General features: G+C 39.9%; 1 protein-coding gene across 2 annotated transcripts; it reads right to left on the reverse strand.

Annotated features, from left to right (window-relative positions):
- Positions 1-16,556: 16,556 nt before the first annotated feature.
- On the reverse strand, positions 16,557-51,824 carry Ripk2 (receptor interacting serine/threonine kinase 2). Of its 2 annotated transcripts, none has more exons than XM_052715835.1 (11): positions 51,408-51,824; positions 46,402-46,555; positions 43,670-43,825; positions 35,153-35,310; positions 31,232-31,281; positions 30,184-30,345; positions 25,510-25,595; positions 21,934-22,020; positions 20,652-20,745; positions 18,256-18,417; positions 16,557-17,692 (listed from the first exon to the last, which is right to left on the reverse strand). In XM_052715835.1, exons 1-11 carry the CDS (start codon positions 51,578-51,580, stop codon positions 17,355-17,357), a joined length of 1,620 nt encoding a protein of 539 aa, XP_052571795.1. In that variant the 5' UTR covers positions 51,581-51,824; the 3' UTR covers positions 16,557-17,354. The 2 variants fall into 2 exon arrangements, with proteins under 2 accessions (XP_052571795.1, XP_052571796.1); XM_052715836.1 differs by lacking the exon at positions 51,408-51,824 and adding an exon at positions 45,500-45,576 and having other exon boundaries at positions 46,402-46,496.
- Positions 51,825-72,089: the final 20,265 nt, after the last annotated feature.

A 72,089-nucleotide genomic window follows, 5' to 3' on the forward strand; every position in this document is an offset into this window, starting at 1 on the left:
GCAAAATGTAAATTTTCCTAGATGCAGACAAATGAAAAGTTTCTCTGAGTCTCTGGAAGCAGTTAAAAAGAATGTTAAAAAGTCATGGTTAAAAAGAATTTCATTCAGACCAGACATTCTCTATGAATTATCACCACAAGCATATAGAACAGAAAATTGGTGAAAGCAAATTGCATCAGGGAAAAACAACAACAACAACAAAAAACCCAAAAACAAAACAGTATAGTACAGAAAATGGTATAGTTCTCATTCAATTTTATTAAGACAAAAATTGAGGTTTAACAGCCTAGAAAAGCATATTCACCCCTGTGAAAAGCTAGGACATAAGATTACTCATTTTATCTTAACAAGTCACATAACAATATAATGTCAAAAATGTAATATTATTTCTGATTACTAAAGTACAGAAAAATAAATCAACATTTTACCCAATGTGCTTATATCTTTTGTGAACAACCAGAGCTCCTGACCATTTAAATCACACCCACATCATCTTACCACACTATAAATCAGTAAAACACCACAGTTTTGAAATATAGCCAAAGTTTCATAGGTACAGATTCATTAGTTATGTATGGTTAGGAACTCCCCAAAAGAAAAGTGTGCTCCAGTCAGAGTTATCGTGTGTGGTTTGAAACCCCTAGATACAAACTTCCTTCTGGGGAAAACCCAGCCATGTTTTTCTGCCCCTGCTGATTTGAGTAGGGCAGGAGCTGAGTCAGATGACAGTCTGAACCCTCAGCAGAGCGCTCTGACTAGTTAACAAAGACCCGCTCATCAACTTGATCTTAGCATGAGGTGTGCTCTTGATGCCTGGGAAAGCGCTGATCGATCACTGTGTCTGATTGCTCGGGCGTAGTTTTATGATTCAACACAATGGGATACAAAGAGCGCTGAATCTAATGTTTGTGATCTGTGCGGTCTCACTGGTCATCAACCCATCCCTGCTTTTTATTTGTTAGCCTTTGATGTCTCTTAGGAGTATTGCTACTCTGTTATAAGGTAACTCCATTTGTACTCTTTTCAATTTATGTGAATGTATATATTTTAAAAAACTTTTTTTTTCCATAGGACTTTTTTCTTTCTCTCTCTCCCTCCCCTTCCCAGACAGGGTTTCTCTGTGTAACATCGCCTGTCCTGGAACTTGCTCTGTAGACCACCACACTGGCTTTGACCTCAGAGATCTGCCTGCTGGGATCAAAGGCATGTGCCATCTGACTCCATAGAACTTTTCCAAAAGGTCTTTGATAAGTAAAATATCCCCCAGTAGTGAGTAACTACACTGACGCAGTAAGTCAGATCAGGTCAAATTAAGAAGTCCAGGTTTAATCTGAGCAAAGCATTCCCAGGTAGTCCCAGGGGAAGAGGAGAAACCACATGGCAAGTCTATGGCCAGGGTCTTAAATACCCTGTAGGTGCCCTCTTTGAGAGCTCCACCAGAGGAGTGGACCATTGGTGGGCTTTCTCAGGGGTGGAGTCTGGGATGGGAGGAGTGAGGCCAGAGTGGAGCTTCCCAACAGTCTTTAGTGTTATCATCTGTCCACATATTCCCTCTTCCACTGTTCCCACACCCCACCCCACTTAACCCTTCTTGTTCAATTATTCACCTTTAATCCTTTATACCACTGCAGTCTCTCTTCCTCCCCTCAGAAGGGACATCCTACAGCCCCTTACTAAGTTCCTTACCACTGTGGGCAATACAAATGAAACATACATATCTAAAGATTCAAAATTAACCTCCAAATATGACATAAAACATGCAATGTTTGTCTTTCTGAGTCAGGGTTACTTTACTTGTGAATTTCATAGTTTTCTTGACAGTTGAATAATATTCCACTGTGTAAATATAGCACATTTCATTACTGCCACTACTCCAGAATTTGACAGAGCCAACTGCAGAAGATACCACATACTTGAGCCATAGAACATGGAGAAATTAACCTAGCACTCTCTTGGAAATTTTAATCCTACTAGCTAGCTTTCATAGTGCTGGAATTGCTATGCATGCTACAGAGGAGAAAAGCAATCATCAGTTTTATCTAGCTATAAACCATAAAAGCTACAATAATGACTGTGCTGACAGGATCTGCCCATTGGTGCAATAGTTCCATGGACATTGTGGGGTAACCAATCACTTTCTGATTGGATTTGAGGTCCATTCCCTGATGTGGAACCAATACTTGGCATCATAATCAGAACCAAGAACCTGTTGCTGGACAGGTCACAGGACCTGGGGGAGAACTTGCTACTAATACTCTACTAAAGAGAAATAGTGTTAAATCTACTCTTTTTTTTTTTTTTTTTTTTTGGTTTTTCGAGACAGGGTTTCTCTGTGTAGCTTTGCGCCTTTCCTGGAACTCGCTTTGGAGACCAGGCTGGCCTCGAACTCACAGAGATCCTCCTGGCTCTGCCTCCCGAGTGCTGGGATTAAAGGCGTGCGCCACCACCGCCCGGCTGTTAAATCTACTCTTAATGACTTACTATGTCCATAGATCTTGCTTCTCTCAAACCTCATCAAAGAAGCTTCTTTTTACAGTAGATGGTGATTAACAGAGACTCACAACTGGCCAAAGTGCAGAGAATAAGAGATTGCAAAGTGCTTAGCTCTAAATGGAGCACCGATTATCACATTCCTTCTCCCAGGGATCAGAGATCATTGTGAAGGAGGGAGATAGAAAGACTGTAAGATCCAGAGATGGTGGATGATTAAAAGGAAACTGTTGTTTGGATACAACAGGGAAGTTATGTTTACGAATTTACAATGGTTGTGATAGCATTCACTAGATCTGTGCAAGCTCAAGCCAGGCAAAAAATCCCACCATGGAGAGGGAAGGTGAGCACAGAGTTCCGCCCCTAGCTGAGAGCCATTGGTAGATGATAGCTGCTGGGAGAAGAAGTCCTTTTTTTTTGGATGTATGGTCAGGTAGGCTGACCATGCTCCAGTGGCTGGCTACAGACCCGAGAGTACATGGGCGACACAAATTGGACTCCACAGACTTTAAAAAATGAAGACAAAAAGTTGGATGGGTAGAGAAGAGGGCGTTTGATCTGGGAGGAGTTGGAAGGAGGTGAATATGATTAAAATTAAAATACATTGTATGACTTATTCTCAAATAATTAAAAATACAAGCTGGAATCTCTGTTTAGGGAGAAGAGGTTGAGAGAGTTTGGACACAGTTTGGGTCAGAAAATGAAACAAAAAAGAAAAGGAGGCAATTTTAAAAATTACATATTATTATTATATCATTATCATTCTTAGTGTGTATATGTATATTTATGTGGGGTGTAATTGTGCATGTGTGTGTGTGATGTGGGTGAGGGCACACGCATGCCACAATGGACACGCGAAAATCAGAATATAGTTTTGAGTTGATTGTCTCCAGCTGCATTGAGACAGGGTCCCTCTTCTCGTTTCTGGAACATCAAGTACTCAACCGTAGCTGGCCTGCTAGCTTTCAGGTGGTTCTCCTTTCTCTGACTTCCATCTCACAGTAAGAGATCTGGGAGTAGAGGTGTGAGCCACCTCACCTGGTTTTTTTCATTGGATCCGGAAACAGAACTCAGGTTGTCAGCCTTGCATATACGGCAAAGCTTTTGCTCACTAAGCCAGCTTGTCAGCCAGAGTTAAGATTTTTCAGATAGAAAACAGTCAAGGTAATGAAGGATTTTTTTTTTCAATGCAAATAAAGCTATAGTAATTTCCTTGGGAATTTACAGACTTTTCTTCCTTGGAAAATGATGCACTGGTCTTCTTGTCTTGTTTGGGGAGCTTTTTGCTCAATCTTAGTCTTACTCCCCTGACTTGACTCTTGATCAGAAAGTCAAATATTTACATTGGGGAGTGGTGGTGGTGAAAAGGTATATGGTAATGGAGGAGAGACAATGGTTCTTCTGTTTTTTGGCTTTTGGACAGTCACCATCGCCTACTGTATCTCAGTGAACTATAAAAATTGGTTTCTTGTGGGGGGGGAGGGGGCCGCGGTTGGGGTGGTGGTGGCGCATGCCTTTAATCCCAGTAATCATGAGGCAGAGCCAGGTAGATCTCTGTGAGTTTGAGGCCAGCCTGGTCTATCCAGAACAGGCACCGAAACTACACAGAGAAACCCTGTCTCAAAAAAAAAAAAAAAAAAAAAAAAAATTGGTTTCTCTAGCCTCATCACTGGCAACCGCATTCATTTTCATGATATTAGATATTTATATGTCATCAATAGATTGATAGCTTAGACTTATTATTTACCTGGCTCACACTTGTCTGATCGCAGTCTTGTGCTGCATAGTTTGGACTTCTCATTGCAATTTCATGCTCAGCACACCCCAGTCTGAACCTTTGATGTTCTCACCTGTTTAGTCCCACTTTTTTTCTATCTCAAAAAATACTATTATTATTTTGCCACATTTTACAGCTAGAACCTTAGGGTTCATGTTGACAGTATCTTCTTTCTTATTCTATATTTTCACAGCCAATACATTGGCAAAATTTTTGCTGTTCTGTCTCTAAAATGTGCTTGGACTCTGCCAGTTGCCCTCTCCACCATCAAGAAGGGCCTTGAACTCACAGAGGACCACCTTCCTCTGCTTCCCAAGTGTTGGGATTCCATTGACTTCCATTTCCAGTTGTTATTATTGTTTTAAAACTTTTCTCATCTGAGATTATATTCATTATTCTCTAAGGATAACTAGCAGATCATATCATATGAAAGTTGTTTCTCACTTAGGATTCAGTTTCAGTGACTTGCCTTTAGGAGGCCTGCCCCAATTACTCTGTTTAATGCAAATCTCTCAATTCGTCATATCACCATCCCACTCCATGACCATCAATGCTCTAATAACAAGCTGTAAATATTTTATATGTTGACTATGGTCACTATTTGCCTCACGATAATGAAAAGTCCCTAAGGCAGAGATGCCTTTCCTGGTTGCCACTGAAGCTCATGACTCGGCAATAAATAGGAAGTGCTCAACCTGTTAAAATCCTAATAACAGCTTTCCTTTACACCAAACTGTTATATAACTTATTTTTCAGCACAGAATTTTGGTGACTTTCCCAACACCTGCACATTCTCATCATGCTGTGCTTATACAAGAAATACATATCCCTTGCTTTATTATAGAAATAAGAGCCTTATACAATTATATAAAAATTTACACACACACAGGCTGGTGAATATACTAGTTTGAATTTAAGCATGCAGACTGCTCTTACTCTCATGCAGGAGTCTATCTTGCTAGGTGCAGTCCTAGGGCTGGAGACATAGCATAATGGGAAAGCTCTTGCCTAGGGTGTATGAAAATCTGGGTTTCAACACTTAAAAAAAACAGGACTATGACTATGGCTAGGACTGTGATATTGATTCCAAGACAACTTAAGTGTTTTCTCTTTTGGTTAAATAATAAATTTTTCTACTAAAAAAACCAATGTTTGTTTATTGTAGAAAAAAATTTAAAGATAGCTTAAAATGTTAAAATGATCATTATCCCAATACCTAGAGATCATTGTTATTAAATATTTTGTATATTCTGTACATAATACACTCTAAAATTTTTTACTAAATGTAATAGTAATATAACAGATATTATATTATATAGAATATATTATATTCTACTCACATTTTAATGACACTAAGCATTTTTGCTATAATTCATGCTGGTATTAAATACATGTTCTGTTGTTCAGTCCAGCCATAACTTACTTAACAATAGTCAAGAAACATCATATTTGTACATTTGAGGCAAATGCTATACTAACCTTTAAATTTTTAAAAAATTAAAAAACTGTAAGTTATTGTATTTTTAATTGTGTGTGTGTGTGTGTGTGTGTGTGTGTGTGTGTGTGTCTGTGTCTGTGTGTCTGTGTCTGTGTGTGTGTCTGTGTGTGCATGTGGGTACAGGTACCCACAGAGGCCAGAAGGGAGTGACAGATTTCCTAGAGTTCCAGTTACAGGCAATGGTAGTCTTCCAATGTGGTGCTGGGAACTGAACTCCCATCCTCTGCAAGAGCAGGAAGCTTTCTTAAATGCTGAGCAGTCTCTCCAGCAGCTCTGTTGTGCTTTCTTAAAAAGTTACTATAAATAAGAAATACTTCTTGATCTAAAGGGTTTATGGTTCAGTGAGGGATACAGACCCATAGGAGGCAACTGTAAGGTAGAGTTGAAGTTGTAACTGGGCAGTTTTACTAGGCTTTATTGGTTCTGTAACAGATTACTATGAATTCAGTGACTTAAAATGGTACAGGCTTATTTCTGTCCATTTCTGGAAGTGGAAACCACCAAGATGATTTCCCTGAGTTAATGTCAAGGTGTCTGAGGCACTGATTCCGTCTGCCATGATTGAGTGGAAATCAGTTTCTCTCTTTCAACTTGCAGAGTTGCACTCCTTGGCTCTTGAGCCCCCCGTTTCCATCTTAAAGACAGCAGTGTAACGTCTCCAATACCTTCTTCACTCCTTGATCACATGGTTCCTTTCCTTCGTTATAACTCTCCTCTTCCTTCCTCTACACTTGGGATGCCATTTAGTGTCCACTCCTGGGAGCCAAGATGATCTCCCTCTTTCAAGATCCTCCACTTGAGTCACATCTATAAAAAGTCTTTGGTCATCTATGGTGACCTTCAAGGGTTCCCAGGGTTAGACTGAAATACTCTGGCTTTTGTCAGTGAGGAAAGTGAACTACATCCTGGACTTAGATTGAGATACTCTGGCTTTTGCCAGGGAGGAAAGTGAACTACACCCACAGAGACTCATGGCTGGCTTAATGGTAGATTTAAAAGGTAAGATCTTGCAGAGAAGTTTAGTATAGCTTGTAAAAGAAAGAGAATATTAAAGTAGTAGAACTCCCAGAAACCAAGGCACAGCAGACAGCCTGAGTGAATGAAATTCAATTAAAGCCTTTATGGAAGTTTCAGGAAGGCAGAAGCCAGAATTAGAGGTCTTTGGTCTTCATGTTCTGGGGCAAAGGAGCCATGAAAGAGTAGTAACAAGGGGAGAAACAGACCACACTGTGTCCCCAGGTCTAGTGTCTGAAATGGACTGGGGAAACACGATTTCAAATTCAACAAATAGTTTTTGAACACTAGGAAATGCTAAATTAAAAAAGTACCTAGTTTAAGCTAGATGTGGTTCCAACCTACCTTTATGGAATGGATGCTGTGGGATGTTCTGTATGGCAAATGTGTTGCTGATGGGTCAATAAATAAAACACTGATTGGCCAATGGCTAGGCAGGAAGTATAGGCGGGACAAGAAGGAGAATAAAGCTGGGAAGTGGAAGACTGAGTCAGAGAGACACTGCCAGCCGCCACGATGACAAACAGCATGTGAAGATGCCGGTAAGCCACGAGCCATGTGGCAAGGTATAGATTAATGGAAATGGATTAATTTAAGCTGTAAGAACAGTTAGCAAGAAGCCTGCCATGGCCATACAGTTTGTAAGCAATATAAGTCTCTGTGTTTACTTGGTTGGGTCTGAGCGCCTGTGGGACTGGCAGGTGAGAGAGATTTGTCCTGACTGTGGGCCAGGCAGGAAAACTCAAGCTACAAATGGTGTCCAACGTGGTGGCAAGAGTTTCCATCTAAAAACTGAGAAAAAAGATTCTAAAACGGAGCTAAAAACAGTTCCTAATTGTCTCTCTCAAATGAGCGGCAGCTGCCGGTTTGAGCTACTGGTGGGTTCCTGGAGTGTGCGCTCGACCTGCAGTATGGCGGGAATGAGGCCTCTGCAAGTGGCACATTAAGCTGCATGGTGAATTTAGATTTTGCTAGTACAAAACAAAAAAAAAGAGGTTTCTGGGCTACACGCTTCTTGGATAAAAGCATAGACCCACGATAGCTCCCAGAGCTGGTGGTAAACTACCACCACCATGTTGGGAAGCTGAGGTGGGCGGAGCCAGCAGCCACAGCTGCTGCAGTTTAAAGCAATAGATTCACAATAAGACAGATTCAGATGTAATAGTTTAAATGTGTGTAAAATATACGTAGGCTTGAAAGAGACAAAAAAGGTGATATATACAGTTATATAAACAAATACATAGTTTAAAAAAATAAAGTCTTTAAAGAGACAGTAAAATTAATATAAAAAATAAGCCACGTGAAGATGAATATTACACAGAGAATCTGGATTATGTTGTCTTTGGGATTTTTAACTGCAGAAAAACATTTGATTGTAAAAGCTGTTGAGTTATGCCAAAATATATATTTTAAAGGTACCTTGACTTCAAAATTTGGATATAAGGATATGTTGCTTTGGAAAAGAGTCTCTGCTTTTGTTCCCACAGAAAGCCAGAGGCTATGGATTTGTTCCAGATTAAGATACATCAGGTTTGACCAGCCAAGACCCCCTGAAAGGTCTCTGATGACACCATGGCCCAGATGATCCAACATCCAGAACCGTTTCAAGGTGACTGGCTCAGACGATACACCCTCACGGACTATTCCATAATCCTAAAATTTTCTTTGTGTCCCCATAAGATACAGCATCCCCCTCCAGCAGGAAGCAGTAAGAGAAGCTACGCCCAAATTCCCAAATTATGTGTAATTTTACTTTGTTAAGGTTAAAACCTTCCTTTTTGAAAAAAAAAAAGAAAAGGGGAAGTGCTGTGGGATGTTCTGTGTGGCAAATGTGTTGCTGATTGGTCAATAAATAAAACACTGATTGGCCATTGGCTAGGCAGGAAGTATAGCCGGGACAAGGAGGAGAATAAAACTGGGAAGTGGAAGACTGAGTCAGAGAGACACTGCCAGCCGCCACGATGACAAACAGCATGTGAAGATGCCAGTAAGCCACGAGCCATGTGGCAAGGTATAGATTAATGGAAAAGGATTAATTTAAGCTGTAAGAACAGCTGCAAGAAGCCTGCCATGACCATACAGTTTGTAAGCAATATAAGTGTCTGTGTTTACTTGGTTGGGTCTGAGCGCCTGTGGGACTGGCAGGTGAGAGAGATTTGTCCTAACTGTGGGCCAGGCAGGAAAACTCAAGCTACAAATGGATTTACTGAAAATAAGGCCAATAGACAATAAATAAACCAAAAATTTACACCTTGAGGTATAGTATAAAGGAACACATCGTGATGTCAGAGAGGACCTGGAAACTGTGCTTTAGATGTTGCTCAGGGACAGTCTTTAAGAGGACACAAAGGTTGAGTTGAGAACTGAAGAGTAAGAAGCCAGGAAAAGATTCCCATAAAGATCCATTTATGAAAGGTAAAAGGAGGATGTCAGCAAGCCTCAGAGGAGCAAGTGAGGAGGTGGTGTGGCCTGAGTGTGGTGATAGACTGTGTATCAAACAAAGCTTGCCGAGGATTAGAGGACAGAGCCAGCCACTAGATTAAACAAAGAGGCCAGGCAGTGGGGCACACACCTTTAATCCTAGCACTTGGGAGGCAGAGATCCATCTGGATCTCTGTGAGTTCAAAGCCACCCTGGACTACATGAGATTGATTCAGTCTAGGAGAGAAACAGAGCCAGGCAGTGGTGGCACACACCTTTAACCCCAGTACTTGGGAGTCACATGCCTTTAATCCCACCACTAGGAAGGAAGTAATATGCTGGGCAGAGAAAGGTATATAAGGTGTGAGGAAACAGGAACTAAGGTCTTTTCGGCTGAAGTTTTTTGGTTGAGGACTCAGAGGCTTGCAGTCTGAGGATTTGTGAAGATAGGATCTTGCCTTCCATTTGGCCTGAGGATTTGGTAGTGGTGAGAAGCTTCTCTAGTGGCTTGTTCCTTTGTCTTTCATATCTTTCAGCATTTACCCCAATATCTGGCTCTAGGTTTTTTATTATAAGACCATTTTAGAATTCATGCAATACCTGAACTTCAAAAGATTAGCACACTCAGATTTCACAGATGTGGTCGGACTTTGTTTGGACTACCAGCTCCCAAATAAGGCACAGAGACTTACTATTAAATACGAAAGCTTGGCCTTAGCTTAGGTTTGTTCCCAACTAGCTCTTATAACTTAACCTGTTTATATTAATCTACATTCTGCCACATGGCTTGTTTCTTCTCTTCCATACTGTATGTCTGACGTCCTCTATGTCTTGCTGGTGAATCTTGCCTCTCTGATTGCTTCCCAGAGTTTCTATCTCTGCCTGGAAGTCCCGCCTATCCTCTCCTGCCTACCTATTGGCCATTCAGTTGTTTATTAAATCAATCAGAAGGTGCCTTGGCAGAGACAAATCTTCACAGAAGCCACAAAACTGTTAACGCTAGTGCATGGCTTGGATGGATTTACTTTTTAAATTCCAGATAGCTGGAGAAGAGAAGCTGTCTATCAGAAACATGGAGGTGTAACAGGGGTGGGAAAAGCTGTTAGAATAAAGACATATTTTGGAGACAGAATGGACAGTACTTGGGATTTTTGAGGTATGAATGATGGGGGTTTTGAAAGCAGAGGGAAGAGAAAGCAGAGGGTCAGAAGAGTCAAACTTGGCAGCAGGTGGGGAAAAGAAACATGAGAAGCAAGTTGTTTGGGGTGTATGTGGTAGTGAGGAATGTCAAGATCAGTTTTGGAATGTGGAGTTTCCTGTGGAGCAGTCACATGGGCAGGTCTAGAGGGAAGTGAGTCTGGAGTACAAGACAAAGGGCTGACTTTGGAAGCCACAGGTGTCTGGGTGGTGATTAAGACCTTTGAAGGGGATGAGGTTGATCAGGGAAGTGATAGAGATAACCAAAACAGGAAGGCTCATACTGAACTCAGAGGAGAAGAATACCTAAAGTCCTGGACCAGGAGAGGACCACACTGTAGGAGGAAAGTACAGGGGCTTGTGGTGCTCTCCATCCCCCACAAACCACTAGCTAAGAGGGAGTGTTCAGTCACATCACATCGGAGCAGGTCTGGAAAGCTTCCTAGATTTAGGAACAAAGAGGGTGTGTTAGTCATCTGGGGCGAGAGGTTTCAGGGGAGTGGCTCAGACAGAAGGCAGATTAAATGGTTGAGGGCTGAAAAAGGGAGGGACCAGGGAGATGCAAAGGTAAGAACTGCCATAGAAAGCTTCCCCATGGTGCCGGTGCCCAGCCACAATTCACCTAGGCACCAGTAGGACAGTAAGTTGACATGGACTTGTGCAAGAAAAATCTGCTAAAATTTACTGACATCTTACTCTTGGACTCAAGAAGTTTAATTTCTAGACATGTTTCCTAATATTTTAAGTTTTCCAGTGTTTATTCGTGTTTATTGGTATTACTTTTTTAAGGTAATTTTTATCAATTTCATATATGCATACTGACCTCCCTTGCATAGATCTCCCACCTCCCTATCACCTCTGTTAACCTTCCCTCATCTCCACAGATCTCTTTCTCATATTTATCCTTTCCATTTTATTTTATATTCCACCAAGATTAACCAGAACGATCTGTGTGACTGTGGGTTTGGAGCTGTCCATCAGAACTTAGTAGGCTTAGCATGTGTATACAACTGAAGACAGTGACTCTCACTGTTGCTAGCCAGTAGTTGTGAGAGGAAGGGTAGAGCCCCACGAACTCTCCCCATTCCTTGACCAATTGTTGATAGAGCTGGTTGTGGGACCCAGCTCAGGTAACTACAGTTCATGTGTTACTAATTACAGTGGTTACACCCAGTCTAGGGAATGAAGTTTTGTAGCCCTTTACCTACAGTCTAGCTCTTACATATTTCCTGAGCCTTAGAGGGATGGTATAAATGACCTGTTTAGGACTGGGCTCCATCTTGGGTACCACTGTCTTGTTTTTTCATTTGTTTGTTTTTTGACAGCTTATATTATATTCAGATAGTGCTCTCATTACATGTGGTCTAAGAACATTCAAATAACTCAAGTAAAACCAGATGTTAAAGATTGGTCTTTAAACATCGTAGCCAATGATGCCACATTTGCCTATGATATCTCCAATATAAAACCACATCCACACCTCAGTGGCCACCAAACCATTCAGCATTGCTTCTTTAACTGTGAGGGTTTGAAGCTACCAGTTTTAGCACTTCGAATTTTTTTTTTTCATGTCCTGAACAGCTGGAGGGAGCTCAGCAGGGGTTGGGGGAACCAGCTTAACCTTGGCCTAGTGTGAAAATGTGACCCTGGCAGCATTTACCAGCACTAGGACCTTCTCTGAAAAGTTACAGATGAACAGGCAGGACAGTATTTTTTCTGATAGCAGAAAGTTATAAAAATTAAGTACCCATTAACAGGAAATATGGTAAGTATTGGTGCATCTACACAATGGAATAAACTGTAATGGTTTAAAATGAAGATGTCTCCCAACACATTAGGAACCTAGTTCTAGAGTTGTGGAGTGAGAGTACAGAAAAACCATCCTGGTGTCTAATCACATGCTGAATTGTGGCTGCAAATTTGCTGTGGGAGCTAATTTAACTCTGTGGATTACATAAGACTGTGCTTTTTAACTTTTTACCTTTAGAGAGCAGCGTGCAAAAGAAAAGAAATTGGGATGAAATGGAAAAAAAAGCCAGGAGTTTGGGAAAGAGTGAGGATTCTGAGGGAGTATGGAGTCAAGATAACTGGAAGAACCTGTGTTGGGTGGAGAGGGAAAATCTACAAGAAGTACAGGAAGGGAGGCTAATTTTTGGTGGAAGGGGTACTTACTTCTACTCAAAAGCCACACAATGAGCAGAAATAACTCCTCCCACCCAACCTGGTTTTGGTCCTGCTTAACAGAACTGTGTGAGCGCTCATTGAATAGTCTGGAGGGTCACTTAGCAATATCCTTAACCAAGTTTTTGTTGCTTTAAGCTAACATTTCCCAAAGTCTGGTCCTGATACTCCTGGGCCCCACTAGCGGCCTGTGAGGTCAAACTTTCGTAAATTCTGTTTCTGCTCTTCTCACTGCCATTCCTTCATGTGTAGAAAATGGGGTCCGTCCCCCCTCCCCTGGCTCTATGGAGGCAACTTTGAACAGATTGAAGGGAGATCTGAGCAAACAGCTTCTACTTAATCTTCCTTAAAGAGAGTTGCAAAATACTTTTCACCATTTTTTCCCATTGTGAAAAACATGAGGGTTCTTTTATTTTATATATTTATATAAACATGTATTTTGATTTCTAAGTTCAGCAAACTGCAGTTATGCTGGAGACTGAGTTAACTTTACGTATCAACTTGACACAGCCCAGCATCACCTGGAAGAGTCTCAACTGAGGTATTGCCCACTGAGATATCGGCCCAACCTTGAGAAACAGAGTTCTAAACATCAATGTAGCAGTGTACAAATGATATTGTGTAGTGACAAACTAATGAAGAGGTTGTAGTTCCCTTCATTAATGGAATATTTAACTATAATATACAGGTGCATTAACATTTTTTATAGAGGAGCTTGGAGCATCAGATGCATAACTGTCCATTTTAATCTATTATTATATTTATTATATGACATTAGTTTTTAAGAAACTTACAAGACCAAAAAGGCTCCTTAAATTTTAAACAATTTAGAAAGGGATTGTTGGCGGTCAATATAAAATAATTCCTCAGGAAAAAGATCAATAGAGATACACAGGCCAAGTGAAGGAATTTTGCTTTCATAAGGAATATGGGTACTTGAGATGAAAAGGAAATGATTTGAGAAAGGGGGAAAAGGAAGGTAATTTGAGAATTGGTCTGTATGATATGTAGAAGCTATAACTTTAGAGATGATATGATATTCTGAAAATTGAGATGTTTGTGAGCATGGCCCTACATAAATGATTAATTCTCTTCCTTTCCCAATTGGTCATAACTTTTCTTCACAAATTAGAAAATGTAGTCTTTCACGAGCATGCTGCTGGTGTTTAATGAAGAAAACCAAAAATCACCCTGAGGGAGAATCTTTCTTGGAGGATGCAGCCAGGGGTAGGTTCCTGACACGCCGGGGTTGCTTCCCGCTACGTCCACACCCATGCACCCATGTGCTGTACTAATGGGGTTAGTTGGAAACAACCAAAAACAAGCCAAGAGGTTAGTAGAGGGAGGTGTTGGGGGTATAGTGGGAACCGGAGAGGGAAAATGGGGACCAGGGGATCATATTTCATTCTCTACATGTGAAATTCTCAGAGAACAAAAATATGTAAATAAAAAAACTTTATTTCCATCAAACAAACACAGACGAAAACCTCCCTCCTGTTCTCCCTGAATCAACATGGCTCTTCTGCTTTCAGGGCTGAAGGGGTGAGTTGTGGAAGGGAATCTGGCCTGAATACTGTGTTTAAGTGATCTTTCCAAAATGCAACATGACCAACGGGAATGCAAGGTAGGTGCATCCGCTAAAATTTTCCATCCAAATCTTAGTTCAGAGACTATACATTCTCAAGATAAATGTGGCAAAAAGATGTCATGAAAAGAGATCTGTGAGCCTAAGGAGAAATTATTGTATAGCTTGTTCCATAGTTTTTCCTCCAAACAAGAGCCTTGAATGTTAGCCCCGATAAGAACTGCTTACACGGTTTGTTAAAGCGGATTCCTGGACCTCAGGGCCACACACAGAGGTCATGAACTTGTTTCTAATAATCCACACGATGCTGTGTCTGGACTGTATTTGTAGGTAGCAGGGTATGAAAGGCACTACAAAGACACTGCCTCCATCTAGCACTGGCTAGTGAGAGAGACCCATCAGTGCTGTCCTAGAGCGACTGAGTCTTAACATTTCCTCTGCTATTTCAGCAATGTTGGTATGTTCAAGCCCTGCCTTTATTGTAACTTACTTAATACTTTACACTGTCATTTTATTTGGATATTATAAAACTTTATATCATAGAGAAAAACAGTACCATTCCTCCTGTACAGAAATTCTTCTTAAAAATAAAAGTTACACATTATGCAACTTTTTGTAATTTTATTTTGTAATTATAATTACAAATTATAAAATTCTTGCTGAATATTGTTTGTGAAGTTTCTGTGCTCAAACTCTACTTTTCTTTAATAAGGTTAATTAAAATTAAATGCACACACAATTGGCACAAAATTAAGCCATTCTCCTTTACTTAATGGGAAAGTTCAACACCAACAAAACAAAAACCTTATTATGTGGCTCGAATGAGACCAAGTTCTAAATCTCTGTCCTACTTAGAATTCTACTTACCCTTGTCTGTGTTTGCATACATTTTGGGAAGTAGGGCTTGGGGAGCATCCTGTGCCCTTCTGCAGCGTTCATTTCACTGTTCATTAGTTATTTAAAAAGTGCCTGCTTTACGCCAGGCCTTGTTCTGTGCTGACTAGTCATACTCAGCAGTTGCCCTCCCCTCAAACCCAGATATATGCAAACATCAAGTTCAGGTCACAGTGAAAAATCATCTGCTGGCACTAGTAATTCTATGAAAGGAGGGGCTCATGGCAGATGGTCAGTATGTTGTGTTCATGCACTTTGTAGGGCCGTGACAATGGGTGACTAGACACGTGTCTTGGTTACAGTAAATCACTAGAGAAAAACAGGTTTGTGGTAAGTATGTGACTACAGATGGGGCTCACATACTATGAATGGTAGACTTTGCAGCAAATGGCAAGACCAGGGCAAAGTCCATTTTATCAGTCTACATATATCACACACATCAGTATAAAAGTCCATTTGAGGGCATCAGTATTCTTTTTTTTTTTTCTGAGACAGGGTTTCTCTGTGTAGCCTTTGCTGTCCTGGAACTCGATGTGTAGACCAGGCTGGCCTTGAACTCAGAGATCCACCTGCCTTTGCCTCCTGAATGCTGGAATTAAAGGCATGTATTACCACTGCCCAGCTAAGGGCAACTCTATTCTATAATGTAATTTTAAATATACACACAGGAGAAAGAGATGGGGGGTGGTGGTAGAGAGTAAAACCAATCTTAAAAATAAAAAGAACTACTCCTTTTCACTCAAAATTAAATCTGTTTGTTATTGTTTGTTTATTTTTTTGGAGGCAGGACTTCAGATAGTCTAGGCTGGCTTTGAACTAAGGTAGTTGAGGTTGACTCTGAACTGTGTCTTTTCCATTTTCAGAGTTCTAGGATATCAGGTGTGTGCCACCACACATAAGTTTTTTTTATCTTAATACTTTTTAAAGAATTTAATAGATAACTCATGAGTCTAATTACTTTTTACTTTTCCCTATAAATTTATATTTCTGAAAGTCCCATAAGCGTCAAACCACGGGCTAATGTCATTTTAAAACAGAATTTAAATTCTTAAAATTTTTTCTCCTTTTATTTTAGGTGTATGAGTGTTTTGCCTGCATGTAAGTGCACTGAATATGTGCCTGGTGCCTGTAGAGGCCAGAAGAGGGTTTAGATACTTGGAACTGAATTCTTAACGGCTGTGAGCTGTCATATGGGTGCTGGGAACAGAATCTTTGTCCTGTGCAAGAGCAGCAGCTCTGAAGTGCTGAGTCATCTCTCCAACCCTGGTGCTTAAATTCTTATTTCAAATACTGAATAGTTCATTGTCTGAATGCCATCTAAATCCATTCATTCTCTATTCATATTTTTTTCAGGTTCTGAGTCTGGTGGATCTTGCAAGTCTCTGCTTTCAAGTTTATCTTGTTTCTCACTTTTTGCTAACATTGTTAAACAGTTTTAAGAAAAAGTTTTCACATCTTATAGGCCCCCTTTAGTGACGTAAGCCAAAAGAAAAAAGGACTCACATTGTATTATATTTTTATTGTTTGTGGTGAAGTTGGTGTGAACAAGCCTAGAAAATAAAAAATGGAGCAGCATGGCTATTGTGTGGTAACTGAACAGAATGAGTTAGATGTGTATCTGAGCTGGAAGACTGTACCTGCAGCACCCTTCAGTGCGGAAACCATGTTGTGTTCCAAAGAAAACAGCAACACTAGGGAAGGGCCTCCACCCAGCCAGCATATGCTCAAGACAGGAGCAGGAAGCAGCTGGTCAGGATGAGCAATGGGTTGCTCACCAGGCTGACAGAGGGAGCAAAGGCTAAACAGGTGGATTCATGGCCAGTGTTAAGAAAGGTGGTTTTTTTCTTCTTTATACACCTTGTATAGCTCGAAACAACCTCCTTTGGAGATCTGAACTTGGAGTTGCAAAGTGGGAATATTATATCACTGCTACATAAAGTCAAACTGCATTTGTAGAGAAAATGAAGATTGCAGATAAAGTGAGTTTGGAAATGTCTTCCAACAGAGACAAAGGCCACCTTAAGGCACTGTTATGTTCAAGAAAAATGTAATTATTACATAAAGAAGTTCAAGTAATGAAACTGACATAAAAAACTAAACTACACAGCATAATGCAAAACTTTTACTTATATTAATTTAAAAAAATACTGCAATGTCATGGAAGAAGACATACTATCTCTCCCAAAAAACCTTCAGTGAAGCGTCTAATACTCTTATGTTTTTATACAAATATTATCCAGGTAACAGACATATAAATAACCATTTGTAAACTGACTTTCCTCTCAAAAAAGACTCACTTATAGGCTTTTATTTTGAAGGAAATTTGAAGATGGTGTTCTGGAAACCACAGGAACTTCTGGGTAAGGCTGAAGTCCCATTTGCTTGTTATCTTTCAACTTCTGTACTATAACTTTGGCAAATTCTTCTCCTTGGATGTCAGTGGTGTCTAGTAGCTGTCTGACTTTTGAGGTCCTTGTAGGTTTGGTGCTAATGAGTTCATAGTCCTCCTTCATGATCAGGTCCCGGGACAGAAGGGCGTCCAGCGACTGGTTAAGGCAGGCTTCGGTCATTTGGCTCACAATGTCCTCCCTCTTGCTCTGGATCCACTGCTGGGCTATACCGGGTTGCAGGCGCTCTGTAGAAGGGCAAAGCACAACCAATTTACAAAGTTGAGGACAGACACGAGCAACCAGTATAATTCTGCAATGAGTATAATTCTGTGTAAAACTGAGTAAGCACAACAGACATTTCTGTATGACTGTGCCAGTACAAACAGCGTTTTTTGAAAATGCTTACATTTTCAGGAACTATTCAGAGACTTGCATTTTATCTCCCATTCACCTTCCTGAAAGGATACCGTATTTTTTATATTCTATGTTGTAGGGTAAAATGACTTTTATTTTTGTTTTGTTTCAAATACAAAGGATACCTGCATATCTGATGAAAAAAAAAATAGCTTCACCTTTACTAACCTAATAAATAATGCTTCCTCTTAATACTCCTTCCTAAGTAGAGACTTCTGGAGTACACCAGGCCCTATTAAGACATATCAGCACTAGGTTGGAAACGCTTTCCTAGTAAATGTTTACTGGAGTAGTGAATGAAAACTAAGAAAGCTTACTATATGGTGACTCTACGCAGTGTGTACTTGTAAGGTAAACACCAGCCTTTGCAGTGTATCTCACAGCATAGACTTACCTGAACTCTTCTCAACCAGGAGTGGATTTATTATAGCCAGAGAGCACAGCGTGGGTCTGTGATCACAGATGGCTGCCCTTTGTGATGCAGAAACGGTGCCATCCCAGCTATGGTTTCCAGGACAGTGATGCAGCTTCAGTGAAGAGCAGTCTGGTACTCTTCCTACAGAACATGTCGTTAGGGGCAGAGTGGTCATTAGATATTCCTATCAGTAAAGTATCCACGGTGGGTCACACAGAAGGTAGGCTGCAATGGCTCAGGTTTTTCACTGTCATTGAAGCTACTTCAGAAATCCAATTCTGAAAATATGTTAACTATTTTTCATTACATTTATTTGTGTGTGTGTGTGTGTGTGTGTGTGTGTGTCTGTCTGTCTGTCTGTGAAGGTAAGAGGACAACCTGAAGGAGCCAACTCTCTTCCTACCATGTGAGTCCTGATGATCAAATTCAGGTTGCAGGCTTGGCTGAATGCACTTTACCCACAGAATCATCGTGCCAGCTCTGCAAACACTTTTTAGAGTAATAAGCATTCATACTGAATAGTTATTATTACTGTTAGTGCTTAATTGCTCTATACTTACTAAAAGTAATAAAATTTCCCTTCTTCTCCTAGTCCGGTACTTCCTTGTGAATTCTTCCTTTTCCAGTTTAAATGTGTCTTACGTATGTCTGTCAGATACACAGGTGTTTTAAGTGTAAAACATCTGTATTTGACGTGTTTTCTACTTTCTCCTCTAGAAAACAATTGCAGTGCTTCAACTGTTTATCTCCCCCTTTAGTTCATGTAATTATTTTTCTGACATTATTAAACACACTGTCTCTTCAACATCCTGCACATCACCCCAGTAGAAACAAAAAACAACACAAAGACTGAAATCGTGATGTCATCCATCCTAGCTCTAACCCACTTCAGGTGTTGGTTCTAGCAGTCTCGGTACTTTCCCAGCGTAACTTACTCAGCTTTACCTGTTCTCTCTCAGCTCCTCAAGTGAGAAGTCAAGGCACCCGGGAGTCATCTAATCTCTCACACCGCCCTCCCCACTGTCACTCTTAATTCTCCTTCATACTCCAAGTCTCCTTTTCGTGGCAAAGTAGCTTCCCCAGGGCCAGCATGACGGCTCAGTGGGTCAAAGCACTGGTTTCACCTGGATTTCATGTCCAGAATCCACGGTGGAAGGAGAACTGTCTCCCCAAAGCTGTCATCTGACCTCGACAATGTGCACTGTGGCATGCGCCGCGCTCTCTGCTGCTCTGCCACCTCACACACATGCAAACAATACATGAAAATAAATTTCAAAATGCTGTATATATGCCAGACAGGATGAGCCTTCCTAAAGCAAAAATTCTTATTTTATACCCTTCTTTAAGAATCACCACTTAGCTGAATGCAGGAATTCTTTTTCTTTCTTTTTTGTCTTTTTTTTTTTTTCAGAGCTGAGGACTGAACCCAGGGCCTTGTGCTTGCTAGGCAAGCGCTCTACCACTGAGCTAAATCCCCCAACCCCGGAATTCTTTTTCTTAAAAAAAAAAAAAAAAAGGTATAAGTGAATAGACATAAATGAATATATTTCTATGCACTGTGCATGCTTGGTGCTTATGGAGGCCAGAATAGGGTAGCAGATCCTCTAGAACTGGAGTTGTGACCATTCTGAGATATTGTGTGGGTGCGGGGAATCGAACCTAAGTCCTCTGGAAGAGTAATAAGTACTCTTTGCCACTGAGCCATCTCTCCAGCCCCTGGGCATTCTTGGGATGATTGTGATCCTCATTTTTTTTTTTTTTTAATCTCTTCTTATTCACTCTATTGATCAGACAAACTAAATTATCCACTGTTTTTTGTTTCTTGCTTCTGGACTCATATTCTCCTGTCATAACTAGAGGTCAGTCTCTAGGTGGAAATAGTCTGCATGTTGACATTGCACGGCAGAGTGACATGAAAGTATTCATCAGAAAGCCTGGCTTTAATCAAGTCTTGGATCTGCTAGCTACTTGCTGTGTGATCCACAGAGTTCAGAATCTGTAAAACAAGGACTAGCTCCCTCACACAGCTATTAAAAGTGCTTTGTAAAGAATGTGTCTTGTGCCCTGTAGTTATATAAGTATGTATCCTTCTTAAAATATAGTTACTATGGTAACCAAGAAACATTTCTCCTTTTTCTTGTGAGATTAAGAAAAAAAACCCTTTCCATCGTGATCACAGAGTGCTTTTAATATAAATGTATTTGTTCATCACTCCACTATTACCTTCACATGTACAGGCTTGTTACTTAAAAAAGAAGATGGAGGGTGAATGCAAATGAAAAATGTGTTCCATGCACACCACTGTTGGCTAATGCTTTGACCTTGAAAGAAAGTGGAAAAGTTGTGTAACCAAACTGATTGGGAAACTGGCATACCAGATACAAAATCTTTGTCTTGAGGAGCTGACAGAGACCTGGAGGTGCCAGGAGAACCAGTGTTTCTGGAGAGCAGAGAGGATCCACACGATTCCTGAAGGAAACAGAGGACCGACAGGTTGAGGAGAGCTGTACACACACAAGTTTGTGAAAGGCATCATCTTTAAAGTTATATAGCTATGGCTTCTAAACTGTATTTGCCTTTGGCTTATTAAAAACAAAGACGCAGAACTACTATAAATTATCGTTTACAGAACCAAAGAAATAACATAGAAAACCATCACAAATCCATGTGACTTCTTTTTCACCTCCATCTCTATCAGGGATTAAACCCAGGGCCTCACCCATGCTAAGTGAGTGCTCTACCACTGAGCTATATCCCCAACCTCTAAATTTAATTTCATTTTCAACTCAAGTGGAAGGGATGAGGCAACAGTTCAGGACTGGAAATAGCTATACACCCTACATGATTCAGCAGATCTGTTCAGTGGCTATAATGGTGAATCAGAAACTCATAGTTATCTACTGATTTAGAGCAAATGTTTGTTCTCAAGTTCTTTCAACCCTAAGGGATGGAAAATCCATGGATATCTTCACTCCCAGCTCTGTCATGGAACTGCTAATTGCCCTTCAACAATGCATTGAAACACTCTGGCTTTCAGGTTTCATCAAAAATTAGCATACACTCAAGGATCAGATTAGATAGTTAATATAAAAGTGATTTTGAAACTATGTATTGGGGCCAGTGAGGTGTTTCAGAGGGTAAAAGGGCTTCTGCCAAGTGGATGGCCTCAATCTGATCCTTGGGAACCACAGAGCAAAGGAGAATGGTTTCTGCAAGTCCTTTGACACACATACACACATGTGCACACACTATGTAAACAGATGTAAACCCCCTATGTGTTGTGCTTTCATGCTTTTTTGAATGCACTATTACTTTTATGAATCTGTAAAGTGGACATATGATCTTAAAATGATTCATAAAATGATCAACTAAAGAAATACCTCTTGGGGAGCAACAGACATTACTTATTACTCTTATTACTATGAGGTGGAAGGGTAGTGAAACGGTGGTGAAATTATCACCGATGGTTTACCTGCACACTATCCTAGAGCATCATGAGAGGACAGAGCTGCGTGGGATTTCAGGTTAGAGATTGTCATGACTACCTAACCAATTACAAATGCTCCCTGGACTTTAGCTTCCCATCTATAAGAAAGGAGGTTAGACTAAATGATTTTTTAATACACTTCTCGCATTAAATAACATATATATTTGTACCTCTTGTGGAGGATGGTTTGCAGGTATGTTCAGTGATAAATCTGTTTTCTTATCACATAAGTGAACAGTACTCGAAGCACTCTGTATCTGGAATGAACACACACACATATATGCTTTAATTGGATGCGACTTAGAAATTACAGAAGTAAATTACAATCTACTTGTTTTCTGTTTACACAAAAATCAGTGGAGACAAAATCTAAATCATTTGAGAATACATAACTTAATTAGGTAGAGACAGTATACAACAAGAAACGCTTAGAGAACGGACTTCTCATCCTGCCTCATATTAATTGGTTGATCTTGGTAAGTATTCTCTCACAAGAGTCTTGCAGCTTCCTCTTTAAAGCAATATCTACAAACAGGATTGTTTAAAGATTGAGATAATATTAAAAGTATATTTACAGTATTTGGTTAAAAGAACATACTTAATTTTGCTGTGTGTTCTGTCTATCCATAATGGTTACTAAGCAAAAATATACTTCAAGTACTATGTTCTAAGTCCTATTACTATTTTTACTGTACTGGTAAGAACCCACGGTTGGGATGATGTAAAGGTGGTGCTGTGTTACTATGGCAAGAGGGGGGTGGTCATGATCAGTTTTAGAGCCCCAGGATATGTAACTCTCTGACCCCTGTGTGTATATAATGCATTTGGGTCACGGTCATCACTCCATCCCCTCTCTTAAGCCCCTCCTGCTCCCTTTGGAACTCTACTTCTCATCTCGTCCCCTGTCCTACCTTCATGGCTTAAAAACTTCCTGAACAAACAGACAGCCTATTGAGTTTAATTAGGGTTGCTTGCATGTGCATGGGTGGGGGGATAAAACTTCACATCAAGTTTTCCTAGTTATATATTAGAGACAAGGATACCCGTTTTGTAGGGTTACTGTAAGAAGAATTAGAAGCAATGAAAAGGGCCCTAACAATTACTTGGAGGTATTCAATAAAAGACAGCTGCTAAACAGGTGATTTTTTTAAGTACTATAACTTTATACTAAAGTGACGGCTTAGACAAATTGTCATTACTACCAAGTCATTTAAAGACAGATTTGGAAGTCTAGCCCCTGCCTCCACCCATTTGACAGAGAATATCCACTCTGCAGTCAGGGTCAGACTGGCCCGAAATTTACTATGTAGACCACGCTGGTTTCAAACTCACAGGAATCCACTGGCCTCAGCTTCTAGAGTACTGTGATTACAGGTGCAAACTACCACAGATGGCCAAGTCTACTTTTCCTCTCTATAACAAAATACTTTAATTGTTCTTCAGAACTTTAGAAACTAGTGGGTTCTGCACCTGAATCTCCACTGTCCAATTTACAACTTCCTGCTCCATTCAGGAAAAGACTCACATCCATCCACCTGTGTACATAATGGATCTAGTTTATTACTCGTAAATCTAGTTCAGTAAGTGTGTGTGTGTGTGTGTGTTTGAGACCATGCAACCTCGAGGACTTGGATCTTGCTACTGAACTTACAGAGATTCACCTGCCGTTGCCACCTGAGGGCTAGGATTAAAGACATGCACCACTACAGCACATGCACATAGAATTGTATATGAATCTTCAAATTAGCTTGTGGCTATGTCTGTTATATAAAGTTTTCCTGACTTTTACTAAAACATTTAAAATTATCATTTTATTAGTGATACCTTATATTTTAATAACTAATGAGGTATGATAACTCAACTTGTTTATGGACTAGTAAATCATTTCCAAAGAAGAAATACAAGAAAGCATTAAAGAAAACTTTTTTGGTTCAGTTTTTATTTTTCAAGATATAGGAAATATTTACTTGGAAACATCCAAATAACAAGATTGGTTAAAAGAATTTAAAAATAGAGGACATGCAAATAAAACAAGCCATTCTAAGAGAGAAATATAAAATGTGTATGTGTGTGTTTGTATAAGACAGGATCTCGTATGTTGCTCATGTTTCCACTCTACTGCCTCCACCTCTAGAGTGGCTGGGACTAGAGGCACATCCCCAGGCATGGCTTTGAAATTTCTATTCTACTGTTACTTTCACTGTTTATGTGGGGTGTTATGTAAGTTACTAACTTTTCTATACGACAATAATCTCACCTAAGGACACTAGAATTTCGAAAACCCCCAACCACAACTTCATGTGAAAATAATACTGTGACATAAAAACAATGATGACTCCATCGTGGGGTTACTAAACTATGTGAAAACACTTTACTTAGGAAGATAAACTTTTAACATTAAGTCGCATATATAGGATCCTAGTGTTTAAACTGGAGACAAAAAAGGAACGTGGCAGGGTTCTCTTTCTCTTCATGTCCAAGGCAATAGGCCTTTGTATTCCACTCCTTTCCTGTTTCTTCTTCTTTCTTTTGTCTCATGATCTACCACTCGACTATACCCCAGGTCCCCTCCCTCCTTCTAGCTTTTATTTTGAGACAGGTCTAGCTAACTTACCCATGCTGGCTTTGAGCTCACACCATAGCTCAGACACACCTTGAATCTGCAATCCTCCTCTTAGCCTACTCAAGTAGATGGGATTACAGGATGGTACCACCAGGTCCCTACTCATCTAGTTTTGCTTAGAAAGAGATGAGAAAAAGAGAAACTTGTAAGGAGAGAATAGGAAAAGAACAGATAAGACAAAAGGAAACAGTCTCAGAAGTTTGTATTGACATTAGTATCTCTGGAAAAGGCTGTACCCTACCCCAAAATGGGGAAGTTGGAGAAGTTATGAAAAGAATTCGAAGACTTCATTTTTAGATCCTCCTACAGCTTGGATACTGATATTGCTATGGTAAATCTTGTTTGATTATGAGTGGTTGTTTCTTTTACATGCCAGTCTTTAAATGACAGGTTATGTTAGTAGGTCCAGCAAACCAGGAGGGGAAAGCAAACTGCCAGTCAGTAAGGAGCTGGAGATGGTGCTTGCTCGTCGCCCAGGAGTTTGGCTAGCTGGCAGTTTTCTTATCAGATATAAAGTGCAATGCACTGAAACCTGGCGGGTGCTACTCTGCTTTCTGTGCTCGAAGGGAGCTGCGGCTGCTGTGTAAATCCTCAGCTGTGCTAAACCACGCGGGCTACACTGACCACACAACGGCCCTCGGTCATTCACATGAACGTCTCTGACCGCTTAGTCCGCCACACGAAGTATTTGGGTGAGAAAATAAAAACCAAGCAAGAGAAGTACAATAGGGGGTTCAAATACAACATGCTACTGTTTTCCTTGACAAGAGATCTCAGAAAAAGTCAAGTCCACTACAGAAGAGCAAGAACTTAGCAGAAGTATTAGTCTAACACACGTCACATGCGCCTGCAGTGAGTGACGTAGGGGGTCTGCTGTACAGGGTCTTCAGTACACATTCTAAGTCACCTCTGACACGCCCAGAATTCTGATACTGTTAAATCTGAAGGTGGTCCATTTGAATGAAAGGGAAATACCCTTCGGTGACTAAGGGAGTAACCATGGCCCTTGTAAATTCTCTCACCTCCAAACTCTAGCCTGTATCTGGGAAACTAAATTAAAACTTCATGAGTAACATACAGCTGTTTACAATTCTAAGTTACAAAGCGTCAAAGGGAGATTTACCTTGGTTTTTTTAAGCTGGATAACAGCTTCAAGAAAAGTTATGTCTTCATATGTTCTCAGAACTGGTTCAAGTTCTATTAAGCATTCTAAATAAGAAAAACAAAACAAAAACAAAAACCCAACAATTTTAAGTTCAGATTACTTCTAATAATTAAATTGAAATGTTAACATTTATCTTATAAGGCTTCATGCCAATCTTTCACTGAAGTGATGACATCCAATTGTCTTAAGAATTCTTATTGCTGGCATAAACAGATCTGATAGTCAACAGAGCAGAGTTTTAAGCCGATTTTTCAAAAGAGGGCCTTACATTCCTCAAGGCAAGGACAGTCTTTTAAAATAAACTCTACTGACATTTAGATAGCCACAGAAAAACAGGTCATTTATACCCTTACCATAAACCATACATAAAAATTAACTCAAAATAGATCATTCACTTAAATATAAATAGGAGAAAATGTTCAAAACCCCGAGTTAGGGAAATTTCTTAGATATGACATCAAAAATAAGATTCATAAAAACCTGACAACTGGACTATTCTAAATACAAATTCTAAAAACAATTTTGAAAACTGTACTCTAGAGAAAAGTTACTCTTAAGAAAAAAAGAAAAGCAAAGTCACAGAACAGGAGTATGAGAGTATATTTCAAGTTGTGTATGTGCTAAATTGACTTGTATTTGGTATGCGTGAAGAATTCTTACAGGCTGGGCCATCAGGATAGCCCAGGGGGTGGAAGCGCTTCCTGTGCAAGCCCCGACTGCTTTAGCTTGATTCCCAGCACCATGGTGGAGGGAAAGAACCAAGTCTGGAACGCTGCCCATGATCACTGATGGGGTATGCTTGTACTCATACATATACACACAGACACACAAACACACACACACACACACACACACACACACACACACACACACACACACACGGAGAGGGAGAGAGGGAGGGAGGGAAGGAGAGAGGGAGAGAAAGAGAAAGAGAAAGAAAAGTGTGTGTGGGGGGGAGAGAACAAGAACTGAAAACCCAGTAACAGAGAGAATACATGTAAAAGTGTTAACTGTCCTCCTTGTCTGCACCTAATTAACTTCATATACATCAGCACCATTCTTCTGTTCTCACATCTCTATGGAAACTGCATGTGGGGGTTGAAGAGATGCTCAGTGGTTAAGAGCACATACTGTTCTTGCATCCAAGTTTGGTTCCAAGAACCCACATCTGACAGCTTACAACTGCCTGCAACTCCAGTTCCAGAGATTCAATGCTTTTGGCCTCAGTAGGCACCTATACTCATATGTACATACCCCCACCCCCTGAAACACACACACACACACACACACACACACACACACACACACACACACACACAACAACACAAAAAATCTTTCAAAAGAAGAAACTACATTTGAATGGGTTACCAATGATGCCAGTGTGAGAAAAATCTTTCATTCTTTTTTTTTAGATCAAGGGCTTGAATATTTATTACCCAAGTTGGCCTCAATCTCCTGAGTTCAACAGATTCTCCTACTTTAGCCTCAAGACCACAAGTCAGCTGAAGTCTTGCTTACATGACTTACAGTCAGACAGACATGACTGACCACTCCCTCCTTGAAGCATTCCTTCTGGCTCCTTCCTTGACACAAGAGACTACACTGTCCATTTCTTTCCTCTGCGGTCCATTTTCTTGTTCCTTTATGCAATTTCTAAGAATACCCCAGAGGTTTAATAAGGATATTTTATTCTTTGCTGTCAGGCTAAATTCTCTATCTAGGGTGATCTAGTTTAAATTACTTGAGTTATTGACACTTGATTTTATATCATGAATCCTAGATTCTTTCTTGGATAAGAACATTTACATGTTATTATAGTAGTAACAGTAATTATAATTCCTTCTAGTTGTTGGTTACATGAATCATGCCTATATGACTGGGCATACACAATCAGCAATATTTGAGGGTTTCATTACTTTAGATCAAGGCCAATATGTTATCATTTGTCTTTTTTACTGTAGCTGTTTTAATGGGCTTAGATTGGTATCTCATTGTTTGTATTTCCTAGTGATGTGAAAAGCCCTTTTATATACTTTTTAGCCAATTGTATAGTTTCTTTGATGAAATTCTAATCTCCTACAACTTTTCAAAATTTTATTATTTGTCTTTTTATTGAATTAGTCAGAATTCTTTTTATTTCCAAACACAAGTCCTTTCAATAGATATATGACATAAAATCATGTTTCCACCACCTGCATCTTGTCATTTCGTGTTTTAGTGTTGACTTATTTTTCCAAGTGTGTGTGTGATGTGAACATATTGTATGCATGTTTGCGTGTATGTGTGACTACAAAGGCCATAAGTTTACACTAGCTATCTTCCCTGATTGTTCTCCACCTTATATACTGAGGCTGGGCCTCTCACTTGAACCCAGAGCTCTCCATTTTGGCTAGTCTAGTTAGTCAGCTTGTTCTGGGGACCCTGTCTCCACCTCTCAAGTGCTGGGATTACAGGGAGGCTACACACCTGCAGGGCACAGGGCATACATAACTTGGGTGTTGGGAATACAAACTGGTCCTCAGGCTAGTATGGAAGCAGATTTTCCTCTGCACCAGCTCCATGGCCTAGTACTTTACTCTAGAGTACAAAGTTCTAATTTTTTTAAGTTCTATCTCCAAGTTTATTTATTTATTGAAAAATTTTTAGATCCTTTGGATTCAATCTAAGAACTCTGCCTAACTGAGGTCTTAAGATTTTCTCCTGTTTATACTTAGAGACCTGATCTGTTCTTCTGTTGGAGCCCATTTTTACGTTTCCTAGTGGCTTTACTCACCAGGTCTGCATAGAGAGAATGATTAAACCACGGGCCTGAGGGCAGGTGTCTGAGATGGTCTGTACTTGGCTGTGCTGGGGGGTGGGGGTGGGGAAGTGGGGTGGGTGGGGTCTTTTGCTCCACCCCTTGGCATTCCTTTAAATACCCTAGGGCAGAGACAATGGAGGGCCAATGGATTAGGATCCAGGCCCTCTTGTGGCTATCCTGTACTTTCTGTTTCTCGCCCCTCTATCTTTCTAACTAATATTTCCTGCTGCTCCTACTCAAGAGTACTCTGGGGAAATGTGGGGTGAGGGATGGGGCCCTACGTACTTCTCTGAAATGTATCTTAATTCTGGGTAATTTTTCTCTGACCAGAATTTTTATCACCTGAATTAAAAATTACTGAGGGAGTTTCCTAACTGCTTTTTTGTTCTTCTCTGGCCTCCCTTAGTCACTTCCCCATAGAGCAGTCACGAGTGATTTTGACCTAAACTTAAATTAGATCACATTGCTTCCAGAAGAGATGGTGAGAATGGATTTTCACTGCGCTTGGAATACAGGTCTGAGAGTGCCGAGCAGCTGCTCCCCTGCTCTCTAAGGCATCTTTACCATCATCTTGGTTCACTATGCTCTCGCTACATGGGCTGTCTCGCCAATGCTTGAAAACACAAAACATTTTCTTCTCCTGGTCTCAGGATCTTTCCTCTGGATGTGTTCTCTGCTGGAACTCGTCTCTCCCGAGTCTGTGAATGACGGGCTCTGCTTCAAGCGGCAAACAACAGCTCAAATGCCGGCTCCCGAAAGCCTCTCACCCCACTCTCTGTGTATCTCCACACTTGTGTTCTTACAGGATGACCTCACAATCTGTGTCTCATCTGTTTACTCATTTTTGTTATGCCCAGATCACAACCCCAAAGAGACCACCGAAGACCTTGGATGTCCAGAATGCAACAGCGAGGTTTATTCTGTAGATACAAGTCTAGACAGGGAACTCGTTCCTACACTCAATACAGTGAGGCAGGGAGGAGTTGCTCTTTCTTTGTGAGGCTAGCTTTTTAAAGGCAAAAACCGCAAGCCCGAGGCAAAAACCACAAGCCCTTCAGGGCGGTTGGTGGGGGGGTTGGCATAGGTGCAACTGGGATTGGTTTATTTTTATCTCTGTTCTTTTTTAATTGGGTTAGAGTATGTAACCTTTGAATTTACTGGTTGGGGGTTACAATTACCATTTTGGGGGCTGTCCAGGACAAGTCCCAGGCTCTGTCCTTGAGCTGCCATGGGGGCTAGCTGGCCTAGCACGTACTGACTGTGGGGACTGGCTCAGTGGTCTAGGCTCTGTCCTTGACTCATGCACATAACTCTAAGTTGGTGAGGGGTCCCAGACAGTAAACATCTGGCTGAACTTTGAGCAGTCAGAGTAGGTGCAGAAAGGGAGCTACTCCAAGGACTATGTCTTTTGTTCACGGCCCTCCCAGAGACTGCTTGCTCAAGTCTCAGGAAACTGAAATTGAGGCCTGATCTCTGAGAGAAGACTGAGCAGCCTGTTATGGCATCTGCTTGATCCTTTCAATTTTCTCAATGCTTTCTCCAGAAGAATGTTAAACTGAGATGTCACACTTACTCTCTGCTCCCTGTGCTTGTCCATCGAGAGAGCACAAGGCAGGTGTTCCCTAAGTGAACAGATGTTACTCCTACCAAACAACTTCACTTTTCTGTTAGGAGTTCTCAAGTCTTTTCTAGAAGCAAATGCAACAAATAACAAGAGCAAAATAATTTATATAACAGCTTCAAGATAGACATAATTGTTCAAGGAATATTTTATTTATAGTATACTAACAATTTCTCTAATTCAAAGGTCCAGATTAAAACTGTTTACTCACTCAAGAAAGATGGTCTTTCATCTGGATTTTGTGCCCATCCACTTTGTATTAGAGAGATCATGAGACCCCGATGAGGTATATTAAATGGCAAATTTTCCTCACTGGTATCAGGCCGATGTCCCTGTGATACACTATACATGATCTGCAAAGGATTGGTGACCTCTGTCAAAACAAATACATTTCATTAACTGGAAAGATATTACTAACACTAATCAAATAAAAATGAAGCAATCTTAGTATGTTAGACCAATTCATAACACCCTTTTCTGTAAGAGGACATATCTTCCAGCCAGTGCCAGACCCGTGCAGCTCTCACAGGATGTGAGAAGAGCCAAGCCAGGCAGAGCTCAGCTGAGCCGAGTACAGCCAACAAGGGACAGTAAGTAATAGTTAATACAAATGAGAGATAAGTGTTACCTGCAAAACCACTGAAATGTTGAGGATATTCACTACATAACAAGTTGAACACTACAAACTTCAAAAAAAAAAAAAAAGCCCCAATATTATCTGAGAAAGACAAAGATTATTTTTCAATGTTTGTTGGTGTTTATAAAAGGAATAATAATTAAATTTTCACACAGAGTTTTATAGCTAGCGTGGGTCTTGAAAGTAGTAATAAAGCCAGATATGATGGCACATGCTTTTAATCTTGGCACCTGGAAGGCAGAAGCAGGCAGATCTGTGAGTTGAAGGCCATCCTGGTCCACATTCTACACAGCAGAGCTACATAGTGAGACCCTGTTTCAAAAAAAGGTAATCTCGTTTTGTAAAGACTAAAAATGAGGACTTGAGATTTTGTGGTTTGACAACAAGGGACTGGAATTTAGATTCTTCTGATCTGTAAGTCAACTATGCTCTTCCTAACTGATCGTAATCTAGTGCGCTTTGTAGGTGCAGTAGATGCAGACCCGGTAAACCGCTGTTTTTACAGTGTGGTTTGTGTACAGAATGAATGGCAGGTACATTTAAAATGATGAGCTTAGAGAGTTCTGAATGTGTACCAACAACACGATGTCTTCTGCAATAAGGAAATCAAGAGCATACGTACCTTCAAAAGGCTGTTTTCTTGATAACACTTCCCACATGATAATTGCATAGCTGTTTAAGTTAAAAAGTTATATATCATAAGCAAACTTTGTACAGTAAACTAGAGCAAAGCAGTATTTAAAAATGAAACCATTTTTGAAGATGATAATGTAATGAGATATTTTACAAGGGATTACCATACATAGTCAGGATAGTGAATGCTCATGTATGTCTGAAACGAAATTAGCTTTGTCTTAAAAAAATTAATTTTAATTAAAAATATGAAGTTACCACAATAATAGCTTAGTGCTACATATCAAGATAAATATTTGTGATAACTTAAGTTACTCTGAACATCCAGATAAAATTTAACCTCTAATCTGATGTCCCTATTTTTCACACAAAAGTAAGAGCAATAAAAGAAGACTGTCTTCTTTTGCTTAATTTTCAGGACCATTTTACTGACTTTTTTCTGGTTTCAATACAGTCTTTTTACAGTGCAAATATTTTGACAACAATTACATTTCAGTTACAATCACCTAGTTAAGCTAAATAGATTTTACATTTGAAATAAATGAGTAGAAAATAGAAATTCTGCAGAATCTCCAAGCAAATTACATACTCAAAAAGGATACCTGAACTTGATTAGGTACCAGCACACTACCTTTGGGGAACGTGAGGATTACAGAGAAAATCCCACCCAAACCAATGGAAACTATTTTCTCCTTACAGAGCTTGAACATAAAAACATAATTCACAAGACAAAGGATAAGTACATTGAAATTAGTCTGTTTTAAATTCCTGATACTAATAGGGGAGAAAATAAAGAACAAAAAATAATCCAAGCCACCAGAAAAACAACCAAGAGAACCACAGGAATTAGTAAGTACCTCTGAAGTGTAACTTTAAATGACAATGGCCTCAACTTACTAATACAGAGGCAGAGTTGACTGGATTAAGATCCTACTTTTTGTTGTCTCTAAGAATCATACCTTGTTGGTAAAGATAAAACAATCTATCAAAAACTGAGTAGTTCTTCTGATGATAGAGCCAATTTCCACCCACAGTGAGTCAGAAGAGAGAAGGAAAGGATGGATTCATCAAGAAGAAGTAACAGTTGTAAATGTTTACACAGCGAACTCTGGCACTCCCAATTTCATAAAACAGAAGAATGGACACAAAAGGTTTGATTTTGAAACAATAATACTGGGTGATTTCAATCAGTCAGTAGCTAGATCAACCAAGCTAAAATCAATAAAGAAATTGGACAGTTAACGTACATCATAGGTCAATGGACTGAGCAGATATTTATTGAATATTCCATCCAATTGAAACAGAATACATGTTCTTCTCAGCAGCCCCAAGGATCGTCTCTAAAACGGACCACATTCTAAGCTACAAATCAAGCCTAAGCAAATAAAAAAGAATCAAAACCACCTCTTGTATCTTTTCAGCTCCTAGAACAATAAAAGTATAAATCAAAACATGGAAAGAAAATCTACAGAAACTATACAAATACCTGGAGACTAAAGAGCGAACTTTTGAATTACCACTGAGTCATTCAAAAAGTCAGAGAGGAAAAGTTCCTAGAATCAAATGAAAATGAAAGCACAACTTCAAGGTAAGAGGAACATTTGTAGTTATGAGTGCTTTAAAAATCAGAAAGATCTCAAATAATAACCCAATGAAGTACCTCAAGGTACTAAATAAAATGAACAACTTAGCTGGGCGGTGGTAGTGTGTGCCTTTAATCCTAGCACTCTGGAGGCAGGCAGGTGGATCTCCAAGTTTGAGGCCAGGCTCAGGTACAGAGTGAGTGCCAGGACTATACAGAGAAACCCTGTCTCAAAAAACTAAAATAAGTAAATAAACATATAAAACAAGAACAATCCAAACTCAAAAGCGCTGGATGACAAGAAGTAACACAGACCAGGGCGGAACTTAATGGAATGGAGACAAAAACAACAACATGTGTTTGGTTGTGAGTCTACCCTTTAACAGCTGACCATCTCTCCAGCCCAAGAACTATACATAGAATCAGCTTAAGAGTTGGTTCTTTAAAACATAAATAAGACAGAGAAACTTTAAGCTGAACACCTAAAAAAAGAAGAGCCAAATTAAGAAAATCAGAGACGAAAAGGGAAGCTATTTTTGTTTCTAATAAAATAAAAGACTCATTAGAAAGGACTTAGAAAACTCATTTAAAAATAAACCTGGAAAATCCAGAAGAAATGGTAAATTCTTAGATATATATGACCACCAAAATTAAATCAACACACACACACACACACACACACACACACACACACACACACACACACACACACAATAATACCTATGTCATAGTAAAGTTCTAACAAGGAAAATCTTAGGACCAGAAGGATTCACCATCAAATTCTATCAAGGTTTTTGCTTTTTTGTTTCTTGAGACAGAGTCTCTCTGTGTAGCCCTGGCTGTCCTGAAACTCACTCCGTAGACTAAGCTGGTTTGAACGTGCAGAGATCCATTTGCCTTTACCGCCTGAGTGCTGGGACTAAAGGTATGCACACCGGACTGGCTTTCTATCAAGCTTTTACAAAAGAGGTAATGCCAGCGTTCTCCCAACTGTTTTATAAACCGGAAAGGAAAGTGACACTACCAAACTCATTCCACAAAGCCAGCATCGCGCTGACACCAAAACTGGATAGGAGCACAACGGAAAAGGAAAAACTACGTTCCCCTTTACCCATGAACATATGTGAAAAAAACTCCCAATACAATTCTTGCAAATCAAATTAAAAAACACATTAATCAGATCCTATTCCTTGACCAGGCTGGCTTCATCTCGGGTATGCAAGCTTGCTTCAATACTTGCAAACCAGTCAGTGTGGTTCAGCATGTGAAGAGATACAATGACAGAAACCAGAGGATCTCTCAATGCAGGGGAAACCAAACCAAACCAAATGGTCTGTTTAGAGACTCAAACCAGCTGGACTGTGTAGTCTTCCCGTAGCAGACACAAATCCCTCCTGTTCCTCCTTACTGGGCACCTCATGTAAATGAATAAGTATATCGGGGGACAACAGAAGAAGAAACTTTTTTTTTCCATACAATAATATGAATGTGAAAGATACTTGTACTAGGTGCTCACTGACATGAACTGGTTGCCATGGATTTAATAAGAAGGAGTAAAAAAGTCTTTTCTTGGCAAAAGGGGTATATAAGCTTGTTATGTAATTTTCTAGTCAAGACACATCATTTACTACTAAAAGAATCTTCATTTTTACTGTTAATTATTAAAGATAGCAAAAGTTCTTTGAAAGGGCTAGAGCATAGATTTAAAACACATGTAGGAAGCCTGATTTTATATTCCTTGGGATGTGAAGAGACAGATGTGAATTATATATGCGGTAAAAGCTCCCATACTCTAATTCTGTGCATAATAAATTATTATCTTCCTTTTCTCTTGTCAAAGAAACAATATTAAAAACAATAAATTATGCTTATTACTGTACTGTGAGGTTGTAACTAGGTGTAAATGAAACATGAAACTATAATTCTATTAAACACATTAATTCACTATATAAAAGATCCATCCATATTTAAATAAAAACATCCCTAATAGGTTTAAAGGTTTGCTTATTTCTTTTTAAAAACGAGTAATGTGTAAATAACAATGACTAAATGTTAGGGACCACTGTTTTCCCATGCTTTCCCAAGTCACTTATGCTAAAAAAACTTTGAGCATTTTTACATATTCATAGGGCAAAATATACACCTTCGTTTCTTTAAATAATGTTGAAATCATTTAAAGCAAAAATGTTTAATTTGAAAAATACCAACCATTGTGGCCTCTAATTTTTATCATAAGTTATTAGAAGAAAATTTCATTATAAAATGTAGCTTGAAAATTCTGGATGATTAATCTTATGTTTCTGATAAAACAAAAGCAATGCCCGGTACCTGTATATATCATGTTTCACACTGGCCCTTGATTTCTGTCCAGGTTCATAGTTCTCAGGTGGCATATAGATGATTGTTCCCCCTTCCGGTGCAGATTTGCTACTTCGTGATTGAGAGAGTGACATCATGCGCCATTTTGATAAACCAAAATCTGCAATCTGTAAGAGGAAGGAGTTGAATTAAAATTGTCTTTTTTTTCTTTAAAATATCTAAGAGTTAACTGCTTTTGTTTTCATATATTGCATTTATAATGGCTATCAGACTCAGGAAAAGCTATGTACTATTAATATTCCATAGCTTCTTAACAAATTAAATACTACAGTGCTATGCCCAATAACTCTAGATGCACTATATTCTGATAAGGTTTGTAGTAGAACATTACACATGTTTAAGGGAAACTAATTGCTTCAGAATCTGAATAAGTCTGCACTGAATATTGTTTTTTATGGCATGAAGCTTTAGGGTAGGCTGTACTTTCCAATCCCCTCACCATTGACTATTCTTCCTCATATGCCATAACTAGATTGAACTGCTTACAAATTGTCTTTAATAATTCTTTTTGTTAAATTTATTCATTTGTGTATGGATGTGTAAGGGTGTGGCCATGGAAGTCAGAGGACAGCTTCAGAAGTCAGTTCTTTCCTTCCATCACTTGGGTTCTGGGAACAGAACTTCAGTCACCAGGCTTGGTAGAACGCTTGTATAGCTAGACGGTTTGCCAGCCCAGGTTTATATGGTATTAGTCTTGTTCTAAAAGTGGGATTATTAAATTTTAAAATAAGTAAAAATCTTACAACAGTAAAAGTCATCACTATATGCTTTTATGCTCACTATTAAGAGTCATTTTGGATGGCACGTATCACATCGTGTGTGTCCCGCCCCCAAGAATGCACAGTTAAATAATTGACCAATGGTAAACATTGTTTTCAGCATGTCTTTTACAGCTTTATTTCTGTTGTAATTTATATAGGTTATATAACTTTCTTAATGTTTAAGGTTTCTCACTTTTTAAATATAAAAGGTAAAATGTAAGACTAGAAACAATTACTTAGTGGGCAAGGAGTATGGGAAAACTTTAAAGACATTTAAATTACTTAGACTTATAATGTATACTGAAGAAATTAACAAAGTAGGATGAGCTCCATTTGGAGTATTTATCTCTTGTATTTTTTAATAGAAGAAATAATTTATATCTGTGTTTAGATGAATGAGATAAACATTGCAGCCCCAGACCATCAAAAACAGAATGCACAAACCCTTCATACATTTACTATAAGCTGAAGAGGTGACAAACAGTTAAAGATTAAGGGGAGATAAGCTGCCACACAATGGGAAGTCAGGCCTGGTTAGTTCTAAAGGCAAAGGAACTTCAGTAACGAACACTGGGTTCTGGAGTTGAGGTTATTTCAATTGACAGTGTAATTCTACCACTTAATTGGTTGTGAGACCCCGAGGAAACTGTTTAATTTCTTTGTGTCCTACAATATTCATCTGTAATGGGATAATGTATTCAACGAAAGTGTGTTGAAATAATTCAAACTAGTCCTTCTAGGGAATTACTCAGAAGAGCATCTGTCACATGACTCACTAGCCACACGAGTTAGTCACTATTATTAATGTATGCATGTACTGAATTAGCATACTATATTCCATTTACACATATAGAAATTATTTACAAATTGAAAACAAAAACATTTAAACAGTAATGTCAGATTGAGTTTTAAAAAAGAAAAAAAAGTGTTTCTTTGCAAGTCTACATTCTACTAAGAGCCTATTCTTTAACCCTGATTAAAAAGCCTTTGGAAGAATTTGTAAAGGGGTACTTTAAGTTATCAAAAAGAAACTTTAAAAGTGATTAGAAAATTGAGAAGTCAGCAAGAATTTATGAAAAACAAATTACAAAGATCAGTGCTTACCAAGTGGTGGTGGTGCACGCCTTTAATCCCAGCATTCAGGAGGCAGAAGCAGGTGGATTTTTGTGAGTTTGAGGACAGCCTGGTCTACAGATTGAGTTCTAGGATAGCCAGGGCTACACAAAGAAACTCTGTTTCAAAAAAACCAAACCAACCCAAAGCAAAGCAAACCAAACCAAACAAAAATAACAAAAAAAAAAGGGACAAGTGCTCAATTTCACATTTCACATAACAGAGTTGTTCCACAAATAATAATATAAAAGAAGATAAATTTCTTTGGTAGCAATGCTACTGTACCACCAACTTCAAAGTTTGTATCTATAAGATATTTTGTTTTACTTACATAATAACATATTTGACTATTAACTGAGCAGATGTATTTGTTATATGTAGAAGATCTGAAATTAATTCATTAACTCACTTAATTTAATTATGGGATGCTTCCCTATGGCATGAGCTAGGTATGTGGTAGATAACAATCCAGGCTAAATTGTTTTTTTCATGAAACTTAAGTCTAACTGACCAGCCAGTCTGGGCTGCATGAGGACTCTTTGACAAGAAAAGGAAATAGGTGTGACAACACAGTCACACCATTCACACTCAAATTAATCATGTTAATTAAGAAAGTCATGTCAGTTGGTGAGAAATATCCTGGGGAAGCATAAGGTATAGGCTGCAATAGGCTACAGAGAAGGAGTAGGTGGAATACGATGGAAAGACTGGCTGTTCCTGATGGAGTAAACCGTCAGGACACTTGGGAAGAGCGGTCAAACAAGGACTCCTCTAGGAGTCTTTGAGGAGAAAGAATAATGGAACCTACCAGAATATCCTTAAGAAGCTGAAGGATGATTCCCCAACAGTATGCATCAACAAAAGGACTGGTATTCATGTTCAGGGAGGTGCCTAGGGTTATGCTGTGCTGCTCTGTTAAGGGAGGCTGATACTGTACAAAAGGAATTCTAAAAAGTACATGATAAGGAGAGGTAGCTTAAATGACAATACACGGAAAACAACAAGAATGACAACAAAAACATAAAAAGAAACCACTGGGGACCTCTGGCTGACAGTCCACTTTGAGTAGTATGACTACCTGTGGCAACTGGTTAGTTACCAAAACCCTTTCTTATTTCTCTTTTCTTGTGACAGGTTTCATGCAGTCAGATTGGCCTCAAACCCACTATGTAACCTAGGCTGGCTTTGAACTCTTGATCCCCCCACCTGCACCTCACAAGTGCTAGAATTACAGGCAGCATTCACCTACCATCCCTGGCTAAAAAAACCTTACTACTAAGTGTTTAGGATTACAAAAATCATACTTTGATTCAACTCTGCATGCATCAGATTATGTCAGATGTATTTTGTTTAGTTCTAAGGATCAAAATTTGTGATTACTGCCAAAGCGTGCACTCAAATTACACAAGGGAATAAAACTCATATGAACAAGGGACTGAATGAAGACTGAGGAAGGTAAAGCTATTTAGTGCAGAAAAGGAAAATTACCTAGGGCTGGGAGAAGCAAAGGCACTACTGCTGTCTCCAAATATTAGAATGGCTGTCGTATTGAAGAGGGACTGAATTTACTACATTTATCAATAAAAAATGAGGTAGAACTAATGGATGAAAGCAACAGGGAAGGAAGTCTGATCATGTAGGAAAGTGCCAGTTACTCACAAAAAGATGTCCTCTGCTATGGAGTAGCTACTCTGGAGACAGAGCTGCAGCTGACTGTCAGGTCTTGTAGAAATGATGGGATGCCTCAGTCAGCCCCCTTTCCCTCTCAGGAAGGTAGGACCACAACCTTGACCTTTCTTTCTGTTCCCAAACTACCACTTTATTCTAAGAAAAAGGAAGTATATTCAGCAATTTTTTTTTTTTTTTTTTGGTTTTTTTCGAGACAAGGTTTCTCTGTGTAGCTTTGTACCTTTCCTGGAACTCACTCTGTAGTCCAGGCTGGCCTTGAACTCACGGAGATCTGCCTGGCTCTGCCTCCCGAGGGCTGGGATTAAAGGCGTGCGCCACTGCTGTGGATGATTGATTGATAAATAAAACACTGATTGGCCAGTAGCCAGGCAGGAAGTATAGGTGGGACTAGCAGAGAGGAGAATTGAGAGAACAGGAAGGCAGAAAGGAGGAGAGGCCAGCCTGCCATCCAGGGAGCATTGTGTAAAGGCAGCAGGTAAAGCCACGGAACACGTGGTGACATACAGATTAACAGAAATGGGCTGAGTATAAGAGTAAGAGCTAGACAATGGTAGGCCTGAGCTAATGGCCAAGCAGTTTAAATAATATAAGCGTTTGTATGTTTATTTTATAAATGGGCTACAGGACTGCCTGGGCTTGGCGGGACCCGGAGAGAAAAACTCTAGCTACAAATGGCGCCCAATGTGGGGCAAGAGTTTCCACCTAAAACCTTAGAAAACAGATTCTAAAATGGAGCTAAAAACAGCTTCCTAGTTGTCTCTCTCAAGTTGGCAGGTTCCTGGCGTGCACATTTGACTGGCAGTATGGTGGGATTGAGGTGTCTACGATGTGTGGTAGATTTAGTCTTTGCTAGTACAATAAAAAAAAAAAAGAGGTTTCTGGGCTACATGCTGCTTTGATAGAAGCATAGACCCACTACTTCTAAGAGTTCATGGCTCCCAGAGCTGGTGGTGGCCCAGAGCTGGAGGTAAACATACCATTGCCATGTTGGAAGCTAAGGTGAGCGGAGCCACCAGCCAAAGCTGCCATTTTAGCCCTAGTAATGCTGCAGTTTAAAACAATAGATTCACAATAAGACAGATTCAGATGAAACAAGACTTTAAATGCTTTACAATATGTGTAAAAATGTACATAGGCTTGGAAGAGAGAAAAAAAGAAATATACAGTTATATAAAGAAATAGATAGTTTTTAAAAATAAAGTCTTTAAAGAGACAGTAAAGGTAGAATAAAAAATAAGCCACGTAAAGATGGATATTACACAGAGAATCTGGATTGTGTTGTCTTTGGGATTTTTAACTGCAGAAAAACATTTGATCATAAAAGCTGTTGAGTTAAGCAAATATGTATATTTTAAAGGTACCTTGACTTCACAATTTGGATGTTAAGGATATGTTGCTTTGAAAAGGAGGCTCTGCTTTTGTTTCCACAGAAAGCCAGAGGCTATGGATTTGTTCCAGATTAAGATACATCAGGTTTGACCAGCCAAGACCCCCTGAAAGGTCTCCGATGACACCATGGCCCAGATGATCCAACATCTAGAATGGTTTCAAGGCAACTGGCTTAGGTGATACACCCTCACGAACTACTCCATAATCTTAAAATTTTCTTTGTGTCTCCATATGATACAGCGCCCCCCTCCAGCAGGAAGTAGTAACAGAGCCTATGCCCAAATTCCCAAATATACCAAGCTGGCTTTGGAGATGGAATTGGCTCATTCCTTCTCTAAACCCAAACATATTGCTAAAAAAAAAGAAAAAAGAGGTTAAGAAATTCTTTTGTCCCATATCAGAAGAGCCCTCTGGTGTGGGACAGAGAAAAACCAATATTTTTATTTAAATCAGGTTGATTATAAATGTGATCTCTTTCTAAAGAAGAAAAGGGGATATGATATAGATATGATAGGATGAAAGTGTAGATTATTGAACCTACTTTTAAAGAGCAACTTGTTTAAAATGTTTTACATTGCTATGGATTTTAGTTTATTGATACAAGTTTAAACTTAATTTTGTTATACTGTATATATATTTCTATTCTATATTATGTTTATGTAACTCATTTAAATTGTAATGGATAATTAAGAAATACAGATTAATAATTAGTCTTCTATGATAGTCAAACTTATAGTCATGTTGTTTTCTAGGTATACACAGATATAATTCAATTAGGTAGTTAATCTTCAAACACTACAGAGACCTACAGAATATGGCATTTAAAATGTTTAAAAATTTAGACTTTCTGGACGATGAGACATGTCTGCTCCATGCAGCACCGATTTACTTCAGAGAGGAGGATGGACACTGAAGACACTCCATATGGAGTTTATCTTCACCTTGGCAAAAATAGCCATTTGGGCAAGAAACTGTTCTTGCCTGGACTGCTTGATCAACTGGACATGCAGGACCCATAGGAAGGTGACCACTGAACTTTGCTTGGCGAAATGGTCCTTCAGGTTCCTGCTTCGCAGAGGAAACTGCCAGACATTCTACAGGACACAGAGAGAAATGACTGAGAGACTCTAGGCCTGTGGGCTAAAGACAGATGCCCCAACTTTACAAAGGAACATTAGGTGACTGTCCAGGCTGCCAGCTGTCTCTGTCTACCCTGTAAGACTCCTGAAAGTTGCTTGCATCCTTCTCCCATTTCTCAGGTATATCCTTCTGAGGTCTTTGATGTAGTTGAAGACTAGATAGTTATAATTTCCTTAGTTATGATGAAAGATAAGTTAGATATAAAACCTTAGACTCACAAATGTAAGGTAGATAGGATATCTTCTTTAATATTGTAACTGTAATTCTTGCTTGATAATTGTTTTGTTATATGTAATTTTACTATGTTTAAGTTAAAACTTTCCTTTTTGAAAAAAAAAAGAAAAAGGGGAAGTGCTGTGGATGATGGATTGATAAATAAAACATTGATTGGCCAGTAGCCAGGCAGGAAGTATAGGCGGGACTAGCAGAGAGGAGAATTGAGAGAACAGGAAGGCAGAGAGGAGGAGATGCCAGCCTGCCATCCAGGGAGCATCGTGTAAAGGCAGCAGGTAAAACCATGGAACACGTGGTGACATATAGATTAACAGAAATGGGCTGAGTATAAGAGTAAGAGCTAGACAATGGTAGGCCTGAACTAATGGCCAAGCAGTTTAAATAATATAAGCGTTTGTATGTTTATTTTATAAGTGGGTGACAGGACTGCCTGGGCTTGGCGGGACCCGGAGAGAAAAACTCTAGCTACATGCCACCACCACCTGGCAGTAATTTTTTTTAACTTACTTTTTCTCATACTTCTGTGTTAAAATTTTCTGTTACAACTTTCTTATTAAGTAATGGAGAAATAGGCATTTCTTTGAACATTTTAAATCATCTGACTACGTATGCTATAGAAATAGGTATATATAAAATACTACATAAAAATAAAGTGAGTTGCATTTAGTATTAGTTACTCAGCAATTACCCCTCTTTTGAGTTCCCCCATTCTATATAGGGTTACAGTATACCTTGCCCTTTATACAAAAACAAATTCAAAGCATGAGATTTCAATATAACACTAAACATAATACTAAGAAACCTTAGAAGGTGACAGAGTAAAATTGTCAGTACCTAGTGTTTAGGGAACAGTGCTCACAAGTGGTAGCAAAAGCATGGTACATAAGGGACAAGAGTGATAAACCGGACCTCAGCAAAGATAAAATTTTTCTTGGCAAAAGGCTTTGTTGAAAGGATAAAAATAGGTCTAGGAAATGGCTCGGTGGTAAAGCCCTGCTGGGCAAACATGACAGAACCTGAGCTTAATGTCTCAGAACCCACATAAAACGTCCAGGTGTGGCAGGATATAATCTGAGTGCTGGAGAACTGGAGACAAGAGGATCCCCGTCACTAGCCAGCGAGTATAGCCAATGATTACACACACATGTGCACACACCAGGACACACACGTTCTCCATGATTCAGTACAAACACAAACACACGGATAACAACACAAGTTGTGGAGAAGTATTTGAAAGGAAATATTTGAAAATTATTATCTGATGAGTGAATGAAGGACTCGTATTTAAAATATATACAGGGATCTTAAAATTGAGTGGTAAAAATGAAAAACCCAATTAGAAAAATGGGCTCATTCAAGAAGCTTTTCACTGAAAAGGTTCTATGGGTGACAAGGGAGCACATGAAAAGGTGTTCAAAACCACCTGTTCCTGTCCAGTTTCTGGTCTGAAAGCTGTATCTAATTATGTAGGGAACCTGGGTAAAAGGTAGGTACATGGAACCACTTTGTATTATCTTTATAACATCCTGTGACTCTACAGGAATTTCAAAATAGAAAATAAAAAAAAAATAAAAATGTTTTGAAACATCGTGAGCTGCTATTTTGAACTAAATACTATGGTTAAGCTTAAGAATAGCTGAGCCTTAAGCCAGGTGTGGTGGCACACACCTTTAATCTCAGCACTTAGAAGCAGAGACAGGAGTATTTCTGTGAGTTCCAGGACAGCCAGGGATACACCGTGAGACCCTGCCTTATACACACAAACAAACAAGAATGACTAAGCCACTGGAAGAAAGGGGCTGAAGTGTAGACAGCCAAGGAAGCCCTGAGTTAGTGAATATTGCTGCCATAGGCAAGGCCATGTCAAGCACCCAATGCCTCAGACCCATAGCAGTGGCAAAACCTTGCCCTGGACCCAGGGCAAATGTTGGCAGTGTGTTCAAAGCCCAGGAAATGGGGTTTCCTCCTCCAGGATCTTTACAGCCCAAGCTGTTTCATTCCTTCATGTGCTGAGCCAGGTTTCCCAGCCCCAAGCCGCATGGGAAGTGGTACTGAAGACAGAAATTAAGACACAGCTTAAAAGATTTTTCAGAATTATTAAGAACAAAGACCCAGAGAAACCTTTTTCCAAAGTAGTTACCTTAACATGAAATTCATTATCCAACAAGATATTCTGAGTCTTTAAGTCATGATGAAGTAGAGGGGGGTTCATGTTGTGCAGGTAATTTACACCAAGAGCAATTTCATGCAGGATGCGGAATCTCAATGGCCACGCAATATCAGGATATTCAGTTTTCTTTGTATGGGTGAAAGAAACAAAACAAAAGTTACTACCTTAATTTAACAGTTAAAGATTAAGAATTCCACGAGGAAGTAGATTGCAAACTAAGATAAAACACATGCTCAATTTTGTAACATAGTATCAACTGCTATGGTTTGGCATTCTTATATTTTACTTCCTTTAATTTTTAGAGATGTTTATGATGACTATAGCAGTGGTATTTCTCTTTTTATATTGGCCATGCAACTGAATGGTACTGTTCAGAATGGTAATGAATGGCCTTGTTCTTTAGCAGACACAATTCTCTGTTATTTGTATGCATATATAGTCAGACTCAGGTATTTACACTCCAATCCACTGCTCACTTCTATGGCTTCATCCAATAACTTATAGCCATAAGCATATGTACATACAGAAAAAAATATAATCTGCTTCTGACATACCAAATTATTCATTCAAAATTTTAACTTTTTATATTAATTTTAAACTATAATTACCACTATAATCTCTACATCAGTTAAAATTGAGTGTATATTATATTTATTTGAAGTGTCTCATACCTGAAAGAGTTTGTTATTATAGTCTGTATGTGTGTGTGTGTGCATGGACCCACGATGTGATGGGGGGTCCGTGTGCCAGGGTGTGAGTGTGGAGGTCAGAGGACAACTGTGTGAAGTCAGTTCTCTCCTTCCACCTTTGCAGGTGCTTTGGGGCCCAACTCAGGTGGACAGGTTTGCATTGCTGTGTGGCAAGTGCCCGTACTTCTGAGTCACCTCACTGACCTGTATCTCATACTTTTAATTACACAATTTTTCTACATTACCTCTTGAAACATTAGCCTTGAGACTTTTCTTCCTGTGGCATAAAGGTCATTTTTTGTTTGTAAACACATATCCACCTGAGTTTTTTAAAGTGTTTTCTGAATATAAGAATTAATGCAGTTTCCCAGGAGAATGTGTACACTCGGAAAAGTCAGACACTTTGGGAAAGGTGGCAATGGCTGATCAGGGCCCAAACCCATGGGTTCGTTTTCCAAAATGCTTCGTAAAAGTCACCTTTCTGAAGTGCCAGAACTGACTTAGGATTCTTTCTGAAATTAAGCCCGCTTAAATTTCAGTGACCAATTCGTAGGGGGATGGTTCAAAATATTTTAGGCTGTTTACAGCACATGTCCATTTTATTCAATGATCTTTTATGATGTTGGGGGTGAGTGCCTCAAGATAAATCACACTGTGAGTAATTGGTGTATTATTTAGGGTAACAAACCAAGGAAACAAAAAGAAATATGAAACACTAACACAGAGCACTACCTCCTGAGAAACACATACAGCTCAATGCCTCGGAGTAAGTGAATCTTTTGTTGGTTTATAAAGAGGCAACTTTTCAATATGAAGTTTAAGGTAACAATGGGGCCTTTGAATGGCAGTGTCCTATGGAGGCTTTTCCTCATGGAGTCAAAGGTAGAGTGACATGCACTCTCTATTTTATGGTCACATCTAAGAGTTAGGAATATCCCTAGAGGAGGCTACAGAATTTCCAGTGGGCTCCAAATCTGGGTGCCAGAGTATCTATAAGGACGTGGAAAGAAAACATTAGAATTTCTGCTTAAACTTCATTTCTCAAACAACAAAAAAGAGATTGTGCTTTACAGAATCTTTGTAACTTGATTGCTGGGGCAGAGTCACAAACCTTACAGACTGACACCAGTTACTTCAGTCCATCTTTGTTTCAGATGGTCACAAGTCATGAATAGAATGCGATGTGTTCTGAAACAAAGAGGAAGTCACTCTGTGAGCGGCTGACAGTGGTGCCCACGTTCCCTTGCTTGTGATGTGCTATCATGTGGGCGTGCCATAGGTATTCACAGGTCGTATGCAGTTCTACTTAGCCCAAATCCTCAGGAATTGGAGCATCTGATCTAAAAAGATTTCTGAGAGCAAATGCAGACGGGAAAGAATCAGGGTGTAAGATCAAATAAAAATAAAAATATAATACATGTATTTTGAGAATGAGGACCCCTAAGTCTGTTTGTTGATAGGAATCACAAATAAAAGCCAGAGCAACTCATACCTTGCAAAAAATTAGTAATGGTTCAAACTGCTATAGATAGAAAAATGCCATGTATTTTGTCAATGAAGATAATTTACTTGGTCCATTAACTAATAATACTTAATTTGGATCCTAAATAGTCACTAATATAAAATGTGGTTTAACAATGGCCTATATAGTGTATTGAACTCATCTCATCTATTTCCCAAGCCTATCTGTGTATGAACACACACACACACACACACACACACACACACACACACACACACACACACACACAGTATGGATACTGGGATTTAGTATGAATGTCACAGTTACCTAGGCAAAATAATCTAGGACCTTTGAATTCAAGTCCAACTCCACAGTAACAACTCAAACAAAGCCACAAAAGGTTCATCAGTTCAATGGTGCTTCATATTCTTACTTGATTCATTTATATACTATACTACAAAGTAATATGCTTGAAGGAAGAACAAAAATACTATATATAGTTTGAGCAGACTAGATAATAACTGTAGTCATTGTAAACAAACAGTACTTACTCTATGTAGAAGTTCATTTAATGATCCATTTGGCATGTATTCAGTAACTATGCCCAAAAATTCAGGCTCATTGCAAATTCCCAAAATTGGAAGAATGTAACTAAATCTAGCTTTATGTAGTATTTCAGCTTCTCGTAAGATATCATTTCTTTCACTAAGGAAAAAAAAAAAGATAATTATTTCAGATAATGAAAAACATACAATGACCATGCCCACAGATTAATTAGGCTTGGATTTTTTTTTTCATTAATTAGCTATGTAGCCTCATATGAGTTTTCAACTCCTGTGTCCCTTAGTTTCATCATATTTAAAATAGAGATAATATCTACTTTATGTGTTCTCCTGGTCTGTTTAGAGAATAGCCAAAATAACATCTATAAACCACTGGTGGTAAAAGTGCTGCACATGGTTATTACTGTACTTTCCACTGATGGTAAAAGTGCTACACATGGTTATTACTGTACCTTTCCTAGGAAAGAGAAGGAACAGTGTGAGAGGAAGCTCCGAAAGTTGACCTGTGTTAGCATGACTGATGCTTGAACTAATTACATTATTAAGATTATTTTATATTAAAAGGAACATATCTGATTGGAGTAACATTATGCTTTATGGTTACATGACATGAAGTTTTCCAAACATGAATTCTAAAATGTTCAAATACTGCAGATGTAATTGCTTAGGTCAATGGTTCTCACCTCCCTAATGCTGCAACCCTTGAACACAGTTCCTCATGTTGTGGTGACCCCTAACCATAAAATTATTTCCGTTGCTACTTCCTAACTGTAATTATGAATCTGCTATGAATCGTGATGTAAATATCTGTGTTTTCCGATGCTCTTAGTCGACCCCTGTAAGGGTTGTTTGACCCTCACAGGAGTCGTGATTATAAGTTGAGAACTGCTGGCTTAGATGATGATGGCTACATCAAAGTCAGTAACGCTTACAAGTTACATACCAAACTCAGGAAAAGAACAGAGAACAGGGAGGCACTCATAGCCGATCCCTGGTATACCATGTGCCTTGGGCATGAATAAAATGGGTAAATGGTTAACTTTTAGTACAAATAGAGTATGGCCAGTATTTCAGAGCATACAAAGACAAAAAGGCATCTTTGCCTTTAAAGGCCCATAATTCTCATAAAAATAAATAACACAAGGAAGAATGTTTTAAGTACCATATATTTTACACATATATACATGTATATATACATATATATGTACACACACATACATATAAAGAAAAAGGAAAAGCAAACTATGGGGTGTTCAGAGGAGATAGAATTTTGAGCAAGGTGAAGTCACCATGGTCTTCAAAGACACAGGCTTTCAGTGGAACCTGAAGTTATGGCTAGAATTCAGCACCAGAGAGGAGGCATAGAAAGTGAATAAGGCCTCCATGAAAAGCAAGACCTTGCTTCTCTTTTGTACATGTGTACCCATCCCCAGGACTTACAACAATGCCTCCAATCCAGTAACACACTAGATGTTCAACATCCATGTGTCAGATGAACTAAGGAAGTGAAACTAAAAGTGACTGCTTAATAGGAACTAGCATTTGTAACAGTACATGTAAAAGGAGTGATGGGAAAACAAGCATGTCAGGATCCTAGGACTCCCAAAGACACTTCGTCTCACCATCAGCTGTGATCGAAGGTTTTGAGCAAGAGAAATCAGTAAAATTAAGTTTGAAGATAATTACCTTGGTATACAGTATATGAGATTAATAGAAAGAGGAACAGTTTTGAGGACTGTAATAATAGTTTAGACATGGAGCATGGGGAACTTGAAACTATAAAGTATTAGTGAAAGAAAAAAGAAAACACTGGCTGAATAGAATGGCAGATGCTGGGACTGACTGGCTATAAAAGGACTTTAGAACATTACAAAGGAAGAGAAATTACATTGATGCCATCATCATTTTTTAACACCCCAGATGCATGGGTGTTGGTAGCAATGACATAAATAGAAACGCTTCCAGAACAAGACTATTGGGTAAGTGATGATGATTAGTTGGCTCTGGCCGGCTGGCTGTCTGTTGAAATGAGAATAGCAACAGACATTACTGACCAGACTGCCTAAAACACACACACACACACACACACACACACACACACACACACACACACAGACACAGACACACACCCAACCATGGTTAAAAGTTATTTATCCTTTGAGTAGACAATATATTTTATGTTTTTAAATTTACAAGTTGCAAGAAAACATAAAGCAAAAAGTTTTTCTCTTCTCTGTTCCTGACCTTGACTGTAAGGAAACCAGTTCTATCAATCTGTGAGGCCCATTTAAATAAACTTCCATTTCTCAAGTTCTGTATTGGCCCAAGAGATAGAGGTCGACAAGACAGTCGCTGTGTTACTCCTTACAGGATGAACCTGAAGATTCCTTACACCGAGAAGCATCCATAGAGAGGGGACACTGGAAGTCCCAGTGAATGCACATTAAGACACCTTTCCTCCTGTCCACAGTTTGAAAAGGGGTTGGGAGACTGCACAGTTGGTGAAGTGGCTGTCATACACGCAGGAGGATCTGAGTTTGACTTAGAATCCACCTAAAAAAGTCAACAGCAGTAACACTCCAACACACAACTTCCCCCAAGATAAATGGTGCTCCTGAGGAATAATACCTGAAGTTGACCCCTGGCCTCCATATCATGCACATGGACCAGCACATACAACATGTGTATACACTAACACAAACACACATGTGTACACACACACACACACACACACACACACACACACACACAAAGGCTGATGTATTCTTCCTTCCTGTAAGCCACTTTATATGCACTCCAACCCTGGAACCAACTCTCTAAAGCTGGTTCCATTATCTCTGCTTTACATATAGGGGTACCCAGACTCAGAAAAAGGAATGACCCTCTGGTGACCACAACAATACAAAGTGACAGGATCAAGTCAGATTCAAAGTGTAGTCCTGGTACTCTAAGGTCTATGTTTTTCCTATTCTATTGTTTGACCAGAAAAGCAAGCTGGACGGTTTGTAAGGTTAGATTTCAACAAGACTGAGAGGGAAAATAAAATTAAAAGATTAAAAAAAAGCCAAAACTGTAAAAGACAGTTTCAATAACTATATCACCAAAATTACCCAACTCAATAGGAAATGGTTACCCCATCTCTAGGGTACTTGAACAACCAATAGGAGTCATCTATTCATTAAGGTAGGAAGACCCACTCATTGGCTTCAGAGAATGACTCATTAATCATTAAAATAACATGTAACGTCACATAAACTTATTTTCCTTTCAGGTCATCTTAAAGAACAATAGGTACTTTATCTACACGAGAGCATAATATACGTACGTGTTTATTATTCATATTTTATAAGTGAGGAAATAAGATACCCAAAGTCAATTGCATCAGCCTAGGCCTATGCACTTGCTAAGATCTTAGGCAACAAGAGAAATGAATGCAATGTAGTAAGGTCACAGGATTTTGTTGGTCTTAGGAAGAGAATTTTCTATCCAATTCAATAAAAGTATACAATGAAGTGGTTGGTGAATATAGGAAAGCAACTCCATCTTTATCCCTTGGCTCACAAAAAGCACAAAGCTTAGGTAAATTAAAATCTTGAAAAGCAGAATCCAAAGTGAGAAATCAATTAGCTTTGGAGTACTTAGTGGTCTATTAGTGCTACATACCCATAGAATATTTGTTTACTTGGCTCCTAACTAACCTCCTTTAAAGTTGACTATTGGCCCACACACTTCCCAGCACTGGCTCTACCAACTATAAGGCCCTGTATAAACAGGCACCATACCTTGTATATTCCTGAATTTGGATCGTGGTACACAAAACGTTTTAGTGTTTCAAACGACAATGTGATCTAGCACATGGTGGGGAAAAAAAAAAAAGCTACAGGCATATGCAAGTCCAATATTCATTCTAGTAGGGTTAAAGCCAAAAGAGGTATCTGATGCTGGATCTGACCTATACCAGACATTAAGAGCCTCTGGCCAATGGGGCTGCTATTATCTCTTCATTTTCACACTAGATACAGGAGAAGAGAACATTGCAACCACAGATGTCAGTGCATTAAGAATTGAATGAAGGTCTAGTTAAATTCTCGACGAAAGGAAAACACACAAGAGTACTGACTAGACCCATTGACTAACACATAGAGTCACAGACCCATGGTATTTAGTTGTAGTGTTTTCCTGGAAACAGAAACCAAAGCTACTCTTTTCTTTCTTTTCTGATGTGGAAACTGGACCCAAATAGTATCAGGACATGAGGCAGTCAATTTTTTTTTTTTTATAGTCACAATTTTTGACTATTTAACAATCTTTGAATTCAATTTACTGTGACAAAAACAGCGCCACGCCACACTTCCTTTGAGGACTTCCAAAGTAAGAGCTCGAGTAACAACTGCCAATGTAGCGTTTGTTATCTGAACTTCATGACTGCACCTAACAAACCACAAACAAGACAAAACCAACCAACCAAATCAAACCAAAACATGCAGGCTCTGGAGAAGCACTGATGAATAAAAATATGGAGCGAAACACATATATAATCCTAGAAAAATATTTTGACATGTAGTCAATATAAAAACACCGGTACTTTTTTTTTTTTTTAGTACTAAATGTCAAAATCCGGTGTGTATTTTGCGCTCACTGCATATTTCATTTCTGAGAGCCCGGTTTCAAGAGCTCCACTGGTCTTGTGGCTAATAGCTAGCTAAAAATAAAGCTAAGCCTACATGCACTGTATCAACACACGTCTAGTTCAATAAACAGGCTTTTAGAGGTGGCCGTGATTGCAGGTTTTTGGAGGAGAGTGGACACCACGGATGGGAGGAGAGGCGAGCTGGAAAGTCTGACGCACGCCCAGGGCAGTTTCTCACGTGGACCGGGATGGACCCAGTGCTAAGGACTCGCAGCGGCGGGGAGCTGGGCGCATCCCCGTCAGTGCGGCCGGACTGTGGCCATGCGGGCCCGCGTCTGCGTGGGGCTTCGCGGCGGCATCCTACCTGTCGAGCAGCGGCGTGTGGATGTGCAGGTGCTTCACGGCCACCCGCACGCGCCAGTCCGCGTGGCGTGCCGACGACACGGTGCCCGAGGCGCCGCGGCTGAGGTAGTGCAGGTCGGCGAGCTTGTGGTAGGGGATGGTAGGCAGCGCGCTGCAGATGGCGTCCCCGTTCATGGCTCTGGCTGAGCGGCCGCTCCGCTCGACCCTGGCCGCGGCCGGTGCTGTGCGGCGTTAGGTGGCCCGGCAGCCCATCCCCGTGTGGTCGCTGCAGTTCCGGCCCGGCCAGCTGTCCCTGGGAGCCCGTCGGATCTGCGGCCGCGCTAGGGCGGACCTTCCTCCGCCCTCCTCCAGGATCCGCGCTCCTCCCTCCGCCGACCCCACCCTCCGCCTGCTTCTACTGCGGTTTCCTTCCTCCATCCAACTCCGCAGCCTACCTCTCCTACCCTGGCCCCTCCCCTGCCGGCTCCTCCCTCCGCAGGCCCCTCCCTCCGCAGGCCCCTCCCTCCGCAGGCCCCTCCCTCCGCAGGCTCCTCCCTCCGCAGGCCCCTCCCTCCGCAGGCTCCTTTCTTCTCAGGCCCCTCCCTCCGCAGGCTCCTTTCTCCGCAGGCCCCTCCCTCCTCGGGCCCCGCCCTCTGCCGGCCCCGCCCTCCGCAGGCTCCTCTCTCCGTAGGCCCCTCCCTCCGCAGGCTGCTCCTCTCCGTAGGCCCCTCCCTCCTCAGGCCCCGCCCCCCGCAGGCTCACGAGGTAACGTCATCAGAGGCGGGGCTCAGGGGCTGGCGGGGCTCAGGGGCCTCCGGGCTCCTCCCACGCTTCCCCCAGCCGTGTGGGCTCCATGCAGGCCTGGAGCACTTTTCCTCTGGGGAAAGTCCCTGCAGTGGCGGCCACGCCGGTGTCAGGTGGGTAGGCCGGATTTTCCTTTGGCCCGCCGTCCGCCTTAATCTCCAAACCTCAGAAGTGATGGGGTGCGGGTGACTCCGGCTGGGTAGCCTGGTGACTTCGATATCGTCCCACTTCCTGAGCGGTCACCCTCTGCTCGCCTCCACTCCTGTCTTTACTCAGTGGCTGTCACTTCAGGAGTGAGGTCGAGAGGTAAGCGCTGTCATAGTATGACAAATTGAGGTGTTTAGCTCCTGTGACATGCTCTTCTACCAGGAAACTGTTTCTCCTTATATTCCCCAAAGCCTACAAGCTTTGGAAATTGAAAAGAATAACCATTTCTTGTGTTTGGGAAGGCTGCTGTCCAAAAAGAAGTAAACAAACTACCCAAACCCAATCACTATTCCATCTTTTTACTTTAAACACCTTTCTACTTAGATGACTGTTCAAGAGGGTGTTTGGCACAAATATGATGATACCTTATATTTGTGAACGATTTAGTTTCATGATCCTACACCCACCAGGACACCAAGTCTGCAATTGTGTCCCTTATATGATAGTGTAATATATATAAAACATCGATACATCCTTTCCTATACTTTAGTTCTTCGTAGTTTTTACAAGTCTACAGTTTAGAAGTATGTGTTCTTGGGCTGGAGATACAGGCACGCTGTTAAGAGGACTTGCTGTTCTTGCAGAGGACCTGGGTTTTGTTATTGGCACCACATCTGGTGGCTCACAGCAGCCTATATCGCTAGCTCCAGGGGATCTGACCTCCTCTTCTGGCTTCCAGGTGACGCGTGCACACACATAAATAAAAATAAAAATAAGCCAGGCAGAGGTGGCACACACCTTTAACCTAGCACTCTGGAAGGCAGAGGCATCTCTGAGTTCAAGGCCTGGTCTTCAGAGTGAGTTCCAGGACACAACTACACAGAGAAACCCTGTCTCAAAAAACAAACAAAAAAAACCTAAATAAGTAAGTACATAAAAAAACTTTAAAAATATGTACTTACTTATATATGGAATTGAATTATATATGTATAAATTCTCAATTAAATTTGCATATATACATTAAATTTCTATAATCAACTAATTAAAGATAGAAAGCTTAAGATATTAATATAGAAGTAAATCTACTAAATAAGAAACAAAAGCTTAGATGAAATGGACAAATTGGCCTCAAAAATAAGCATCACATCTGTATGTTGAACTCATTTATTCAAAATTCTATAAAACTATGCCAAAATTTTATTGTGAATGAAGTTTACTTGTGCCTGTTTTGCGTTAGTTTAGGAAATAGCATAGCAGCTTTAAGTCATTCATGTCTTGTTTAGAAATAAGACACAAACATTTTGCAAAAGAGAGCAATTTTTTTTCAGGGCTGGAGAGATGGCTCAGAGGTTAAAAGCACTGGTTGCTCTTCGAGAGGACCTGGGTTCAATTCCCAGCACCCACATGGCAGCTCACAACTGTCTCTCACTACATTTCCAGGGGATCTGACACCCTCAAACAGAATCTATATATATAGGCAAAAAAAACCCAAAACAAAACAAAACAAAAAACCAACAAACTAGTGCACATTAAATAAATAAATAAATCTTAAGAAAAAAAAAAGAAAGTACTTCTTCTAAAAAGCACAAATTCAGTGATGTTGGTACATGTTACCATCTAAGGTCATGGATTGAGTTCATTTTCTCCAACAATTTAAGTACTAGAAGACAAAAAAAAATCACAGTCACAACAAGCAATCAAGATTTGTTAAAAGTGAAGTGGGTAGGTGTGCAATTTATACATACACACACAACACACAACACAACACACAAGACACACACCACACATACACACACCACACATACATATACCACACAACACACACACAAACCACACATCACACACATCACACACATCACACACACACACACACACCACACACACACACACACATCGCACATACACACACCACACATACATATACCACACAACACACACACAAACCACACATCACACACATCACACACATCACACACACACACACCACATACACACACACACACACACACACACACACACACACACATCGCACATACACAGCACACACCATACACACACCACACAAAAGAACAGACTGGTTACAAGTAGGGAGGAGGCAGAAACCGAAATCTGCTTTGCCCTGGAGGACTGGGACTTTTAGGTGTGTTGGTACTGTAGGATGGTTTTTCCTCCTCCTTTTTGGATTGATCAGCTTGGAAACAGGAGAGTAGGTCCATAGGATGTCACTGTGCAAGCTTCGACATAGCCGGGGCCTGCCTAGAGCATGTCCAGGTAAGTCAGCCAGAAAGGCCCACTTGTGGGGAAAGCCAGGAGTTTGCAATTTTGTTTATTTATGGTGTGATTCCCTGTCTGCCTACCAGGCCGTTATCTGACTTCCATAATTCTTCACTTAAAAGTCCACATTTGGGAGGCTGAGGGGGGAGATCACAAGAAAGAATGTTATAAAACAGAACAGAACAGAAAACAAGAAGAAACAGAATTCCAAGAATTTCAGCCATCTCACATTCAAAACATCTAGAAAAGTCTACAAACACAAGTGCTGGAGAAATTGGTGTGCACAGGTGATTGAATAACTGGGGCACATTTGGAACGCTCCTGCCCCAAATCTAAAATCAAAATTGCTTTAATCTTAGTGATGTGGAATCTTATACAAGGAGTTAGAAAGTTGTTCAGTTCTCACAGTTAATAAACAGTGTTTCTCATTCTTTGTGAATATTCTATAGTCAATCCTATGATTAAATGAAGTGTTTTTCTAAGATAATTAGCTAAATTAAATTGCTTTATCTGTCAACAGGAAAAACTAAACAGAGTTACTAGTAAAGACTATACTAAAACCAACCTTTCAATATGGCATTTTCTAACACAATTTTTCTGGAGTATATGTTAATAGAAAGTTACATCTTTATCAGTTAGCATTCTAACAAATGTAAAGAAGGTCTAACAAATGTTAAGAAGGTGGCTAGAATGAAATCTGTCCTCATAGGCTCAGGCATTAGAACACTTAGTCCCAGGTGGTGGCGCTGTTTGGGGGAATGTAGGAGTTACAGTCTTGCTGGAGGAAGCACATGATTAGGGATGGGTTCTATGGGCTTATATCCTCGCCCTACTTCCGGTTCAGACTCTCTCTGCTTCATGTTTATGATTGAAGATGTGCTCTTTCAACTTCCTGTTCTGGTCATGTGCTGCCATGTCTTTCCCACCATTATGGACTCTTGGCTGGAATTGTAAGCCACAATAAGCTTCCATAAGTTGCTTTTGCTCACAATATTTTATCACAGCAACAAAAAAGTAACTAATACAGAAGGTTAACATGTTTTTCTGCAAAATAATGAAAATTAAATAGAGCATGGAGACACTGAGCTCATACAGACAGCTGTAATACAGCTAATGGTAGAATACCCAGTGAAAGTGGGCCAGCTTCTTGAACATTTCCTTGTGAATGGCATTCACTATAATTTGAACAAGCTCTTTCTATTGGCTAGAAGTTTTTCATGTTACAATCCGCTAACATTCTAAATGTTCTTCTGGTCTTCAAATTATCACTTGTGTTATATCAAGTAATTTAATTCTGCTTCAGATCATTTAAAATTATCCTTCCACATTACTTTTGGAAATGGTCTGGGGGATTTAAAGATACCTTGAAGAGAGGTATCATGCCTTCTTTATTCTTTGGCATCTTCAATGACTTCAGTTTGCTTTTCAGACTCAGTGATCCTATGAACATTTTATTTCATCAGTATCTGTTTACATCAAAGCAGATTAGAAAATTCATTCCTTGGGGAAATCTTTTTAAGTGGATTTCTGTCTGCCAGAAAGAGCCACTTTTCTATAAAGCCCTCCTCTGTCAGATGGGGCATCTGACTCCCTGTTGACATGTACCTACAGTACACACCGAAGCCAATGCTAGTCTCCAGACACCTTCCTAACAAGTGCATTTCAAAGTCCAAGCTGCCTCCTTGGCCATCTCACCTCTCCCACTTCTCTTCCAGACACCAGCTCCCAGACTGCCGCAGTTCACACGCCTCCCTCCTCCCAGATACCCCTTAGTTCCCTATATGATGGCAATGTTTTCCCCTGCCACTGCTGCTGTTCTTGCTCTTCTCTGCTCTTCTTGCTTCTCTCACAGAAAACCCTGGCTATGTCCAGTGTGCTCCCTTTCTCTTGACCTTGGATGTTCTCTCTCTTATCCACAATAAACTCCTTACTCCCAAATCATGGAGCAGCCACTTCAGTGGTTTCTTTACTGTGCCCTTGCTCATGAGCACAGCATTGACCACCCTCTTCTTCCTGTGGCCACCATATGACCATCTGTTTCCAGCTCTTACTAACTTGACTTCCTTGCGCTAATCTACTGTACCTTCCAACTCTGAGCCTAAAGTAAACTCCTCCTTCCTTAGGTTGCTTTAGCCAGGGTATTTTATCACAGCCACAGGAAAATGTCTAAGGTAGAGCTGATTAAGGTAAGCTCATTAGTCTAGACCTTAATCAAAGATGACTCTTCAGACAAAAAGGAAAAAAAATGGATCAGGTGTGGTGGGACATACCTGTAATCCCATTACTTGGGAAGTTGAGGCAGTACACTCATGGGTTTGAGGTCAGCCCATGTAACATAACAAGACCCCCCCATACACACCCCAAATTTCTTTAAAAAGGAGAAGATATTTGGATACCAAGACAGGCGTACATAGGGGGAAGACAGTGTGAAGATGTAGGGGAAACGACAGCTGCAGTAAGTCAAGGAATGACTGAGGTTGCCACAAGCTGGGGGAGAGGACTTGGACAGAGTGTCCCTCATTGCTGACAGAAGGAAAAAATTCTGTAATCTTGAATCTGTTTTTCTTCGCTATTATTTTGTTGTTTCAAAATTGCTTTTCCACCACTATGACAAATTACCTGAGAAAAATCTCTTTCAAGGTGGAAGATATCTTGCGTCTTAGTTTTGGGCTCCCTTGAGACAGTACATCATGGCAGGGATCCTGTGTAGAGCAAACCTGTTCACTAGGAAGCATAGAGAAATAAGGAAGGACAGGGGACAAGCTTTGTCTTTCAAAGACAGCATGCTACCAATACCTGCAGTGGCCCACTTTCTTCAGGTAGGCCCCTGATATCTGCTTAACCCATTCAGTTATGAGCTAATCAATATATTACCAATAGATGGAGCAAGCCTCATGATCTAATCACCTCTCAGTGGTGCTACCAGCTGGGGACTCTAAGCCTTTAATGTAGGGGCTCTTGGAAGGACATATCATATACAAACCATAATAAGTATGTTAATGGAATTATAAAATATGTAATGTTTTGAGATTGCCTTAGCTTATTCAGCACCATAACCTTGAGATCCATGGGAGAGTTTGTTTGATCAATAGCTTTTTATAAATTGCTGAGGAGTATTGCATGGTATGGGTATGCTATAGTTGTTCAATCATATATCCATCAAGGAACATTTTAGGTTTCTTCAGTATTATTTTTTTAGTTCTTTTTTTTTTTTTTGAGACAAGTCTTCTCTACATAACCCTGGATCTCCTGGAACTCACTATATAGACCATGCTGGCCTTGAACTCAGAGAGATCTGCTTGCCTCACCTCCTGAGTGCTGGAATTCAAAGTGTGTGCCACCACACCTGGCTAAAATTCTTAATTTAATTTAATTTTATGTACACTACGACTGGTACCCACAGAGTCCAGGAAAGGGAATAACCTTCTGTGAGCTGCCACGTTACTGTGATTTTTAATGAGCGCCAAGTAGGTAAGACCTTCAGCTGTGATTAAATGATGTGCAAATGAAAAATTGGACCTTCCTATTAATTCAGATCTCCAGCACAGCCACCCCCTGGCAACACATTTAACAGACATTTTATACACCATCATCCTAAGTGCCACAAGTACAAAGACAAGGAAGTCAATGTCTCTGCATTTGGAATGCTTTGAGTGTCCTTGGAAGGACAGGCTGCCAGGACATGTGGACACAGGTGGTAAGTGTGCTGCTCAAGTTTCCTCTCAATGTCAGGCAGACACCGTTTGGGTACTGGAATGAAAGTGGTGTTCACAGGGATTATGTGACTTTCCAGAAGTGACAGTTTGTGAGTTGCTGGTCAGTCTGCTGAAACACATCTGTTTGGATCACAGCCTGTCTTCTTTCTGGGAACTGCTTGGGTTCGATAACAACCAGCAGTGTGGTGTGTTTCAGTTTCACTTTGTACAATGTCGAAGTGGAGAAAGAGTGAAAAGGGAAATTCCCCGCTGCAAAAGATGGTGCTGGACAAAGATTTATTATCACAAAAGTTTCCTGGGAATTTCCATTTTCCTTTGGGATTTTATTTGGCAGGTTTCTCAGAATGTGCAAGAACCTGTAACTAGCTGGTTTGTCTAAATCTTGGAATTTCAGTGCCTGAATTTAGCAGAATATTTTGTCCTTTCCTTTTTTCCCCCCCTTGGAGCTCAAAAATCCTGTTCCCTGTCATTCATTCCAAAGTTTTAAGCAAAGAATGCTTCGGAATATTAACTTTTAAGGCAGCACAGTTATTTTTATTTTAGGAAGCCACTATGTGAAAGCGGATGTGAGTTCAGTACCCTTTTAAAGATCCTGTCTCAGCAGAGACATGGCTGTGGACAAAAGGCAGAACCATCCTCACTGTTTCAGCCTCTGGAGTTTTAACAGGCTGGCTAGCACAGCCGTGTAGAAGCCGAGCCGGTGACTAATCAGATCCAACACCAGCGCTTGAACAGATAGTTTTCTAGGGAGAACTTGAAGGGAAGTCTTGGATCACAACTCCAGAAGGCATTATTTACACTGGGAAGGTATCGTTTGCAAGAAATATGCTGGGAGTCTCTGGAGTTGAGTAAGGGAAGGCCCTCTGCCCTACTTACGTGGGTTATTCTGAGGCTCAAGTTACACAATTATAAAAGGACTTTAAACTAAACCCAACAGTATATGTACTAACAGTGATAGTTACTATTTTGTCATCAGCCCTGACATTTTGGTTAAAACCTTCTTATCTAGTTTGAGAGACAGAGAATCCTCTGTTAGCCAGGAGCTTTCCAAGTATTCACCTTGAATGTGTGGAGTTCTCTTGTGGGAAGATAAGCACTGGCCCCCACCCCCTTTTATGGTGAAAAAAGTGTATAGAATAGAATAGTGTATAGAATTAGGCAGCTGGACTCAGTTTAGATGATCCCAATGCATCATCCACAGCATCATAATCAGGAGCCCATCAAACATATGCCTTCTTCTCTCCATCAGGCCTTATGAGGGTGTTGACTTTGGCCACAGCAGTGTCATAGACTTTCTTTACAGCCTGTTCTATCTGGTGCTTGTTGGCCTTGACATCTACAATGAACACAAGTATGTTGTCTCCTGTCTTCTTCTGACTCAGTGGTCAGAGGGAACTTAATGATGGCATAGTGGTCAAGATTGTCTCTCCTGGGTGCTCTCTTTCAAGGGTATTTGGATTACCTCCGGAGCTGTAGGGTCTTGGTGGCATGCATGTTCAGTTGGAGCCTCCAGCTCACCCCTGCATGGTCTGGAAAGCCCATTCCTGTCTCTTTTGGCTCTCCCTTCCCTTCCCCCTCCTCCCCTTTTTTGACTACTTGCTCAGAGTCTCTGAGCAAAGGAAAGGTGCCACAAAGTCCAGTTCGACATTGTTGGTGGCTCCTGCAGCTTCCTCCCTTGAAGTTGCCAGCTGCCCAAGTCCCTGTCTAAGGACTGAGTTTTTTACCATACTTGTGTGGACAAATCCAGCTTGTGTCACACAGTCATCACCCCTCACCTACAACCGATAAAATCTCCCTGCTTTCATTTGAGGGCATAACTCTTCTAAGCCCCAATGGAGAACCTGCCTAGGAGTTGCTCGCTATGTTCCTTTTATACTTTTTCAGTTCAGCTTGATCTGATTTACTGCGTGTGTGGAGAAACTTATGGGGTGGGGTTGGGGGGCAGAAAACCTTTTAGTGTGAATCTTCTTTCTGTGGCTGGGGACACCGTTCAGCTCTGCCTTCTTAGCTTTCAATCCTTCGTTTTGGCGTTGCCTTTGGGAAGGGCAGGAGCTTCCTTCTTCAGGTAAATACTTTTCATAGGACACTAACCTCAGATACAAAACAACTTAGATCCTGTAGTGCAGCTAGACAGAAGTAGATTCTTCATGGGAATCTCTGAAGAGGTAAAATTAAGAACACTGTCAACCAAGACAATGACCAAACAATCCTCTTTCCTGGCTAGTGAGTGACCATTGCCTCTTTTCCAATTATAGAATTACTTCAGCCTTTATCTTTCAATGATTGGATTAAAAATGTTAAGCTGCTCACTCAGAATGATCCCTGCTTTTAGACAGCATCCAATCTGAGGAGGATCCTTATTTCCTTGGACGTTCCCTAGACTCAACCCCGGTAATAAATTCTTCCTAACACTGTCTTATTGGGGTTCCCTCTGGGCCCCCATGGTGCTTGTTTTTCCTGCTTGAAATGAATCAATAAATCCAGTTTTTGTCCCTGTAGATGGGGCTCTTATAGTCTTTGGCTACAGAATGTTGATGTAATTATTAGCCAGCCACCAGCCCTTATTGTATCTCAGGTAGTGCTGACTCTTTGGACTTTTCTAAGGGTTTTTCTGTGGCATTGGTGCTACTTCAAAGAACAGAGCTTGTCAACAAATGATTATGTCTAGACATAATATCATCCTTCACTTTGTGAATTATGAGGGCATGAACCCAAGGTATTACATTTCTTAAAAATAACAAAAATAATAGCTAACATGTATATGCCATTGGATGGTAAGATGTGTATTAGATAGTTCTAAGCACATTCCACACAATAATTTATATAAAACAACACTTTCCAGAAAGGGCTACTATCATTCTCAGTTTACAGATGGAAAACTGAGGCACAGTGCTATTGTTTGTGTATAGTTCCTCATTGTTGAGTAAGAGAGTCCAGATCTGAACTCAGGAAATCATATTTTTACATTCTTTGTGGTTAGGTCTTCTACCAAAATGTCATGAGGCTATTGAGAGGTGGAGTACGAATGAGTTGGTACTACTTAGCACACTGTTACTTGAAGAGTTGCTTTAGCTGTGAGCATGGCTATCTCTGTTAAGGATGTGAAGTCTAGCAACCTTGAAATGTTAATATGTCTCTTCAACAGCTTATTGTCAGGAGTAATTTAAACTTTGTGGAATTAAATCCAAGAACAATTCCTGGATTAAAAACATGCAGGATTATCTGGCATACATATTTCAAGTTTTAGTTTCTCAGTTACCAGGTTCATGTTTAAAAATGTTTGAGCTGGGGAGATAGCCCAGTAGGTAAAATGCTTCCTACATTGTGCATATTTGAGGATCTCAGATCAGATCCACAGAACACACTTAAGACTGGATGTAGTGCTGTACATCTGTAATCCCATTTCTCCTATGAGGCAATCACAGATGGAGATAGGAGAAACCCCAGAAGGTTGAGGGCTAGCTAGCCTGGCATGTGCATTAGTGAATAACAAAAGACCCTCTTTTAAACAGGGTGGACAACACTCAAGTTGATCCTTTCATCTCCATATATGCTGTGCACTTGCACACAAATACACACAAACACTCACTCACTCACACTCACAGAAAGATGAGAAAACTTTGAGCTGGAGATATGGCTTAGTGGTAGCATTCTTGCCTAGCATGCATAACATCTAATATCTGATCTCTAGTACTGAAAAAAATAAATCTTTGTAGTCAAGATTGATATAGTTCTCACAACTTTAGTGTGCATTCAAATGTGGCATTTCTTAAAACTGATTTGGGAAATTTAAATTATATTAACATATTAAAAATAAATCCTGTACAACTGAACACTTTGGTTGGAGAATATCTTGCTTCAATTAAATATTAAACTTAAATGTATTATTGCTAGATTTAATCAAATATCAGTCACTGGAAGAAATAAGTCATAAAAGTTTACTATGAAGGACATACATGAAAGATATGATAAAATTGAAATATGAATTACTTATATAGAAAATGTGCTTCATTTTCATATATAAGCATGAAGCATGCTCTACCAAATATAATATTTCTAATGCAATCCTTTGTGTATTGCTTGTTTTTGAGACAGTTGTGCTATGTAGCTCTAGAACTGGCCTAGAACTGTCTGTACAGACAAATTGGCTCTTAGTAAAGGTTTCTGTTGCCATGAGGAACCACCACAACCAATAAGCAAGCTGGGGAAGAAAGGGTTTATTTGGCTACACTTCCAAATTATAGTCCATCATTAAAGAAAGTCAGGACAGAAACTCCTTCGGGGAGGAAACTGGAGGCAAGAGCTGATGTAGAGGCCATGGAGGTGTGCTGCTTACTGGCTTGCTCAACATGGCTTGCTCAGCCTGTTTTCTTATAGACCCTGGATCATCAGCCCTAATATAGCACCACCCACAATGGGCTGGGCCTCCCACATCAGTAACTAATTACAAAAATGCCTTACAGCTTGATATTATGGAAGCATTTTCTTTTTAAAAAAAATTAATTTATTTTTACATGTCAAACACAGCCTCCCTTCCCTCCTCACCTCTGGCTCTTTCTCCCTCCCTCCTCTTCCATCTAAATCCACCCCTCCTCCATAATCACTTAGAAAGGGGCAGGCCTCCCATGGGCATCAGCAAAGCATGGCTTATCAAGTTACCATAAGACTAAGCACCTCCCCCTGTATTCAGGCTCAGCAAGGCAATCCAGCATGAGAAAGACAGTCCCAAGAGCCAGCCAAAGTACCAGGGACAGTCCTGCTCCTATTGCCAGGAGTCCCACAAATAGATCCAGCTACACATCTGTCACATACATGCAGAGGACCTAGGTCAGTCTCATGCAGGCTCCCTGGTTGTTGGTTCAGACTCTGTGAGTGCCCATGAGAAGGCTCATGTAGGCTTTCCTGCCATGTCCCTGACCCCCGGCTCCTATATTCTCCTCAGCAGGACTCCCTGAGCTCAGCCCAATGTTTGGCCATTGGTCTCTGAATCTGCCTCCATCAGTCACTGGATGAAGGCTCTCTGATGACAACCTGGGTAGTCACTGATCTGATCACAGGAGATGGCCAGTTCAGGCTATGCCTCCACTGCTGCCAGGAGTCTCAGATGGGGTCTTCCTTGTAGACTCATGGGAGTTTCTCTTGCATCAGACTCTGTAAAGCCCCCCTTTCCAGTCATTTTTCTCAGCACTCTACCCCTCTGTCCACCCTGCAACCCAATCTCTCAAGTTCCCATGCCTACCTGCCTTAGTCCACCCAGGAGATCTCTATTTCCCCTTCCCTGGGAGATGCATGCCTACCCCCCTTGGGCCCCCCTTGTTACCTAGCCTCTCTGGGTCTGTAGCATGGTTATCCTTTACCCATTTATGAGTGAGTACATACCATGTTTGTCTTTTTGGGTCTGGGTTACCTCACTCAGGATGATTTTTTTTCTAGTTCCATCCATTTGCCTGCAAATTTTCTGTCACTGTTTTTACCAGCCGAGTAATACTCCATTGTGTAAATGTACCACATTTTCTTTATCCATTCCTCAGTTGAGGAGCATCTAGCTTGTGTTCAGTTTCTGGCTATTACAAATAAAACTGCTATGAACATAGTAGAGCAAGTGCCCTTGTGGTATGATTGAGCATTCTTTGGGTATATTCCCAAGAGTGGTATTGCGGGGTCTTGAGGTATATTGATTTCTAATTTTCTGGGAAGATGTCATATTGATTTCCAAAGTGGCTGTACAAGTTTACACTTCCATCAGCAATGGAGGAGTGTTCCCCTTGCTCCACATCCTCTCCAACATAAGCTGTCATTTCTGTTTTTGATCTTAGCCATTCTGACATGTGTAAGATGGAATCTGAGAATTGCTTTTATTTGCATTTCCCTGATGGCTAAGGTTGTTGAACATTTCTTTGTGTTCTCTGCCTTTTAAGATTCTTCTGTTGAGAATTATCTGCTTATATCAGTACCCCCCATTTTTTGACTGGATTGTTTTTTTGGTGTCTAGTTTCTTGAGTTCTTTATATATTTTAGAGATCATCCCTCCGCCAGAGGTAGGGTTGGTGAAGATCTTTTCCCATTCTGCTGGCAGCCTTTTTGTCCCATTGACAGTGTCCTTTGCCTTATAGAAACTTCTCAGTTTCATGAAGTCCCATTTATTGATTGTCAGTTTTAGTGTCTGTGCTGTTTCTGTTCTGTTCAGGAAGTTGTCTCCTGTTCCAATGCATTCAAGGTTATTCTTACTTTCTCTTCTATCAGGTTCAGTGTATCTGGTTTTATGTTGAGGTCTTTGACCCACTTGGACTAGAGTTTTGTGCAAGGTAATCAATATGGATCTATTTGCATTCCTCTACATGCTGACATCCAATAGCCAGTACTATTTGTTGAATATACTTTCTTTTCTCCATTGTATAGCTCTGCCTTCTTTGTAAAAAATCAAGTGTCCATAGGTGTATGTATTTGTCTGGACTCTCTTTTCTCCATTGTATAATTTTGGCTTTTTTGTCAAAAATCAAGTGTCCCTAGGTGTGTGGATTTATGCCTGTGTCTTCGATTTGATTCCATTGATCCATGTGTCTGTTTTTATACTAATACCAGGTTGTTTTTATTACTGTAGCTCTGTAGTAGATCTTGAGATCAGGGATGTCGATACCCCTGGAAGCTCTTTTATTGTATGGGATTGTTTTGGCTATCCTGGGTTTTTTGTTTTTCCATATGAAGTTGAGTATTGTTCTTTCAAGGTCTGTAAAGAATTGTGTTGGAATTTTGATGGGTATTGCATTGAATCTGTAGATTGCTTTTAGTAAGATGGACATCTGTTCATTCTACAGGTCCATGCACGTGGGAGATCTTTTCATTTTCTGATACCTTCTCCAATTTCTTTCTTCAAAGACTTGAAGTTCTTGTCATACAGACCTTTACCTGTTTAGTTAGAGTTACCCCAAGATATTTTATATTGTTTGTGGCTATTGTGAAGTGTGTTGTTTCCCTGATTTCTTTCTCAGCCCTTTTATCATTTGTATATAAGAGGGCTACTGATTTTTTTGGGTTAATCTTGTATTGAGCCATATTGCTAAAGATGTTTATCAGCTGTAGGAGTTCCCTAGTATAAATTTGGGGGTCACTTATGTATACTCTCATATCATCTTCAAATAGCAATACTTTGACTTCTTCTTTTCCAGTTCGTATCCCTTTGATCTCCCTTTGTTGTCTATTGCTCTACTAAGACTTCAAGTGCTATATTGAATAGATATGGAGAGAGTGGACAGTCTTGTCCTGTTCCTGATTTTAGTTGAATTGCTTTGAGTTTCTCTCCATTTAATTTGATGTTGGCTGTTGGCTTGCTGTATATTGCTTTTACTATGTTTAGTTATGTTCCTTGTGTCTCTAATCTCTTCAAGACTTTTGTCATGAAGGGGTGTTGGATTTTGTCAAAGGTTTTTTCAGCATCTAAGGAGATCATCTTGCTTTTTTTTTTCTTTCAGTTTGTTTATATGGTGGATTACACTGACAAATTTTCATATATTGAACCATCCCTGCATCTCTGGGATGAAGCCCACTTGATCATGGTGGATGATCTTTCTAATGTGTTCTTGGATTCGGTTTGCCAGTATTTTATTGCATATTTTTGCATAAATGTTCATGAGGGAAATTGGTCTGTAATTCTCTTTCTTTGTTGAGCCTTTGTGTGTGGTTTGGGTATCGGGGTAACTGTGGCATCATAAAAAGAATTTGGCAATGTTCCTTCAGTTTCTATTTTGTGGAATAATTTGAGTTGTACTGGTATTAGCTCTTCTTTGAAGGCCTAGTAGAAATTTTGCTGAAACTATCTGGCCCTGGAGGAATCATTTTCTTAATTGAGGTTTCCTCTTCTCAGATGACTTTAGCTTGTTTCAAGTTGACATAAAAGTATCCAGCATGCTAGATTTAAGTTTGTGATCTTGTCTCTGCCTCCTGAGTGCTAGAATTATAGGTGTGCACCACTATGCCTGGCTTTTATAGCAATCCTGTAACAATTATCTCTAGTGTGATATGATGATGTTAGTAAATTATATTCTTCAGTTAAAGTTTAGAACCGCTGTGGAAGCCAGCAAAAGACAGTATTGATGGGCACCAAAACATGAACTTTATTAGTGGAATTTGAAGAACATGATTTAGATGTTTTGACAATGTTTGATAATTCTGTACTCACCTAATCATAGTAAGAACAAACTCAATCTTGTCCCTCTAGAGGCCTGCCCCTATCATGTGTATTGCATGGAGAAGTAAGGCAGAACATAGTCTTTATGAAGGCAAGAAGATTGTAAAGAGAAAGGGGATGAGATGACATGCTCTCAAACTCAGAGCTAGGTGAGATATTTTTCCCCCTTAGGGAGGAATGCTGAAGCTTAGGAAGAAGTAGAGAGGCAAAGAGTGTTATTCCTACAAAAGAACTTTGCTCCTGACAAGTCTACAGTGAACAGAGGGATGGTGATATCTTCCTCAATAGTTCCTAACTTCAGGTGAACCTGAGCCTGCAAAGTGTAAATAAGTATATACAAACACATGTTTAGCAGAAATATAAAGAGATAAAATAACATTCATGCTCACGTGAGAATATTGCCAAGGAAGTAGTGAGTAAAGAACAGAGTTCAAAGTATTTTGAGATTCAGCTAAACCTAAGGCAACAAGCAATCTAAAGGTGTAATTTAAAGGGAAAGGCTAGTTTGCGTAACAAAGACAAGAGGAAAGTTTCCCCAGACTCTGTGTGACATATTTTATAGAGGATCATAATTCCAAGAATAAGGACCGAGTTATTCAGAACTACTGGTGAGCCTGCATGGTTCAAGGGAACAGTAGTTCTGCTCTGTCAGCCTTGTCCCTGGGACACTCTAGGGGCAATGCCAAGTATTAAGAGTTGAGTGTCATAATAGGAATGTGTAAGTCCTTATCTATGATTTGTAGGTAGGTGGGGAAAAGCTCTGGAAATCTCACTGTGTGCTCAGTCCTTATTATGTATGTAAAACCCTTTCCTCAGGCCTGTGCTTGGTTTGGCTGTCTCTGCTTCAGTACCCATGTTGCCTGTTCTTGCTGAAACTTGTTTTCATCATTTGTGAGTTGGAGGAGGAGTGAATGAGATAAGGCATGTTCGAGATAAGGCGTCACGAACACAGTTTGTCCTCACTGTAGATCCTGACTGTGCTTCAGACCAAGTTTTCTTTATTTTAGCCTAGTGTTGTTTTGAGGGTGAATTCTGTGCTGGGTTCTTATAAGGAACACAGGATTTGTTGCTTTTTTAAGGAGCTTAGTACTTATTCTACCCTTGGATCTTTTCTAGTTAATATAGTTTCTAAAATTACTCCTCTGTGAGAGGCTCAATAAATACTTCTCTGCTGACTATCATATGTATGACAGGCAAATCAGGTAATGGGATTTAACACTTCCATTCATACAACACAGCAGGTGATCTTACACATGGGAATTGGCAAATGTGCAGAGTAATCACACCGGCTTTTAAAGTCTAGTGTACCAGTTCGGTTTTGATTTATTGTCTTTCCCGTTCATGTTGTGACTTGTACTTGTTATAGAGTCTGATGTAGAACATCCGACTCAGGCAAGAGCTTCGTACTTTCTCTTTAAATGCAGTTAGGTCACAACCTGACTAGAATCATTCTCTAAGACACTTCTTCCCTGAAACCTCAAAGTATTCAGAGAATTCTGTATCCCTTTGTTTGCTGCAGTTACTGCTCATAGCATCCTACACACTGTTGGCTGCCCAGGCTTCAGGTAGTGTTTGCTATGAGTGTTGAGCTTTTCAGTATTATCTATGCAGTAAACCTGATTATTCACAAAGTGCAGAGTTTCAAAATCTTCCCACAGAAAACGTAATTGAGTTATTTCATTAGTTCTTTTTAATTTTTATTGATTTGATTGATAAAGTTGTCTTTTTGTTTAATTTTTTTCATATAGTATATTTTGATCATATTCTCTCCCTTCCTCCACCTCTTCTCAGATCCTCCGCACCTTCCTACCCACCCAACTCTACACTGTTTTCTCTTTCCTTTCCTCTCCACTCTCGAAAAACAAGAATCAAAACAGATAAGCAAACGAACAAACAACCACAAAGACAAAAAATACCAAGCCAAACTAAAACAAAACAAAAAGCATTCTCATGCAGTTACCTCTGAGCATGGGGCCTGACCTGGAGTGTGGTTGATACCCTCAGTGACACTAATTGGGGAAAGCTAATTTTTTTCTTTTGCTGGGAGGCATCAATTGCAACAAACTTGTTGGTTAGGGTGGGACCTTGTGTCCACTTCCCCTTTTCAATGTTTGTTTTTTGTTTGGTTTGATCCTGTGCAGGTCTTGTGTGTGCTATCATTCAAATGAGTTCATATGTATGTCAGCCTTGTTGTGTTTGGAAGATGCTGTTCATCTACCACCTCTGCCTCTGAAAATTTTTCTGTCCCTTCTTCCACATAGATCCCTGAGCCTTAAGGGAGTGGTGTATAAAAAAAAAATCCCGTTTAGGTCTGAGTACTCCAAAGTCTCTAACTCTACATAGTTGTGGGTGTGTTAATTATATCTACTGAAAGAAGAAGCTTCTCTGATGAGGGTTAATTGAGGCGTTGAACTATGGATATAACAATATGTCATCGGGAGTAATTTTATTGTTATGTTCATTTAGCAGAATAATAGTGGTAGGTTTTTCCCTAGGGCCTAAGACCTATCTAGTCTCAGGTTCTTGGCCACTGCACCAATGTCAGGTATGGGTTCCCTAAGTCTTAAATCCAATCAAAAAGTGGTTGGTTACTACAGTAACATTTGTTCCACTATTGCACCAATAGATCTCGTAGGCAGGTCACTGTTGTAGGTTGCAGGGTGTCTAGCTGGGTGATTGCTTTTCTCCTCCAGTAGCACACAAAGTACCTACCAGCACTGTGGATGTTAGTCAGTAGATGTGACGCTTCTAATTGGGCACCAGCTTGATTTCTCCATGACACAAGTGGTGTTTTCAGCAATAGAGCATTACTATCAGGTTGTGGGAAGTAAACAATAGCCTTGGCAATAGAGTGATGTTTGAGGAGAATCTATGGGGACCCCTTTGGCCAAGGAATCAACAAGATGTAACTCATTCCTGTCTCTGGAGATTTACTTGGTGGCATATGATGTCTAGTTGGGGCATTGTTTTTCTTATCCTATAGTGACTCCATTTATAGATGTATATGTTTTCAGAAGCTTCTATAGTAGTTGGTTTTCATATGGCTTTTCAAACAGCCTTTAGTGTTAGTGGTCCCTCTCCATATTCCCTCCTTTACCTTGCCCTTCCATCCCTTTCCCATTCTTTGCTTATTCTGATTGAAAGATACACATCAAAAACTTAAAAGCTAAAACTCACATATAAGAGAAAACATGCATCATTTGTCTTTTTGGGTCTGGGTTACCTCACTCAGGATGACTATTTCTAGCTCCACTCATTTGCTTGCCAATTTCATTTTTCTTAACAGACGAATAATATTCCAGAGATGCACCACATTTTCACTATGCATTCTTCAGTTGATGGACTTCTAGGCTTTTTCTAGTTTCTAGCTGTTAGGAATAGAGCAGTAATGAACATGGATGAGCAAGTATCTCTGTAGAAAGATGTAGACTCCTTTGAGTATATGCCCCAAAGTGGTATAGCTGGATAGTGTGGTAGATGGCCTTTTGGCTTATGAGGAACCTCCACACTGATTTCCATAGAACTAGTTGGTACTTCTACCATTAATGAATAAGTGTCCCCCCTCCCTTCATCCTTGACAGCATGTGTTGTCATTTGTTGTTTTGATCTTGGCATTTTAACTGGGGTAAGAAAAAATCTCAAAGTAGTTTTAATTTGCATTTCCTTGATAGCTAGGGATGTTGAAAAATTTTAAGAGTTTTTTTCAGCCATTTGTGTTTATATTTTAAAGCTCTCTGTTTAGGTCCATATTCCATTGTAGAAATTGGATGTCCATGATGTCTATTTTTTTTGTGTGTATATAATGGATACTAACTCTATCAAATGTATAATTGGTAAAGTTTTTTTTTCTATTCTGTCAGCTGCCGCTTTGCTCAAATGATGGTTTTCTTTGCTGTAAAGCCTTTCAGTTCATGAGGCCCATTCATTCATTAATTTTGGTTTTAATGCCTGTGCTGTAGGTGGCCCTGTTAGAAAGTTCTTTCCTGTGCCAAGGGGTTCAAACATATTCCCCACTTTTACTTTTATCACATTTAAGATATCTAGTCTTATGATGAGTCTGTTAACTCATTTGCAGTTGAGTTTTATGCAGAGTGATGGATAAGAATCTATTTTCATTCTTTTATATGCAACTATCCAGTTTGGCCAATACCTTTTGTTGAAGATGCTGTCTTCTGCAGTGTGTATTTTTGACTTTTTTTTTGTCAAAGGAAGGTATTGTATTTGTTTTTTTCTTTGGGCCACCAGCTCACAAATAAAGACATGGAGACTTATTATTAATTATGAATGCTTAGTCTTAGCTTAGGCTTGTCCCATTAGCTCTTTTAACTTAATTTAGACTATTTCTATTAATCTGTGTTTTGCTTCAGGGCTTATTACCTTTATTTCATTCTGTATATCCTACTTTCCTGCTTCCTCTGTGTCTGTCTGTCTGGCCCCTGGAATCTCCCTGGTGTCTCTTTTCTTTTCTTCCCTCTGAACCTAAATTCTTCCTCTTACTTACTCTCCCTGCCCAGAAGTCCCAGCTATACCTCCTCCCTTGCTATTGGCTATTCAGCTTTTTATTAGACAGTCAAGGTAAAACATCACCACATCTTTACATAATTAAACAAATTCTACACATCTTTACATAGTTAAACAAATATTCTGAAATATAAACAAATACAGCAATCTTTACATAGTTAAACAAATGCAACTCATCTTTGCATAGTTAAACAAATATTCTGCAACAATGTATCTGTAGATGTATGGAATTATGTCTGGGTCTTTAATTTGATTTCATTGATCAAAGTGTCTGTTATTATGTCAGTACCATGCTGTTCTTATTACTATAGCCTTGTAATACAATTTTAAATCTCGGGTGATGGTATCTCCAGCAGTTCTTTTATTATGTAGGATTACTTTAGCTATCCTGATTTTTTTCCAGTTTCTGTGAAGAATGGTGTTGCAGTTTTGATGGGGATTGCATTGAATCTGTAGATGCTGTTTTCACAAAATTAATCCTACCAATCCATGAGGTTGGAAGGTCCCTCCATCTTCTGTTGTCTTCTTCAATTTCTTTCTTCAGGGTCTTAACGTTTTTATTATACAAGTCTTTCATTGCTTCATTAGAGTTACTACAAGATATCCTGTGAGGCTGTTTTGAAACAGGTACTGTTTCCCTGATTTCTTTCTCAGTCTGTCATTTGTATATCAGAAGGCTACTAATTTTTGTTTGTTAATTTTGTATTCTACTACTTTGATGAAAGTTTTTAATCAACTGTAGCATTTTTACTGGTAAAAATCTTCTTCATGTATAAAGTCATATTATCTGTAAATAAAGATACTTTGACTTCTTACTTTCTGTATTGGTTTACATATGTTAAACCATCTTGCATCTCAGAAATGAAGCCAACTTGATTAGGGTGAATAATCTTTTTGATTTGCTCTTTTTTTTATTTATTTTATTTATTTTTTTATTATTTTGCAATACAATTCAGTTCTACATATCAGCCATGGATTCCCTTGTTCTTCTCCCTCCAGTGCCCCTCACCTTCCCCCCAGCCCCCCCCCCCCACACACACATTCCCATCTCCTCCAG

The sequence above is a fragment of the Peromyscus californicus genome, unplaced genomic scaffold (genome assembly GCF_007827085.1).
Source record: "Peromyscus californicus insignis strain IS unplaced genomic scaffold, ASM782708v3 Scaffold_5__1_contigs__length_169319896, whole genome shotgun sequence".
Lineage (NCBI taxonomy): Eukaryota > Metazoa > Chordata > Mammalia > Rodentia > Cricetidae > Peromyscus > Peromyscus californicus.

Bases quoted from the DNA above. Each gene is read 5' to 3' on its own strand.
- Ripk2 (XM_052715835.1), bottom strand. From the start codon at position 51,580: ATGAACGGGGACGCCATCTGCAGCGCGCTGCCTACCATCCCCTACCAC. The intron at 46,556-51,407 runs GTAGGATGCCGC...TTTTTTCCTTAG, and splicing joins CACACGCCGCTGCTCGACAG to TGAAAGAAATGATATCTTAC. The intron at 17,693-18,255 runs GTAAGTCTATGC...GCCCTTCTACAG, and splicing joins CCTGGTTGAGAAGAGTTCAG to AGCGCCTGCAACCCGGTATA.